Genomic DNA, 70,566 nt, shown 5'->3' on the forward strand with positions numbered 1-70,566 from the left:
CTATGTACCAACACCATCCAGCCACCCCTTGTAAGCTTCCACCTTAAAAATAGTTTTTATATTTTTCTTATGTTTTAACTAATTCCTATACTTTAATTTAAGGATCTGCCTCCTCTCCTCTGTTGCCTACTGTCCACCACCGTATTTCCTTTTTTTTTTGTTAATTTGTTATTTTTGAAAATGGGTGTTATTATTTTGGTATTTTTCAAAATGAATATTTTTATGATAATATGAAGTTTTTTTTTATGTTAATATTTTGTTGTTATATGAGTTAGTATGTTTAAGGAAGAATCAAAGGTTTGTCAACAAGTTAGTTGAAGCTAACTATGTACATATATTAGTTTATTTAATTATATTACATATTTTTTATTAAGTTATATTAAATTTACTGACTTTATTGCTTATTTTGTAACATAATAATAAGATGAATAAAGATCTTATTGCACAAACTTAACTTACATCTGAGTTCTCGATCACCATTGACCAAAGATTGATAGTGAGAAAAGTACTTGGCGAACGACAGAATAACCACAAACGAGAATATGGCAGCAAATTGAGAGGATCTTTAAGTAAATAGAAATCAATCTTAGTATTTTCTCAAACCGGATCACCGTCGCTACATGTGAAGCCACATTCATTGTCGATTCCATTGGACGTATTCTATTCAGTGTTGGGGAAATGGTCACTGCGAGAGAGGGAGATCCTATACAACACCTATTGCAACAAAATTATTTGAATATACCATAGCTAGCTATAGGTACTCTAATAAGACAAAATTAAAATCTCCTTTGTGATGACTATAAAAATAAAAATAAAATTATTTTCCTAGAAAAGGCTTTTGCAGCAAAATTGTAGTGTATGGTGATGTGGTGACTATTGCGACGATAGCCCCTCTAGTCTCTTAATTTTCTAGTAATTTTGGGGTCAATGTGGCAATAATCTCTTTTTAATAATCATTAGCCAAAATAGTATTAGGTATACTTGACATCATTGTTAAATCACTTACCTAATTGAAAAGAGAATTGCTAAGAGCATAGGTGGTGGTCCAACACCACATGAAGTATTGTATTATTATTGGTGCAATTCAATATCATTTTTTACATATTTTGAATTATTGAGTAATTATTGAAAAGTACTATATAGCAACACTCACACTACAAAAAAATGATGTTTGTACCAAAGAACTTATAACAAGAACAAGTTCTTCGTAGATGTGTTTTGGCAAAGGCGGGAGTCATTCGTGGATTGAGAAAATGTTAAGTGTCTATACCAAGGGTCATTACACATCCCATTCGCGCGATCCCTTCTTCTTCCCCTTTCCCTCAATATTTTCACAAAGATGTTTCTCTCTCCTCTGCAATCCCCCTCTCACACTAAAAACTTTGGCTCTCTCTCACTAAAATCTTCATTTTCAGGTCTGAATCTCTCAGTAAATTCAGTTTTTCTCTCTATTTCGGAAGGTAAAGTCTATTTCCCTCATTTATGTATATTTTTGTATAAATTTGTAACCCATTTTTTTGTTTTGAGAATTTTGTGTTTGAAGGTTTTCTTGGTGTGCTTTTTCTCCTTTGAGTGGTGGATTTCAAGTTGGCTTGCTATTTCAAGCTTAAAGGGTAATTTGTTTTTAATTTTTCAGTTTTGTAGGATTTTTTTTCCAATTTTATTAGTTTTTTATATATCTATATAAAAGTTGTTGTTTTCTGTACAGATCTTAGGATTTTTTATTTTTTATATAAATATAAATAAATCATATTTTTAATAAAAATTTGTTATTATACATTAGGGTGTGATTATTTTTATTTTTTTTAGCTTTTAAATATAAATAAATAAATATTAGAGAGTGAATGTTTTTATTATTATATTTTTAAATATTTTATTGGTGAAACTAAGATTAATTAGGGATTAGAAAATTAGAAAACTATTAGATGGTTACCAAATTAGATGGTTAATTAGTATTTTTTTTTTATTAAAATGGATTGTTTGTTGGTTTAGTAAAAAGTATGTACAAAATTAAATTAAGTAGATTATAGAACCTATAAATTGTATTTTAGATTACTTTTAAGTTATTTTTAGTTAGTTTTGTGTTTTTAGCTAAATAAGTATGAAAAATTATAGTTTAATAGTATATTTTTGGAATTATATTTAATATGCTTTAAGATATTTTAGGTATGTAATTTGACTTTTAGTTATAAAAATGTGTTTGTAATGTTTTGTTGTTTGTTCTGGGTATTTTCTAAGTGTTATTTGCATGTGTTTTTATTTTTGGGATAGATGAAAATATAGTCGTTATGCTGCCGATTTTTTTTTATATAAATTTAGGATATCTACTAAAAATTTTAATAAAATAATTTTTCAATAAAAAAACATTTAATTGATTTCATTAGTGAGTTAATAAGTAAATTTAATAATTTTGTCAATTATGATGAACTTTCTACCGACAACATGCTGTCAATAGAACCTATTCCAAGGACATCCGGGCTTCTGCCGATGACTTTTGTTGTCGGTAGAGCCCCATTTTTCTGTATTGTGAATTAAAAATACTCATTCCCTCATTATCTAAAAGTTATTTTGCAAACAACTATGAAAAGATAATTTTTTTTGTAAAGTGATTAAAAAATGTATATTTTGATTAATTACGTTTTTACCCTCTATGTAGATTTTATTTTTTGGGGTAAAATGGTATTAGAATTTAATAAATCTTAGATGTAATATAATTTTATAAAACTTGGAAAAATTATTAATATTTTTTTTTAAAAAAAGTTTCATATAAATTTTTGGTTACTCTTTTATCATAGAATTTTGTTTCCTAGTAAAATCTTTAGTAATTTTAATTTAGTTTTGTGTGTGTGTGTGTGTAAAACATTATATTCGGTGAATGTCATGGAAAATATTGCCATCTTCTTAATTTTTGACAGAAAATCATAGATATAAGAAAAGAAAATAACAAGAAAGTAAAAATAATATATATAAATTCTTATAAATATCAAAATAAAGAGTATCTTTTTTCATGTGAACTAGAAAAATATAAGTTTTAAGGTTTTAAATTATTTAAAAAATACATAAACATACTGATCTCTCCACGCACAGCTATCTCCATGATGACTGCACCTTATGGAGAAAAGTAATCTTAGTATTTGTTGAACTTAGTAGATATACCCCACTTATTATAAATAAAGTCAATTATATATGAGATTACGATAATAACCGAGCAACCCCCAGAAGCCCGTACCACAAAAGACAAAAAATTACAACGAAAAACAAACCCAACTAATCTCCCAATTATAGCGAACTTGAGGTCGAAGTACGGGTAATTGAAAAGAATATGGCCACTTATTGCTCGAAAATCAGATCTGTCGTCTGAAACTGAGTTTTTAAAAACTTTTTAGATAAACATAGCCAAGATTTGGTCCAAGGCAAGACAAACCAAAGGATTTGAGTCATCATGCCTTCTGTAAGAAAACCAAAGGATATACACTCAGTAAGCTGGTTAAATGGCTCTTTTGACTGTGTGGATATTGGTGGCAACTGCATTAATATATATGGAAAGAAAGTGTCAATGTGCTGAGGATTTTCCAACGTGTTATGAAGATTTCTTATGGGAATGTATTGATCGACATTAAAGCAAAAGGTTGATAAGACTGAGTTGAAGGATAAATTATTGGGGGATAAAAACATAATCAACTTGATAACTTTGGAGAAGCAACTGTTAGATTATAGGGAGGCTGATACCTTTTTCGTGGAAAGTTTTGTCCTTGTCATCCTTGGGAGCATCTTGGTTCCAGAAACTGGGAACACAATGCATTTTAGTTACATCAGCGCCGTCACTGATCCCGACAATATCAAGTCTCAAAATTGAGCAACTCATGCATACAGTGAATTAATGAAATATGTCGGAAGTACCAAGCTCGCCGTTTAATTCATGCAAAAGAATGCTAAGGGTTTGATTGGTTCGTGATTAGAAAATTGTATTTTTTAAAAGTGAGATTCTGAAATGAAAATCTGAATTTAGTGACTAAAAACATGTTTCTGAAAATGTGATTGGTTCAATGTCAGGAAACTGTTTTTGAGTTTTAAAAAACTGAATCTGTGATTGGTATTAAATTTGAAAATATAACAGAAACTGAAAACGTGATTGGTTCAGCTGAATCTGAATATTATTTTTATTTTTATATTTTATATACATAGGTTATATAATATTAAATTTTGATTTATCTACAAATTTAATTAAGTAAAATTTAATTATATTGATAAATTAGAATTTAATAATAGTGCATTGATTAAATTCATAACAAATTGCATTGTCGTTAATTTTGATTTTTTTTCTAAATTAAAGTTACATATTTTTAATTAACTTAACATTATTATTATAACTAAGCCACATTTGTCCAGCAATGTCATCTCTAATATTTTCCATCTAAGTCATATAAGCTTGACTGAAATTAATCTGTGGTACCTCAGAAATTCCTGCTTCATCTCCTTCTTGTTGGTTTTCTATTGTTGTATTAGATTGCCTTTCAGTTCCTTCAATATCTTCAATAGGTGTAGCACCAACTAAATATTGTTCAAACATTCTATCATTAATAGAATGCATTTTGATCCAGTTGTGGATAGCACAACATGCTATTGGTATTCGACGTTGCTTTCCAAGCAAGTATGTAGGCATTAACTTCAAAATGGGAAACCTGGCTTTAAGAAGTCCAAAACAACGTTCAATCACATTGCGCAATGATGATTGAATAACTCCATCGTACCTCTAGGATGGTTCCCTCTTCCTCTAAAGTGACGCAAGTGATAACGTTCACCACGATATGGTGCTAGAAACCCAGGCATATTTGGATAGCCAGAATCAACAACATAGTATTTACCTATATTAAAATCACTTATTATGAACAAGGGAATGTGAAAGAAAATTATAATGCATCAAGACAAGTGTAATTTAAGACCTGGTGGTGGCATGGGAAAGTTATCGTCTTTTCTAATTGCATCAAGAAGCACTTGAGAGTCATTGGTTGTTCCTTCCCATCCAGCGTAGACATAAGTAAACATCATATTAAAGGAGCATGCAACCATTACATTTTGTGTTACATCTACTTTTGTTCCTCTATATGCAAGTTGTTTTAGAGCTGGTGCAACTGCACTTACATGAGTACCATCAATTGTTCCAACACAATCCTACATAACAAATCAGATATATCATTACCAACTTCAATTAAATTGATATGAATTATAAAAAAAAAATTATTAAAATTAATAAATAAAATTTACCTTAAACCATGGGAAATACTTCGAATTATTTTGAATTTCTGCTTGCACAGTATTAAAGTGAAGAGGCCTTATTACTTCATTTCCTAAATAACACAATGCATCTAGCACTCTGCCAAATTGACGACAAACAGTTTCTACCGAATGTTGATATCTTTCGGCCACAGTCCTAACTCGTTGGTTGTGTGTTACCATCCATAGAAACATGACAACAGCTTCTTCAACACTAATTACCCTGTCATGTTCTATGACTTCCATTTCAACTAATCGACGACATAAAGATCTAAAAGTATTAACGTCCATTCTAATTGTGTAAAACAATCTATCAGGATGTCCATTTAGCAGCTCAAGTAAATATTGACGTCCAAACATATTTGAAGTGCGTAGTGGTCGTCTAACCTGTTGAGATTTTTGCATCTCATGTATTCGATTAGCCATGAGAACTTGACCAATTAATTCCTCGCTTGATGAAGACGAAGTATCACCAAATAATATTTCAAACTCCTCATCTGAAATCATCTATCTTAGGTACCTAATTATGACAATAATAAAAGTTCAATCACGACAATAAACACCAAGTCAAGTTCATTACACATTATCTAAGAAAATGTAAACTTCATGGTTTGGTAGTTCATAACAGACAAAGTCATAATAAATAAACAATATTAAATCACTCCAACAATGAATCAAGATAAGCACGTCGGCGCTCCTCATTCATTCTCATGAATATTCCGCGTCATTCTGGGGTTGCTACAAACTCATGCAACGCTTTGAGGTATATTTTGTTATCCAGATCTGGAATACCATCAAGAATGCTTTGACAATCTTCCACATTGTAAGAATTAGTGACTTTGCTGGTTTCCTCGCTAATTCTTTTTTCTCTCGATTCATAATACTTACGTATAGTCTCACTCTGTGTTCTCAGTCTTAGCAGAAATACTTTTTGCAAGTTCTCCCATCACTTGGTCGAAGGCAGAACTAGCCCCTTTGTTATTTTTCTCTTTTGGTTTTGGTGCATCTGGTGGAGTAGAAGTAGCTCGACGACGTACACCAGTAACTTCTTCTTCCTCTCCATAATTATCACCATCAAATTCAAAATCAATATCAACATGTGCTCCAATGCCAACAAAATGACGCTCTTGTTGGCGTTCCCCAACTGAAGAAGGCGGAAGTTGAGTGGAGGCATAACTCATACCACCAGTGGCTGTTGTATTATTGAATATTTCTCCAAGCATCTCATAATGTTGCAATCCTTTTTTTCGAAATCTCTTGGCATTTGGATATTTCTACAAAAATCCAAAAACACACAACATTACTACATAACATGAATTTAGAATAATCAAGTAATCAATAACACAAGTATAGTATAAGTCTATTACCTTTAGATAAGTGTCTCATACTTCATCACTTGCTGAAACAATATTTGTTTGAGGATCCCATCCCATATCAGTTTGTTCCAAAAGATGAGAAAATTTTCAATGTGCCTTTCTCAACCGATTGAATTTGGATTTCAATTGAGGCATTTTATATCTCTTTCCAAAAGAATTAAATATGCCATTTTCTATTTTTAGCCATCCTTTTTTGTCCAATGTTGTTGTTTGTAATCCTTTTTTAGCCTCTTCATACAAAAGACCAATATAATGTGATTCAATAGCCTCAGGCCAAGAAGCATGATCGTCAATGTCTACATTCTTCGCATCCATCTAATCATAATTTTAACTATCACAATCTATGTCTTCATAAATAATGATTCTTTTAAATTTATTAGCTCAAGTTTTCAAAATCAAACATTCAAATCAAAGAATTCCAAGATGTAAAGAAAGTAGAGAGCGTAAGAAAAAGAGCTCACCTCAGATGTTGCAGATTGAGAGCAAATGGACTGTAATGGTGTGATGGTGGTGTGGTCGGCTGCTACTTCAAACAAAAGATGATGAGTATTTAATCAGGGACTCAGGACTCAGAACAACTTTTCATTAAACAATTTTTCAGTAGCTTTTGAGTATTAAACAACTTTTCACTACCACAATATAGAAATCTTCCACACGATTCAATCAATGACTCTGGCTAAGCCAATTTTTTAGGAATTTCTTCATGTGATGGAAAAATTTCAGCCATTAATATTTCATTAGGAAAACTGACAAGAAACCAAATTTCAAACTATTGAAAGGAAACTAATCAACATCCAATAGAGATTTTTATTAAACAGCCTACGCTCAGAGTTTGTTAGCCAAGCAGACTTGCTTTTTGGCTTTGGGGTGCCTTATAATTGGAAATGAGTCCCAAATGTTATATCATATAATCTAAACTATCTTTCTACTCACAAAAGCTTCTCACATTCTTTAAAGCATTTTAGACAACAAAGATTATTTTGAGTTCATGTATTATGTCATGCAATGTGAAGAAAATTTTGCAACAAAATACTTTATTATTACCCACCTATTCTAGCTGCTTTCCAAAAGAATCTCCGGAACCTGCCAAAAAGAAAAGTTGATAAGAACACAGCAGGATTGAAATAATAATTCATAAGTTTACACCATATTAAGAGATAAAGAGAATGAAAAAGGGTCTGAATTTTTAGATATGTGAGAGAGCTCTAATGAGTTGTGTCCATTACAATTTTGAAACTACATCAATAACCTCAGAGTCAGTTGTAAATAGCTTGCTCAATTCAACTTTGAATATCGACACAATTGCACTAAAGACTATACTAATAAGGATGCTTGTACCATTCACTATAAATACTGACAACTAGTTTTTGGTTATACCATATCTAACAAGCAGACAAGTAACCCAGCTCCCAACCTAGAAATCATTCAACTATTCATATAATTATGAACCAAATCAAACAAAAACAATTTTATATGGTATTGATTCATATATATATATGCATAAGGCTGTCAGTTTTATATGGCATTGATTCACATATATACGCATATAATCACCAAATCAAGTAACAAAAATGCAACAACATAACACCAAAACATTTACATAGTTCAATCAATATCATCTGCGTATATACGGTGTGATGTTGATATTATTACAAACTTCTAGAAGAAAAATTTCACAGCTTTCTTTTCAGAAGAGGTTAAAATAAAGTCAGACCACAATAAAAATTTTAGAATGAAGAATCAACAAGCCAAAACAACCAAAAAAACAAAAAGGACTAGCAATGCAGTATCTTTTGCCTGCTCCAGAACAAAAGTATGAAATGCAAAATTTATTTTCTAGAGATGATAAACAAAAAACAACACACAAGTATGAAGTCAGTGAATTAGGCGAAACATGAAATTTTGAAAAAATATAACAATAAAATGCTTGAATCAATGATAAGAATTACCTGCCTATGGCATCATAAGTTGTTGTAAGACTGTAATATACTCTTAGCCAACTCCATCTGGTTCAACACAAATCCAAAGAATGTTGATTTCCTCTCCCAACAAGTAAAAAGTTTAGCTTTATCACTTTCATAAGAATTTTTAGCCTCTAAAACCTTCCAACCATGTAAAACATCAAACCCATATGAACATCTAATTAACAACTAAGTCAATCAATCTTATATAAACCAAAAATTCAAATAAAATAAAAAGAACAACAAATGGGCATTTCAATAAATCAAATCAATTTTATTACTCAACAATCAAAAGGGAATCCAGAACTAAAGAGAGCTTGGCTCACCTTACATAGATATATAGTAAACAAGGTTGGAAATATGCTGTAAAACGAATAACTTTTCAAAAGATGGACCTAGCCCTTGCCTTCGACGATAGTCCTGCAACCCAAGAAAGCGGTAGCTCCGGCGAGTGCAAGCTCTGCAATTTGCCAATACAAAGATGAAGGAGAAGAAGAGGAAAAGTAGGAGACACCATTAGACCAAAATGAACTGAAGAAATAAAGAGATAGTGGAAAGAAAAAAATATCGTGATGTACATTTTGGATTTCATAATTGGATACTAAGAAAACGATATATTGAAGTTTTCAATTTTTGTGTTAGTTTTGGAGTTTAGATTTGAAAATACTTTTTCAAAACAATGAACCAATCAGATATTTTGGTGGGACCTACTTATTTTATGTTTTCAAATTTATAAAATTGTATCTGAATTGCTTACCAATCAGGACCTAAACATCCTGAGCCAGGTGGATTGAAGTATATCACGAGCTTGCGCGGCCTATCTTTTAGTGGGTCCCACCAATTTAGAATTATTATTTTTTACTGCCAAATTCTTTACATTTTGTTGTATTTCAGTTTTTGAAGAGAATGCTAGTTTGGCTGCTTTGGTATTTAATGCAGTTTCTTTCCCATTCGATGGAAGTGATTTCGAAGGAAGATTTATTTTTAATTTAATAGAATATTATTTTCAATTTTTTTGGTAATAACGAAGTCTTCAACTTTTTTAAGTACTTGTACAATGATTATCCTCCATATTTTCTGAAGAGTTTAATAATCTTTTTTACATTATTTTTAGTCTTCACCAATTTTCAGAGCCGCTTTCAATGGTCGATCGAAATCAGAGGGGTTGTGCCATAGCCATATACTTATATCTTCATTCTCTGTTTTTGTTTGTGATTTTTGCCTAATTTGATCTTTTTTTGGGGTTTGAACCCCATCTAGTGTTGGGTTTTTTTAATGGAGGAAGAAGAACAGTACAGAATAAAATTAAGATAAAAAAAAAATCTGATATTATATGTTATTTTAGAATAAATAAATATTAATATATTAGGTGGAAAACTTAAACAGGTGGACCTACCACAAAATAAAAGAGCAATTTACATGAAATATGGGAAAATTCAATAAAATTTAATATATATGGCTTTTTTTTGTGTGTGCATTTTTTATGGCTTTTTTTGTTGTTTTACTTTTTTATGGGTTTTGTTTTCCCATATTTATCAAAATATTTGTACTGTATCCCATATTTTTTTGTATAAGTTTATTTATTCTATAAGGGCATTTTTGTGAGGTAATTTCTGTCTTTTTTTTTTAATTATTATTATTATTTTTATTATTTTGGTCACTAGCCAGAGGCTATGGTGGCCTCTGCTCTGATCATGGACCCGAAACCTTTGGAGCCACCGGCTTCTTTCCCGTCGACGAGATCTGACCCATATCTTTCCGAACAGCACCAGTCCTCCGACGAGGACAATCTCTACAGTTGCCTCAAGTCACTGCAACGGCAGCTCGAGTTCATCGACATCCAGGAGGAGTACGTCAAGGACGAGCAGAAGAATCTCAAGCGAGAGCTTCTTCGGGCCCAAGAAGAGGTCAAGAGGATCCAGTCGGTTCCCCTCGTCATTGGCCAGTTCATGGAAATGGTTGATCGGAATAATGGGATAGTGGGCTCAACCACCGGCTCCAATTACTACGTCAGGATTCTTAGCACCATCAATCGGGAGCTTCTCAAGCCCTCTGCATCTGTTGCTTTGCATCGCCATTCGAATGCCCTTGTTGATGTTCTTCCTCCCGAGGCCGACTCCAGTATCTCCCTTCTCAGCCAGTCGGAGAAGCCTGATGTCACCTATTCTGTATGCCCAATTCAATCTTTACTGGATGTGGTTATCTTTTAGGTTTGGCTCAGTAACTAGTTATTAATTAGTTATTTTAATAGGGGTAACCAGTTACTTTCTTCTTCTTCTTTACTGGATGTATTCTGATCTGTTTTTTTTTTCTTCCAAATCTGTCAATAACCAGTTACAATTCACTCGAGTACTTGCCATGACAGTTAAAATTGGTAGTAGTAACCGGTTACTGCCACATTACTAAAAAATCTAAATTGATAATCGTAACTGGTTACAGCTAGGTTTGAAAAAAAAATCAAATCTAAAAAAAATAACCAATTGCTATGGTACCTGGTTACTTAGTCAGGTGTGAAAACAAAATCAAATCTAAATTAATCGCTACTGTAACTGGTTACACCTAGGTCTAAAAAAAATCTGATATGAATAAAATGATTCAGTCGTCATGGTACCTGGTTACTTAAACAGATTTGGAAAAAAAAAACCCAGAAAAATCAAAAGTTTTGTTTGCTTGTTTTTTTATTTCTTGTACTTGTATTCTGAATAAATTTTGTAAACCTATCGATACATTTTTTGAGCAAACATTCTAGTTCTATTTCTTTAAATAATTAATAAACACATAAATATTTATGTTAGAACCTTATTTGATGAATGTTTGGCTGCTAAACCTATTGATCTAAACATCACAGAGAAGAACATTTTGACAACTTTTGCCCTTTTCAACCAAAAAAACTAATCAGCTAACTTAAGCTTTCATATGTTAAAAGTACCCTAAAATATTCAACTACCTAACTTCTTATACTACCTTAGTCTACACTAAATAATAGCAGTCAACTTTTCTTAAGTACATTTCTTAAATCAAATCAAATATGAAGTCAAGTACCTGGTTACTTAAACAGATTTAGAAAAAAAAAACCTAGAAAAATCAAATATGAAGTCAAGTACCTGGTTACTTAAACAGATTTAGAAAAGAAAAAAAACCCAGAAAAATTAAATATGAAGTTCAAAATCAGATGTGAAAAAGAAGAAAACTAGATTTGAAGAAAGAAAAAGAAGAATAAGAAGTACCAAATAAGAAGAAGAAGAAGAAAGAAAGAAGACGAAGAAAAAGAAGAAAGAAAGAAAGAAGAAGAAGAAGAAGAAGAAGAAAATCAGTTCGTCGCCGTCGTCGTCGTCGTCGTCGTCGGAGGAGGCAGCAGCGGAGGTAGGATCGCTAGAAAAAATCTGAGATGGCCATTGAATTGGGGAAGAGAAAGAAATAAATGAGAAGAGAGAGAGATCGTGAGGTGAGGAGAGAAGAGAAAATATGGGAATTAAGTTTATGGTAATTTATTTACCATATTTTAAACTTTACCATATTTTGTACAATTATTTTTTTTCCCATAAATTTAGAAACTATATATATTTTTCCCATATTTATGTAAACTTCTCATATATAATATCAGATTTCCCATAAAAATATGATATTATATGTTATTTTAGAATAAATAAATATTAATATATTAGGTGGAAAACTTAAACAGGTGGACCTACCACAAAATAAAACGTGGATCATCCTACAAATTCCACGGTGCTTCATAGGAATTCTCTAAATTTATTTTTTCTCTAATTCTTGGTCATGCGAATGCATTTTTTTTATTATGGTATGTTGGCTAAACTTTAAAATGTTGATTTCTCTATTTAATTTTTTAGAAATCACTTTACTTTAATCACATTGTTATTTTAAATATGGCTGTCAAGTGTTTCTTCGATAAGATTTTAGACAGATAAGACAACCAAATGAGTGAAGATTTGTGTCTGTCACAATGAAGGTTATAATGACTGCAAAACAATAAGAGATAAACTTTAATTCTTTGTACTTGATTAAGATTCAAATAATTTATTTCGCGTACATATAAGAGTTTTTTTAACTATATTTTTTATATAATAAATTATTCATAATTTTTTAAAAACTCTATCATATAAAAAAAATTGAAAGTATAATTTCTCTGAGGAGTATAACACTTAAGAATTTCTCTAAATTATTAAAGTTTGAGAAAAATAATATTAGAGTAATAAAATGACAGAGAATGAAACAAACAACAGATATATTACACAAATAATAAAAAAAATTAGAATTATTGTTTTTCCTTTAAATTTAATCATTTTTAAATGGTAAATAGGGTGTAAGGATTAAATTGTAGTATTTACTAAAAAATAGGGACCTATGGACAATAAAATTTAAAATGATATCTATATTATGTAGAGATCAAGAAAATAATGATAAAGCTCTAATAATAATAACAACAAAATGGCAGTGGGAGAGGAGAGCCGTAGGCCCAGAAACGGTCGCTTCTTCTTCTGGTTCTTCTGTTTTCAGAGCATCAAGTCGAGAGGACTCTAATTCCATTTTTCTCTCTTCTTTTACTAATCCCTCCCTCCTATGGACTCTAATTCTCAACCTCCTTCTTCAGGTTCCTCTTCTTCTCTAACCCTAATCTTTTTTATTTCTCTTTTATTCTATTTCTACTACTCTTTTCCCAGTCATTTTTTTTCTTATAATTTTGATAAAAAAAAATCACAATTTTACGTTTTCGATTTTTTTTTAAATTAAATATTTAAGTGTGAAGTTAATTTTGTATTGAATTGCGACTCATTATTTGGGGCGATACAGAATTATGCTATTATTTGAGTTTGTAACTTGAGTGATTACCTGTAACAAGTTGCTTGAATTCTGTTAGGAGTTTTAATTGATTTAGAGAATTTTCACTTACGAGAAAAGAATTTTTCTTTATAAGAATTTTGATGCTATCATTGGAGGTGATTATTTCCATTGAGTGATGATGACTGTAATAGATTGCTTGAAGTTTGTTATCATAACTTGATGTTTTCCTTGATTTAGATAATTTTCACTTGAGGGAAAAGAAATTTGAGATGTGTTAAGCTTATTGCAGCTAGTAATCCTCCCCCAAAACCTTGGGAACGGGCAGGTTCGTCATCTGGGCCTGCTCCATTCAATCCCCCATCACCTGGAAGCACAAGCGACGTGGTCGAGGCTTCAGGAACTGCAAGGCCTGGAGAAATTGTTTCGACTTCCGATAGGACTAACACCCTTAACAGAAGCACTCTTTCTAGGCCTGTTCCCACGAGACCTTGGGAGCAAAACTACGCGACTAGCAATACCTACGGGGGTATTCTTCGGCTTTCATGGCAGTATTAGGTTTATTATCCCTTTCATTTGTTCTGTTTCTTAAGGATTCCTTTTTCAACATTTTCACAGGCTATGGTTCTACGATGAATGGTGGAGTTGGGGGAATGTACGGAAGCTCATACGGTGGAGTTGGGGGAATGTACGGAAGCTCATACGGTGGAGTTGGGGGAATGTATGGTAGCTCATATGGTGGGGTTGGAGGAATGTATGGCAGCTCGTATGGTGGAGTTGGAGGAATGTATGGCAACAGCATGTACAGAGGAGGAGGGTATGGAGGGGGACTTTATGGATCTTCTGGATTATATGGGGGTGGGATGTACAATGGTGGTATGGGAGGGCAAATGGGTGGCTATGGGATGGGCATGGGTGGTCCTTATGGAGCTGAAGATCCAAATAATCCATATGGTGCTCCTCCATCTCCTCCAGGATTTTGGATTTCAGTACTGAGGGTGGTACGAATAATGCACATTATATGTATATATGTATATGACAGTATCTCATTTGTCTTGGGATTAGGATGTTTAAATATGTATAGGCATGTCTTGGTAAAAAGCTTGTTGGGTATAATGAATTTCTTCTAGCATGTTGTCCAACGAAAGCGATAGCTTTATAGTTTTAATCTTTATTATTATGATACTTATGCTTGTCCTTTCCTGATATTACAGATGCAGGGTGTAGTAAACTTTTTCGGTCGCATATCAATACTCATTGACCAGAATACACAAGCTTTTCATTTTTTCATGACTGCTCTTCTTCAGGTTGATTTCTCTCTATTATCCTCTCTTTCCTCTATGGTAGTAACTATGTAGTTACTGCATGTTTAAGCGGCAATGATACTTTCCTATTGGACTAAGATCTTTTGGGATGTTGGTATCTTAATTTTGTGAATAATTTTGCTTTGACACTCATCCTCGACATCATCCCTCTTATTTTCTCCTCAACAAAATGGCTCTTTGACTGTTACGTAACATTATTATTTTCATTGCAGCTATTTGAGCGCTCGGGCTTATTGTATGGAGAGCTTGCCAGATTTGCTTTTAGGATTCTAGGAATCAAAACAAAGTCAAGGAAGGTTCACCAACTAGGTCCTGATGGACGCCCACTTGCACTACCTGGACCTGGACACCAGAACCAGAACTATATCGAGGGACCTAAGGCTTCTGCGCCCGGTGCTTGGGACAACGTTTGGGGAAATGAGGCTGGTAACTAATAATGAAACCTGCTGAAACGACAGTATCATTTTGCTTTGCCCCGGGGAGCCTGCTGCAGTTTAGGTCAACATTTTATGAAGCTTGCCCTCTGTCAAGGATTGTGGAGATGTTACATAATTGGGATAGGTTATTCTAGAGTTGTTTGTTGGTCATTTGGTTAAACAGACCAGTGAAAATAAAGAAATAAAAATAAGATGGAGTCGACTACTAATATGAAATTAAATGTAACTTTATATTATTATAGTTTGTGTCCGGTCTTACTTTCCTGCAAAAGTAATAATAGGATGGTATGATTTGGGGTCAATTAAGAATTTTTACTACAATTTTCACATATAATTACGGCAAAGTGGATATTACTCTATTTATTAGATCTCACACGGAAAAATGGAGAATTTATAATGTTATAATATTTTAGTAACCCAATTTATTTAGAATCGAATTTAAATTGGATGAGAATTTTCTTATTTAAGACCATTTCCAAATGTAAAAAATGAGTTAATCTTATATTTGGTACAATATTTACAATTGTACTCAAATGCACAAGTTGTAAATTAACACAAAAAAGTCAATAATTCATTTAATATTTATTGAGAACATACAAAAATTAATTTTTTTATTATCCAAATTATGTACAATAAATAAAAAATAATATATGGTATCAACTACTCAATTATAATAATTAGTGACAATATGAAAAATAAAAAAAAGCATTTATTAATATGCCAAATTTGGCACAAACTATATTTTGTGCCAAATTTGGCACACTTATTGAAACACCATTAAAAAATATAGCATTGCACCAACTAGCATTGCACCAACTTTTTGTTACTCCATTGGATATGCTCTAAGTGCATTAAAATATAACACAGGTAGGAATGAATGCTACTATTGGCAGTTGAGAAAGAAAAGAAAAATTAGAAACAAAAAAAGACTAGAGTTGAAATCAAAGGGAAATTTGAGTTTTTATGCATGATGAGGTCCCTAATAACAAAAAAAAATACAATCTTATATACACATGACATTTTCATGCTACTATTTCCATTGTTTCCAAAATGCCCTCTCACTATATCTTTCATCTTTCTTTAGATCTTCTCCCTCTTCTCCTCTCTCTACTGTCATGGTCGATGCTCCTCCATCACAACACACCCACCTCCATTTTTTATTAGATTTCCCCTCTCTTTCTCTCTTTTCCCCTCCATTTGTCCTCTCTCTTTCCTGCTCTATTTCTCCTCTCTTAAAATATCCATGGAGACTAAAAAAAATATATCCCATGATAATTTTTGATGAGTTGGAACTTAAACCAACTAAAAGTTTAATTAAAACACAAATTTATGCATTTCGAACATATCTGTCCATAATTTTTTGGGGTTTTTTTTGCAATTTTTTTCTTCAGTTTTTGCACTTTTTTCATATCTAAAAGGTTAAATTTTGCAGAAAACTCAATGCACCTCGATGTACCTCGATGCACAGCATGATGGGCCCTAAAAAATCATGATTTTCATAAAAAACTCAATTCACCTCGATACACCTTGACGCACCTCGATGCAATTCATTGAAAATGCATAACTTTTTACTTTGGTGTTCGTTTGAGGTGACTTTTTTTCAATTCGAGTATTTTTTTCAAGATCTGTGCGTTTTAGATGTGTACATACACATTTGAAAAGTTTAAAGCTTAAAAACATCCCAATGTTCAAAACAATACCCCAATATTTTCAAAATTGGGCATGTTTTCAAGCTTTGAATTTCACAAATGTATATGTGCATATCTTAAATGTGTAGATCTTGAAAAAAAAATCACCTCAAACGGATACCCGAGTGAAAAGTTATGCACTTTCAATTAATTGCATCGAGTTTCATCAAGGTGCGTCGAGATGCCTCGAGTTTTTCATGAAAATCGTGACTTTTAAGGGCCTATCGAGCTTGGCATCGAGGTACATCGAGTTTTATCATAAAATTCATGATTTTAAGGCCCCATCGAGCTAGGCTTCGATGCACCTCGCTGAAACTCGATGCAATTAATTGGATGTGCTTAACTCTCCACTCACATGTCCGTTTGAGGTGATTTTTTTTTTTAATTTAGGTATTTTTTTCAAAATCTACACGTTTGAGATATGTCATACACATTTGAGAATTTTAATGGTTGAAAACATACCCAACTTCGAAAAAAATGGGTATTGTTTTGAACTTTCGGGTGTTTTCAAGCTTTAAACTTCTCAAATGTAATGTACAAATCTCAAAAGTGTAGATCTTGAAAAAATCTTCAATTAAAAAAAATACCTCAAACATACACCCAAGTGAAAAGTTATGTACTTTTAATTAATTGTATCGAGTTTTGGCGAGACATATTGAGGTGAATCGAGTTTTTCATGAAAATCATGATTTTTTAGGACCCATCAAGTTAGGTATTGAGGTATATTAAGATGTATCAAGGTATATCAAGTTTTCTGCAAATTTTAACGTTTTAGATTTTAAAAAATTGTGAAAAAAACTAAAAAAAAAACTAAAAAGGCATGTTCAGATATGTTCGAAATACATCAATTTATATTTTAATTGAATTTTTAGTAGGTTTCAAAAATTATCATTTGGTATTTATTTTAGTGCACCTGAATACTTCAAGAGAGAAGATAAATGAAGCAGGAAAGAGATGACAAATAGAGGGGGAAAGATGGAAAAAGAGGGGAAATCTAAGAAAAATATGGAGATGAGCGGTGGTGGAGCTGCGTCGGCCGTGGGAGTAGAGAGAGAGAGAGAGAAAAAGAGATGAAAATATCATGTATACGTGTGATTGCATTTTTATTATAGGTGATAGCATCCAGCATAAAAACTCAAATTTTCCTAAAATAATATGTCAGGTTTGACTTTTCAACAAAATGTGATGATTTTTTAATGTTAATGCTTTTTTACTTTATATAATAACTTTTCATTATTATTGACTATTTTTCTCCATGGAGAGAATTCCCTGTCCACCTTTGATCGCCAGATTCAACTACCATCGCCACTATCTTAATTTGTAATGATTCGAATTATAATAAATGCAATCATATACTTGACTAATAAAAACTCAAGCACGTATGTCCATTTGCATCTGATCAGAAACTGGGGTGTACTAAAGTTTATTGAAGTTAGTTGACAGATGCAAAAAATTTCACTCAATATATACAAAAATGCTATATCAAAGCTAAATGCTCAAATTTAGGATAGGTAACCTAAAATGCAAAAATGGTTACCATCCCTGTCCTATGTGCACCAAAAAATCGTTGACTCGTTTCTTGACTTGAGCGTAATAGCAACTCTACATAGTCAAAAATGTGATGATGAAGGCAAGATAATATTTCAACAGCCAAGAATACTCGATCTGGTGTCTACTTCAAGATTAGATATCATAGGGCCATCAACTTCCTCAACCTTTCCATTCCACTGCAGTAGTAGACAGTTAAAAAAATATTTATTAAACTATGCTTCCTGATACATTAAAGGACGGGTAATGAATGTTACGGATATATAGATTATTAAGTATTCAAACATGGCTAAGTGAAGCATTGAAAATTTTCTACCTCTTGGGAAAAGAATGTAGAAGCTCCTCAGTCACTCTAACAATGGTTGCCCCAACAGATTCTTTTGGAGAAGTTTGCACTTCAGCTTCTGTAATGTTACAAGGAACTGAATGCATACCGTTTTTGCCTCGATAAATAGGTCGTGCCCATAAGCCGGAAGGAATGCAATCTTAAATAATAGATCAAGGTTACTTACCATTAAAAAAAAAAAAAGAACTAGCAATGGAGAAGACAGTTTTGTGATACCTTGAGAATCTTCTTTATCTGCACAACCACCTCTGAGATACGAAGTACTGAACCAATCTATCTCCAGACCTTCTTTTTGTCCAAACTCCTCCATCATTCGACCAATGAGATTGTAGGCAAACATGCTTGTCTCGTCACAAATTTCTTGGATCCCAATGTATTGGTTCTTATGTGTAGTTTGTTTGTCATTCATTTCATTTGCCGTCCCAGAAGAAAAATCAGCATTTTCCACACCAGTAGAGATCTCTGGTTCTGGCCTCTCGTCCGGTGCAACAGAGCGAGAGTCTTCAACAGTAGGCAAGTTCACATTAAATGGTACAAAGTCCCCTGTACTTTCAACTTTACTATCATCAACTTGCTCCGTTTCATCATCAACATAACCACAATCATCGTCACTTTCAGACAGATCATGCATATATGCATCAGTAAAATCAACATCAAAATCATGCGCAGGCAGCAAATCCCAAAAAATCTGTTTTGCATGAGCACTAACATTCAATATGCATTCTACCTCTTCGTCAATTGCCTCTTTCAGCGTAAACCCTTCTGGTGTGCTTCGAGATTTCCCGTTTATAATAGAAAGAGTTTTGTATAAAGATTTTGGAATTGAATCCAAATCACTGCACTGTACAAGGTATTCAACTAAAAATTTCCATATTGCTTTCCGCAAAGACTTGTTTGATACTTTAGCATTTGGATCCACCAAGTTCTTTATGTTTTTCAGCTCTGGTAATCCAACATTTGTTCTAACTAACCAGATAGCCTTTATTAGCTCATTCTGCAGAACTTTTATTTCATCTGAGAGTTGGCAGAACTCTGTCGTGGATGAATTATGAAAACCAGGTGCTAGCTTTAGTGCCAAGCATGCTATTGCCAAGGCTTTAGATAATGGCTCTGGTAGCTGATCCCCTTTACCAATTTCTGAAAGCATCTTCTTACAAACTTCTCTCACTTGATTAAGCAGATATTCTCGATTCCATCCACATCGGTTGGGCAGTAACTGAGGCGTCTTTCGTTTGTGCCCCTTTAGCTTCCTATACATCGCAATCAGAATCTGTGTTGAAAAGCTCTCCAGTACATTCAATACTTTCATAGCAGCAGCCTGTTGAATTGCAGATTTTGAAGTGAAAAATGGCACAAGATTATCTTGGAAATTTCCTGGGCCATTAAGAAGTTGAATTAGATGTCCAGAAATTTCCATTATAGTACGAGGTCGATTATAATTTTGGCCTCCAAAAATGACTGAAACAGATTCTCTCACAACCTTTTTCATCTTCCAACGTGTTTTCACAAACTCCATTCGACCTTCTGTGAGTATCTCGGCAAGCAGGTAAAGACCCTTGGTGGTCAAATTATCAACGCATGATAAAATGACCTTTGTTATATTATTGGGCATGTGAAGAAATTCCAAGCCATCTTTATCGACTTCAACTTCATTCCCTGTTACAACAGGACGTACTCCAAATGCTTCTTCCACACATGATTTTACAGTATCGTAGAATATCTAGCAAAAGAAGATGTCAAGAAGGCCCAATACCTTAGTTGAAGAAATTCAAAAAACAAAGAAAGAAAAAAACATAAGAAGAATAAAAAAACTTACATCATCTTCCCTAAGGAAAGATTCAGGCAATGACCTGAGAACACAACAGAATACATTATCAAACAAAGGAAAATTTAAGGCTGACTTTATATATATAAAGCATCAAGGAGTTCTCGGCCACACACCTTGTTTGCAAAATCTTGTGTTTTTTAGACTGGTTAAGACCAGCTTCAGATGAGGGAAGATCCAATAACCACCTGCACCCACACATCAAATCCAAAATCAAAAGAAATCCCTAACCTAAACGTTTTAAACAAAACTACAATTGAAAATTTTAAATATATAAATAATATTTTTAAAGGAACGTTTGTATGGACCTTCTTTTCAACTGAATCTGCTTCTCTTCGTGTTTGATTGTAGACAAGATTGAATGACAATCAGATTGAAGAAAGTTGGGTTTTTCCATATCCAACCAGTTACTAACAGGGGGTCAGGGACATGAAATTAGGAATCAGGCGTAGGTAAGACATAGACATGGAGCAATTGAATTTAGTGCTTCAGAAGCTGCGAATAACAAACTTAAAAGTCTCAGCAACTAACAAACTTGAAGCTATCAGACGATTTTGTTTTAATTCATTTAGCATGCCTATGGTATTAATGTTCTCCTAGTTTCTTAAAAATGATTTCTGATTAATTATTCTTTGCATGTTTTTGACACGAAAATCACAATGCATACCGGCAACAACCAAGTACCCTACAGAATTGATAACTCTTGTGTCTGAGTAACTGTCAAACCAACAAACAATATAATAGATTGTAAAATTTTGACATACTAAATTGATAACTCTTCTGGCTAAGTAACTGTCAAACCGACAAACTATATAATATAATAGATTGCAAAAATTAGACATTAAGGAATACAACACAGAGTAGATACACCTACTAATTTACAAACCAGTTGCAAAATAATCTCAATTCAATTAGAACAGCAGTTTCAGAGGCTTTTTATATCAGCTTGCATTAACAGGTGCAGAAAAAGAACACAAATAGAACATAATTTGTTATGCTAATTGGGCACTTAACATAAATGATAAATTATTATATTCTTGTTTCACAATAACGTGTTACAACATATGCATCTAATATAGACTGCACTGCCGTCAGGCATTCCTGAAATCATAGCTATAGACTTAAGAGACTGCCCTCAAGGTATACAGACATCTTTACTACCTCACATGAGTAACAGACGGTGCATCCTTCCAACCAAAAATGCACCAGCAGTACTAGTATAGCAGCAGTATGTTTCACAATGCAATCAATCTACTAGGACATCTTGGCATTTACTTTTTCTTTTACATATCATTTATAACTATGTATGATACTAGAAGAAATAACATAAAATAAAAAATGAAAGATTCATGGAACTCTATCAAACACAAAAATTCATGTTAATACACCTACTAGTGAAAATGAAGTATCAATCATGACATTCCACAACACACCATCTCTTTGAGACATTTTATCAAATAGCTTTGTTGCATTGTACATACAACCATTTTCAGCATATAACCTACTTCCAAACCCATTAAACTAACTTTCTCGTGAACTTATTTTACCAAATTTACACTGTTCAATCAAACCATTAGCACAGCAGCCACAAAAACCACAATATGATAAATAAATAGATAAATAAAAGGAGACAAAAACCATAAGACACGTGCAAATCACAGCACATAATAGATAGATATAGCACAAAAATATGATCTCTTATGTTATGTCGCCACTCTCCAAATTTACCATAGGTTACTTCATCCTAAATATATTCAGAAGCAAACTTAGACGCAAGTAAGTACACATATTAAACTCTAGACTTAGTCCTGAACGAGTCCGAAAACAGTAGATATGTAAATCATTATCATCATCAAACCATAAAGCTACACAATAGTCAATGATACCCCTACTCAAAATTTGGAATAATTATAAGAGGAAACAAATGAATAGACGAAATGAGAAAATAGAATACGAAGAAAAATTGAGAAGACTACCTGAAATCAAGTAACGCCGCCGGCAATGGTAGAGGATAGTCGGTTAGGTGGTCGGCGATAGAGGGAAGCGAGCAGAAATAATTTTCATGGGAAGAAGAAAAAGAATAGAAGAGCCCTAATAAAATTAGAAAGGGTAAAGTTGTAATTTTATTGCATTTAAGTTAGGGTAAATTAGTCATACAAAATATTCATTTAAAGAAGGGATTTTCCCGAGTACTGCTAGTTTTCAGCATTAAATACGGTTTACCAAACGTTTTGTACTCGCAATTTAATGAGGGATGGGACGGCAGTTATTGAGCACAACCCCAAATCAACTTGAGACTAAGAGAGTCCCTTACAAATAGCTTCTCGGTGTAGGGCCATAATTCTTTGGGCTATATTTACCCCTTTCCGGCCCGGGTCCGGGTAGGTAGTCAGTATTGAGACATCTAATTGCGTTCGGATCGGGCTACATTCTGACCCAATTTGGTGAAGATCATCTGTTAGCTACGATAAGCTACTATAGGGGTTGAAAACCCCCCTAGAATCCCTTTTTCAGGGTATGGAGCCACCGTCGTTCAAGTATAGCTGTTGAGGGACTACTCCTATGGGTCACCACTCCCATAGGGCTATAGTATCAACGTTGTTGTTAAACGGGAAGCTCTTTCAGCATTCCCCGGCCCTTACGGTCCTCTTGAATAACATCAACACACCAAAGCCGTCTTGTCTGAACTTCGTTGCTCATCTCTTTGACTTTCAATGAAATCAAGATGAGTTGAGCTGGGGACGCTTTCAGTTTCTCTGATCACTTACGTCATTTCATCGCGTTATAGTCCTTCTAACGAATCATGTGATTGGAATAAACTTGTAATGAGTTCAAGCAAGGAAACAAGTGAGTGAACTACGGGTGTAGGACACGAACGATAGGGGGTTCGGGGGGATGTGCCCCCTGAAAGAAACTAGGTTGGGAATGAAGGAACGGACTCCGGGGGCTCTCCCATAGCACTAAAGCGGAGGGAGAGACCTAGAGAGGGAGTGACTGAATGACCCAATGTATCGCAGACCGAAGGGACTCCTGGGTAGGGGTCCCGAGGGATGCATTGGCACTGTTGTAGTTTTAGTACTAACTACTATTATTCCCTTGCTTCTTTATAGATAGAGTATTAATACTTACCTTACTCGTACTGTAAGTAAACTAAGGTTGTTGTTAACTATAGCTAAGGGCTGTTAAGGTGTTGAGTACCCCCTTGAATGCAATGCGCATTGACATGAAAATAGGGCTTTCCCCCTTCATTACCTTTCGTAACTATTCATAGAACTCCCCGCTCTTTCCGATAGGAAAGAGAGTAAGGGGAGACCTCTCTATAGTCTTCTCTATAGTCTTCTTTCTCTTTCCTTCTTCAAAAGGAGTTATGATTTTATTCCTAAGACTTATGCTAAGGCAACTTTTTAGTAACCAAATCTTGAGTTTGAAATACTTCATGATGAAAGACTCGAAGAGGCTTTCAAACTTCAATCGTTTAAAGCTACGCTTTTAAACAACAGTAGGGTAATAAGTTACCTTTTATGAAAGGTAACAAGTAGCTCCACTGAACAATCTAGGGGACACTCTGACTACGAGGGCTTCCTCTCACTCTGATTCACCTCCCCTGGGGATTGTTAAGGGGTTGAAAACCCCCCTAGAATCCCTTTTTCAGGGTATGGAGCCACCGTCGTTCAAGTATAGCTGTTGAGGGACTACTCCTATGGGTCACCACTCCCATAGGGCTATAGTATCAACGTTGTTGTTAAACGGGAAGCTCTTTCAGCACTCCCCGGCCCTTACGGTCCTCTTGAATAACATCAACACACCAGAGCCGTCTTGTCTGAACTTCGTTGCTCATCTCTTTGACTTCCGATGAAATCAAGATGAGTTGAGCTGGGGACGCTTTCAGTTTCTCTTATCACTTACGTCGTTTCATCGCGTTATAGTCCTTCTAACGAATCATGTGATTGGAATAAACTTGTAATGAGTTCAAGCAAGGAAACAAGTGAGTGAACTACGGGTGTAGGACACGAACGATAGGGGGTTCGGGGGGATGTGCCCCCTGAAAGAAACTAGGTTGGGAATGAAGGAACGGACTCCGGGGGCTCTCCCATAGCACTAAAGCGGAGGGAGAGACCTAGAGAGGGAGTGACTGAATGACCCAATGTATCGCAGACCGAAGGGACTCCTGGGTAGGGGTCCCGAGGGATGCATTGGCACTGTTGTAGTTTTAGTACTAACTACTATTATTCCCTTGCTTCTTTATAGATAGAGTATTAATACTTACCTTACTCAGGAGGAAACGAACAGACTTTAGTTGACGGAAAGGAAATGTATATTGATACGTTCAATCGAGTCCCGTTCTCTATTCCTATTGCTTTGGGTGGTCGTGTTGTTGCCGGTTTAGGGTGCTCTGGCTAATATGACTATGTTGCTTCCTCTTACTGGTCATCATACCTATTTGTAGAGCGAGGGGAGTGGGAAAAGGACATACGAGTACGCGAAGGGAAGAGAGTTGGGACGGAGACGAATCCAAGCCAATGAGGTTACGAACGAGTTGGAGAGCCTGTTGATGGTGATAGCTTATGCTTTATAAATAGGTCATAATGTCTATGAATAAAAAGAAATTGATCCTTGTTAATGGTAAATGCTTGATCCTGCAAAGCATTCATGATATCACACAAGCTCAGGTAATCCTCATTTAATTTAATAGAAAAGTGCTCTATATCTCGTGACGAAAACAACTTATACCGAGGAAGCGTTTTATAAAGTTTAGTATTGTATATTTCGCTTATAGGCTTACTCAAGTACCCACCTTGCAGATCCGTTATAGATAAATCTTTCTTAATTGTATTATTTACAGGACACCATTGTTTAGGTTTACATACCATGGGTAGATTGAGCTTCACGGGGAGGATCCCCATATTGAAATTGCATATTGCAAACGAGTTCATACGTTTATAACGTTTACCATGTTTATTAATAACATCATTATTCTCATAATTAATGGTACTATCAATAGTAATAATCTCTCTATCAACTAAGAATTCTAACAATAACACACCGAACGAGAAATTTGATACTTTACTCTTTCTTTTAGCTTTGATTTGATCCTCAGCCTCATTTTTGATAGATTTAACCACTGATTGATCTGATGGAACCATCATTGTATTAACACCAAATATTGATGCCATATATCTAACATGTATATCTATCTGCTCTATCAGAGTGGCAGTGCGAATAGCAGGTAGGTCATTCTGACAGTCGTAGAAAGTGCTAAGTACATGAACAATGATAGCCTCCAACGTGTAATGGTGAAATTTATTAATTAATAGTTGCTCTTCCTCTGTTAGGAAACCAGTACTCTTTAGGTATTCCCTGGCTGTGGGTTTATCCTTCTTTATAAGAATTTGAACTATATCTGGTGACAGATAACGTAGATTCATCTCTGAGAACTCGTTATTATCCTCTATCTTTAACTGTAATTTCATTAACATATCCTCGCTAAATTCTTGATTCTTATGCTCATGAAGCATGTTAAAAACGGATTCCTGATACAATCCTGGTTGTGATATAGTCTCGGCACCTACACAATCACTCCTCGATAATATGTGCATAAATTTCTCCCAGAATTCATCAATTTGACTATTATCAACCCTAGTGGTGAATACCCGTACACCTATCAACATCCCGGATGTACTATTTAGTCTCCTTCGGAGGACCTCACCTCAACTTCACCCAGACCAAGCCGAGTTGGTTATGGCATAAATACACGCAGGGGAATGCGGGGATCACTCGGGAGGAAGGCGCATAAAGCTATATCTCAAGGGTACTTTTAGCCATATATGCAGGCAGATGCCCGAAGGTATGTCCGCAAATGTGATAAGTGCCAGCGACACTCGAAGATGATACACTCACCGGCGGAAGAACTCCATCCGATTTCGAGCCCGTGGCCATTTGCTATGTGGGGGATGGACATAGTGGGACCTCTTCCCAAAGCAACAGGAGGTGGTCAAATTCATGTGGGAGCACCTCATATGCCGATTTGGGATCCCGTACGCGGTCTAGTAACTAAGTAGTGCTATTCTGTCCTCCGGGGGACTCCACCAAGAGGTTCTTTCTCTCACGTAATTTCGCCCGCCTGTTCCACTTCCGTGCCGGAGGAAATGGGATTCGAACCCATGATACAATCTTTCTTGTATGTCGATTTAGCAAACCAATGCCTTAAGCCACTCAGCCATACCTCTAAGTTGTTGATCGGAATTTGATGTGCCGGGTTTGGTTGGTTGCCCGAAGGGCTATCTGATCCGATCACCTGCGTAAGCTGTAGCGCGCTAGCGCGCGTACTCTTCCTCTATCTATGAGCGAGACTCTATCCAGATCTATGGATCTCCCCAGCATCAAAGCGAGATGAAACAAAACACGTGAACACTGCTCGCTTTCTTACGTGAATCTCTCATTCCTTCTTTGAACTCGCACTACAATACAGAATGAACAGGTTCGTAAGCAACTTCAAAGATACAATCAATCGAAAGCCTTGCCTTGTCCCCACCGATGGGACAGATTCACCGGAGTGACTGACCGAATTGGTACAGGACTTACTTGCTCCCGCCGCCTGTCCACACATATAGGTCTCGTTCCTTGGTGGAGGTTTGTGATGAATTTATTGCATTAGCAATAGAGTGAGAGTGCCCTGCCTTTCATATCCATATCCAAATGTTGCAACCTTGGGGAATTTCTCTCCTTGCCATCTATCTAGAAAAGCCCGGGAGCACTTCTTTTGATCTAACTAAGGTCCAAAACAAGGGTGGTTGAGACTGTGTCGTCTGGTTGAGTTGAGCAAGAGTTCCCCCTTCATTACCTTTCGTAACTATTCATAGAACTCCCCGCTCTTTCCGATAGGAAAGAGAGTAAGGGGAGACCTCTCTATAGTCTTCTCTATAGTCTTCTTTCTCTTTCCTTCTTCAAAAGGAGTTATGATTTTATTCCTAAGACTTATGGGGGTTTTCAACCCCTTAACAATCCCCAGGGGAGGTGAATCAGAGTGAGAGGAAGCCCTCGTAGTCAGAGTGTCCCCTAGATTGTTCAGTGGAGCTACTTGTTACCTTTCATAAAAGGTAACTTATTACCCTACTGTTGTTTAAAAGCGTAGCTTTAAACGATTGAAGTTTGAAAGCCTCTTCGAGTCTTTCATCATGAAGTATTTCAAACTCAAGATTTGGTTACTAAAAAGTTGCCTTAGCATAAGTCTTAGGAATAAAATCATAACTCCTTTTGAAGAAGGAAAGAGAAAGAAGACTATAGAGAGGTCTCCCCTTACTCTCTTTCCTATCGGAAAGAGCGGGGAGTTCTATGAATAGTTACGAAAGGTAATGAAGGGGGAAAGCCCTATTTTCATGTCAATGCGCATTGCATTCAAGGGGGTACTCAACACCTTAACAGCCCTTAGCTACAGTTAACAACAACCTTAGTTTACTTACCATACGAGTAAGGTAAGTATTAATACTCTATCTATAAAGAAGCAAGGGAATAATAGTAGTTAGTACTAAAACTACAACAGTGCCAATGCATCCCTCGGGACCCCTACCCAGGAGTCCCTTCGGTCTGCGATACATTGGGTCATTCAGTCACTCCCTCTCTAGGTCTCTCCCTCCGCTTTAGTGCTATGGGAGAGCCCCCGGAGTCCGTTCCTTCATTCCCAACCTAGTTTCTTTCAGGGGGCACATCCCCCCGAACCCCCTATCGTTCGTGTCCTACACCCGTAGTTCACTCACTTGTTTCCTTGCTGGAACTCATTACAAGTTTATTCCAATCACATGATTCGTTAGAAGGACTATAACGCGATGAAACGACGTAAGTGATCAGAGAAACTGATCACTTACGTCGTTTCATCGCGTTATAGTCCTTCTAAATAGGTCATAATAGGTCATAATAGTAGCTAAGGGCTGTTAAGGTGTTGAGTACTCCCTTGAATGCAATGCGCATTGACATGAAAATAGGGCTTTCCCCCTTCATTACCTTTCGTAACTATTCATAGAACTCCCCGCTCTTTCCGATAGGAAAGAGAGTAAGGGGAGACCTCTCTATAGTCTTCTCTATAGTCTTCTTTCTCTTTCCTTCTTCAAAAGGAGTTATGATTTTATTCCTAAGACTTATGCTAAGGCAACTTTTTAGTAACCAAATCTTGAGTTTGAAATACTTCATGATGAAAGACTCGAAGAGGCTTTCAAACTTCAATCGTTTAAAGCTACGCTTTTAAACAACAGTAGGGTAATAAGTTACCTTTTATGAAAGGTAACAAGTAGCTCCACTGAACAATCTAGGGGGGTTGAAAACCCCCCTAGAATCCCTTTTTCAGGGTATGGAGCCACCGTCGTTCAAGTATAGCTGTTGAGGGACTACTCCTATGGGTCACCACTATCTCGTATGATACAAAACTTTATATGCCCTAGAAAGGAAACTATCAAGCATAAAGCGAAAACCGAAAGCAGTTTAGCACATCCCGATGGGAATGGACAGCTATTGGAATGATACCAATTGGCACCTTCGCTACTAGTTGAATCAAAGCGGTACCGTACTAGCTTGATACCATTTGCCCGTCTTCCTTCGTGGGTTACTGTTATGTAAAATCGATACGCAAGTGCACGTAATCGTAACAAGTAATAAAGAGTAAGTGAGATCGTTCCCACGAGGACTGTATACTAAGTACCCAAACTTAATTCCTATTTCTATTTGGCTGACAATAATTGAGTCACAAGAATTAACTAAAATTGTAAAACAAAAGTCTAAAATTAACTTCAATAACTGAAAAACAAATAACGTTACGAAAATTCAATGGATTAAAAACTAGGGCAATTAATTTCATCAACCATCCTCTTTAATTCTCCTTAACACAAATCTTACTATTCAATTATTCTCTTGTGATAGCAGGTCAACATTAATAACTTATATTCGTATTAGGATATATAAGTCTCAATCTTATGCAAATTTCCTACATCTCTGTGATAAATAAACATAAGATAGGCATTAAGATTAACAACCCTAAAACTACACAGACCACACAGGTACTCTCGTCCTAATATGAAATCTATGTTTATTCAATTACAGCATATTCAATTCTCACTTTTCAGATTTCGAATCAAAATCATATATTTCATGTTAATGGTGATCAATCATTCACAAACATTAGAAACAAATTGAATAAATCACAAGATAAAATTGAAATCATAAAACTTGCATTAATTTAAAATAAAGGTTCAGGAGAATCCATTAAAACCCTAGACTAATAGTTTAGTTCATGATTAAATCCATAATAACCATAGGAGAAATTAAAAGCATCCAAAATACAGAAATTTAAAGTAGAAAAGAAGAAAAACTGTGATCAATTCTTCAAGTCCGCTCGCAATCCTCTAGCATGTGCCTTCAGCCGTCTCCCTAGGTCAATCCTCTCTCAGTCGCCACTATGCTTCTTTTAAAACCCCCCTTTATTCTCGAGTGGAAAAGACCCAATTGCCCATCTAGAAGTGATTAACTTGGTGAAAAATCGCAACCCAGCGCTGTAGCGCTGTCATTGTAGCGCTATAGCGCTATAGTCAGAAACTGAAATGGGGAAAAACTGGGCACCAGCGCTGTAGCGCTCTTATGGTAGCGCTGTAGCGCTAAAGTCAGAAACCACCTCCTGAAAACTGCGTCCAAGCGCTGTAGCGCTCATGTTGCAGCGCTGTAGCGCTGAAGTCAGAAACGAACTTCTTCAAATTTGCTTCCTAGCGCTATGGCGCTCCCTTAGTAGCGCTGTAGCGCTACTTACAGAACCATCAAAATTCGCAATTCTGTCCCAAATTTATTCCACTTTTGCTCCTTTTCATTATTTGTACCACTTAACGTTAATCACCCTGAAACAAGAACAAACGAGCATAATTCCGAAATAACATAGTCCTAACTAATGAAAAATAGCCTAAAAACTAGGACCATAAACGAGCCTAAAACTCGTTTATCAAACTCCCCCAAACTAAATCTTTACTCGCCCTCGAGTAAATACTAAGTTAAACTAACAAAACAAACACAAATGAACAAGCTAAACCATCATTACCATCTACACTACTTTGCCAAAACTCATGAAATCTCAATTGCAATTGTAGTAACCAGAATTTCAACTCAATTGCCTTAAAGTCCAATTTATAAAGTTCAATTAGGGAAATTAATAATATATCACGAAAATAGCAACAACACTTGGACTCTAACATATGTGCTCAACTCATTCCAAACAATTCCACAAACCAACTCTTCAATATGCTTTGACCTTCTCCACTAATGTCAATAACATGTGTTTTGAAATCAAAAGGACTTTCATAGGTTATAGCTAGGCTTAGGCAGGGGTAGATAAAATTGTCATTTAAGCTCAATCGTTACCATAAGCATAAAACCTTAAAACCAACTCGTTTTTTTCTTTGCCACACCAAAAATCACCCTTTTATAAAATTAGAGAGAAATATTACAACACTTTTCATTGTCTCTTTGTGTGTGTGTTTTTTTTTTTTTTTTTTTTTAATTTTTGAATCACACTCCCCCAAACTAAAGATTTTCCATATCTATATATAATCGAGGAGTGTGACAAAGAGATTCTTTTTTTTTTTTTTTAAATTTTCTCGAAGACTTCTCTCTCTCTTCTTTTGGTACAATCATACTACATTCCTTACTATTTTTCAGTCTTCTTTCCCATAGATTATATGCTTATGATAACAAAGGAAAAGGAAAACAAAATAATGACGTTAGGAAATTTAGGCTTAAATAGTATGATCAAGAATAAAAACCAAGTTAAAGCTCAAAATGAGTGACTAAGGATAATTAAATAAAGGTTGGCTTGAAAGGCACAATCGATCCAATAAAATTGCCTAAATCACTTTTCTAAACACATGTCATCAAGGATTTCGCCTCAAAGGCCAAACAATGCAAGTTCTATCGAATTCAAATTATCATACCACCAACCCTAGTCCAACATATATAATAAACTCCAAAATGTTGCATTTTCAAAACATATTAAAAATTTCCCACAAAACCTTTAAATTAAACTCTAAACCAATTGAACCAAGCACACAGTTGAATTCAATTTCCTTTTCATGAGCAAGAACAAAGCAGCAACAGACACGAATGATGGTTTAACAATTACACTACACAACACAGAAAATCAAACAAAAGACTAACAAAACAAAAACAAAACAAAACAAACTCTCCCCCAAACTAAAAATGCACCTTGTCCCCAATGTGATAAAGAAAAGAACAAGGGAAGAGAACTTACCTGACCAGCCACGTCAGTATGGCGGTGGTGGTGGGTGGAAAGAAGGACCTTCAAAAGGCTGAGATGGCGCTGGTTCAGGTGCAGGAAAACCAGTAAAGGACGGGGCTGGCGGAGGATTGTAAAACGGAGAGTACGGTGGATAAGGTGGAGGTGGAGCAAAATACGTGCGATCTGAATCATCTAGCGACCAGCGGTTCACCAAATTGTTTAATTGAGCCACATGACTCACTTCATAATCATACCGCTGGCCCAAGTACTGATTCATCATATGCTGCTGCTGAACCACATATTGATTCTGTTGGATTAGATAGTCCAACTTCTCATTGACTTGCTGCAAGCTTGAATTGCTACCACCACTCAATAAAACTGGTTCATCTTCCTCCTCCACAACAGCTTCCACACGCCGCTTTCCTTTTTTTCTTGCTTGTGGCACATATAAAGAAGGCTCCGGATAGTCATTCATCAAATTAATGGATAATGGTTGCTGCAGCGAATGATAGATATCAGTAACGAACTCTGGGACACCAGCCTTACAGCACAACATTGTGATGACTGATCCATGGGCTAAACCGCCAGTAGTGTGCCCTTTTTCAATGAAATTGATGTTAGCCTTAATCCAAATACCCGGATTAACACTCATCCCCTGCATCAATGCGTACATCAACAAGGCTCGATCTTTAGTCATATCAGATACATGACTAACAGGCATGAATCGAGCACACACAAAAAACGCCCAAAATCGTGCCTCCATGTTAAGCTGACATGAGGCTATACTTTTAGGGAGGCTGCCAGATAAATTCCAAGGAGCACCTTCAAAGCACAGTTTATCAGCCACAGCCTCAAAATCTATAGAACCATTTAAGAACTGGGCATATTCCTCCTCCTCCTGCTTTATATTCGGGGCTTTGAACACCTTATTAATCGCTTCAGCTGTGAACGGCACACGTTTCCCTCGAACAAAGACTGTGTCATTGTGTTTATCTCGTAAGTTGGCATAAAACTCATACACCATCGACACATTAGCCTGAGCCAGCCTTGTTACAAAATCGCCCCATTTCCTATTCATGAGATTCACCCGAACCCGTTCAAAAATCGGATGAGCAAACGGTTCAGATTGAAATTCCACTTCCCTCTCGGATATCAAAGGCTTCCTGACAAATTTCTCATACCATTCCTGAGCCTTGAAATTGATAAATCGAGTCTCATCATACTCATGCTCAGAACTGTCTTCCCTTGGTTGAGACGCAGAAGCTTGCCCCTTTCCCTTGTTTCTACCCGCTCTACTCTTGGGTGCCATTATCTCTATTATCACCAAACCACAAGGCAAAATTTTGACAGCACCTCCCCTATTAATGGACCATTTTCCTTTCCACAAACAGTAACAATATTCAACCTTTCAAGCAAATCAACTAAAATCCCCAAACCCAAGCCACAGAAAGGATTCTCCCTCTTCAATCAATCACGGCCAGCCAATCCCAAATATCACAACAAACAAAACGGGGGAGGAAAGGGAAGAAAACCACTTACCAAACCTTTGCAATTGATTCCCTGAAGCTTGAATGTGAATGCCCCCTTCAGAATTTCCTCTTTTTGCAAGAACTTAGGTCAATGAATTTCTAGGGTTTCAAAAATAGATTTGGGGCAAAAATTGAAGTAGGTTGGAAAGAAAGGGAAGAAAGAAGGAAATAAGAGAAGAAATGAAGGAAAGATGGAGAGTGTGGGAAGAAATTTCTGGGAAAAAAAATTTCAATGGAAAAGCTATGGAGGTTATGGAGAAGATGGGAATAAGAAAATAGGAATGAAGAAGAAGAAAGATGAGGAAATGAGGAAGAAAATCGCACCTTTCTGATTTTTAAAAAAAATTCTGGGCCTAGCGCTATAGCGCTATATGGGTAGCGCTATAGCGCTCATACGCGATTTGGGATGTTTGCCTCTGGAACCAGCGCTATAGCGCTTGTTTAACAGCGCTGGTTGAACCCCGAATGACCTGTTCTTTTCTGAGAATAGCGCTATAGCGCTCTAAGTGTAGCGCTGTAGCGCTACAGCTCCTGAAATCACCCCATTCATCTTTTTTTCATTTTTTTTTTCATTTTTTTTTTTTTCACGATTTTCACGGTTCAACAATACATGAAAATAAAAAATAAAAATAACAACTAAATACAAAATCCCATCATTGTTTAAAACCAAATAAAATTTACAACTGAGAACTGCCTTCTCAAAGCGCTGTCTTTAACGTCATTTAGCCGGACGCTGGATTCCTCATCACTGAGGACGCAAAATAATTACCGACTTGGCTTGATCATAGGGACCTCCCAAGTATGGCTTAAGTCTCTGCCCATTCACTTTAAAGGTTCCACTCTTCTCGCTGCATACTTCTACTGCTCCATATGGAAATACTTTCACAATTGTATACGGCCCGGACCATCTAGATTTCAGTTTTCCTGGGAAGAGCTTTAATCTTGAATTAAATAATAACACCTGCTGCCCCGGTTGAAATTCCTTTTGTACAAGATTCTTATCATGCCATGCTTTAGTTCGTTCCTTGTAGATTTTCGCATTTTCATAGGCCTCATTCCGGAATTCCTCTAACTCATTCAACTGCAACATTCTCTTTTCCCCCGCGGCAGTCATGTCCATGTTTAGCTTCTGCATTGCCCAATATGCTCGGTGCTCTAACTCTACTGGTAAATGGCACGCCTTACCGAAAACCAATCTATATGGCGACATACCAATTGGAGTTTTGAAAGCTGTCCGATACGCCCATAATGCATCATCAAGTCTTTTGGACCAATCTTTCCTCGAGCTTTGCACCGTTTTTTCTAAAATACTCTTCACTTCCCTATTTGAGATTTCTGCTTGGCCATTGCTTTGAGGGTGATAGGGCAAAGCAGTTCGATGTCTTACACCGTATTTAGACAACAATGCATCAAATTGCTTATTGCAGAAATGGCTCCCTTCATCACTGACTATAGCTCTAGGAGTTCCAAACCGAGTAAAAATATATTTCTGAAGGAAATTGAGAACCGTTTTACCGTCATTAGCTGGTGTTGCCGCTGCTTCAACCCACTTAGATACATAATCGACAGCTAGCAATATATAAAGATTGTTGTATGATGACGGAAAAGGTCCCATGAAGTCAATTCCCCAGACATCGAAAAGTTCCACTTCCAAAATTCCGGTCAAAGGAATTTCATTCCTCCTTGTGATGTTACCAGTGCGTTGGCAACGATCACATGCCTTGACAAAATTATGAGCGTCTTTAAAAAGACTAGGCCAAAAGAATCCCGATTGAAGTACCTTGGCTGCTGTCCTATTTCCCCCAAAATGCCCTCCACATTGCAACGTGTGACAGTGAGACAATATGGATTGCATTTCCTCTTCAGGCACACAACGACGAATGATCTGATCGGCACAATGTTTGTAGAGAATCGGTTCTTCCCAATAATAGTGTTTTACTTCAGAATAAAACTTCTTAAGCTGTTGTCTAGACATCTCCGAAGGAACTATGTTAGCCGCCAAGAAATTCACATAATCAGCATACCACGGGACAATCACCTCTCCTCTAATAGCAAACAATTGCTCATCGGGGAAACTGTCATCTATCTGTACTTTTTTATCACTCGGTGTCTCTTCAACCTCCAACCTTGATAAATGATCTGCCACCGAATTCTCTGTTCCTTTTTTATCTCTGATCTCAATATCAAACTCTTGTAACAACAATATCCACCGTATCAATCGAGGCTTTGCATCCTTCTTTGTCATGAGGTACTTAATGGCCGAATGATCAGTGTACACTATTACCTTATTTCCAACGAGATAGGGTCTAAACTTATCAACTGCAAATACTATTGCAAGCAGCTCCTTTTCAGTGGTGGCATAGTTCAATTGAGCTTCATTCATTGTTCTGCTTGCATAATAAATTGTATAAAAGACCCTATCAATTCTCTGACCCAAGACAGCCCCAACCGCATAGTCACTGGCATCACACATCAATTCGAATGGAAGGTCCCAATTTGGTGTGGCAACAATCGGTGCAGATATCAACTTCTCCTTTAACTTTCTGAAAGCTTTCAAACAATCTTCATTAAAATCAAACTTTATTCCATTCATTAACAAGGTCGAAAGAGGCTTGGCAATTTTTGAAAAATCTTTGATAAATCTTCTATAAAATCCAGCATGCCCAAGAAAACTTCGTACTCCTTTTACTGACACTGGTGGGGGAAGATTTTCTATTACTGAGATTTTGGCTCGATCCACCTCAATACCTTTACTAGATATTCTGTGCCCAAGTACTATTCCCTCCTTAACCATGAAGTGACATTTTTCCCAGTTTAACACCAAATTTGCTTTTTCACACCGGTATAATACATTTTTCAGATTACCCAAACACAGATCAAAGGAAGAGCCAAAGACCGAAAAATCATCCATAAAAATCTCAATGCTCCTTTCCACCATATCTGAAAATATAGCCATCATGCACCGTTGGAATGTTGCTGGTGCATTACATAACCCGAATGGCATTCTCCTGAAAGCGAACGTGCCATAGGGACATGTAAATGTCGTTTTCTCTTGGTCCTCTGGCGCGATGGCAATTTGATGATAACCTGAGTAACCATCTAAAAAGCAATAATACTTATTTCCTGCCAACCTATCCAACATCTGGTCAACAAAAGGAAGTGGGAAGTGATCTTTTCGTGTAGCCTTATTTAACTTACGATAGTCGATGCATATGCGCCACCCGGTCACAGTTCGAGTTGAAATTAACTCGTTGTTTTCATTCTTGACTACTGTCATTCCACCCTTCTTTGGCACCACCTGCACTGGACTCACCCAAGCACTATCAGAAATTGGGTAAATCACCCCGACGTCCAACCATTTCAAAATCTGCTCAAGTACAACATCCTTCATAGCTGGATTGAGCCTCCTTTGAGCCTCTATAGATGGCTTGGTTTCTGCCTCCACTAAAATTCGATGCATTACTGTCGAAGGACTTATTCCTCTAATATCCGCCAATGTCCATCCAATGGCCATTTTATGATCTCGTAAAACCCTCAACAATTTCTCCAATTCAGTTTTTGAGAGATCAGCTGAAACAATTACTGGCAAGGTCTCATTCTCCCCTAAGAACGCATAACACAAATGCTCAGGAAGAGCCTTTAATTCCAATTTCGGTGGCTGTTGAATGGAAGTTAATGGTCGATCAGTGGCCTCTGCCAACTCTTCAAATTTCTTTGTATACGGGTGGTAAGAGTTAATCCATTTTACATATTCTTTCATCTCTTCATCATCTTCATCTTCCTCCCCACCAGTCAACACTGCCTCTAAAGCATCACTACTGACCCTTCTTTTCAAAACTGTCTTATCTATCACATCCACACTGTAGCAACTGTCACTAGCCATCGGGTACGTCATTGCTTTGAAGACACTAAACACCACCTCGTCCCCCTCAACTCTGAGTTTCAGCTCTCCCTTTTGCACATCTATTAGAGCTTGTCCTGTTGCTAGGAATGGTCGCCCAAGAATAATTGGGACATTTGCATCCTCCTCCATGTCTAGCACAATAAAATCTGCAGGGAAAATGAATTTGTCGACCTTCACTAGCACATCTTCAATAATCCCCCTCGGATGAGCCCGTGATCTATCGGCCAACTGTAGTGTAACAGTTGTTGGCTTTGCCTCACCCAAACCTAGTCTTTTGAATACCGATAGAGGCATGAGATTTATGCTGGCTCCTAAATCACATAGTGCATGTTTACACTCAAAGTTACCAATTGTGCATGGGATTGTGAAACTTCCAGGATCTCTCAACTTCTGTGGAAGCTTCCTCTGCAAAATAGCACTGCACTCTTCGGTCAATGCCACGGTTTCGTAATCCTCCATCTTTCTCTTCTTTGATAAAATATCTTTCATAAATTTAACGTAACTGGGCATCTGCTCTAATGCTTCTGCGAAGGGAATGTTGATATGCAGCCTCTTGAATACCTCTAAGAACTTTGCAAACTGCTTGTCAAGACGGTTCTTTTGGAGTCTCTGTGGAAATGGAATTTTTCTGTGATGATCTATAGACACCGGAGGTACCACTTCTCTTGCTGGCGGAATCTCTTTAACCCTCTCTTCACAAGTCTTCTTGTCCTCTTCAGTGGGTGCCTGTTGATCTTGCTTCTGCTCGACGCTCTTTTCCACATTTGTTCCCTCCAACACTGTTCCACTCCTCAAAGTAATCGCCTGACACTGTTCGTTAGGATTCCCTTTTGGATTCACCTCAGTAGTGCTTGGCAAGTTCCCTTGAGCTCGGTTTGACATAAGCGTAGCCAACTGTCCAATTTGCGTTTCCAAGCTCCGAATTGATGATCTCGTTTCAGTCATAAACTGAGTCAACACATCGGCCTGACCGTCTTGCTTTGCTTGCATCTGTTGCGGTGTAGGTCTTACTGGTTGCTACTGATAAAACCCAGGAGGAGGTCGAGGATACTGCGGTTGATTCTGTTGAAACTGTTGCTGACTGCCCTGCCCAGTTGTCCATGAGAAGTTTGGGTGATTTCGCCACCCTGGATTGTAATTCATGGAATATGGGTTGTTGGAAGGTCTTGGGAAGTTCCCTATTGCTTGCACTTGCTCCATAGGCATATTGTTAAAATCTCTATTCGTGCATTGTTCAAATAAATGAGGCCCCCCACATAACTCACAAATTATCTGCATTTGCATCACTGGAGCCTGAGCATGAATGTTATTCTGCTGTAACTGTTTAGTTAAAGTTGCCACTTGAGCTGACAACATTGAAATGGCATCCAATTCATGCACTCCAGCCACCTTCTTATTGGTTTCTCTTTCTGATGGCCATTGATAGTTATTCATGGCCATTTCCTCCAACAGATCATAAGCTTGGTTGGCGCTTTTACTCATGAACGCTCCTCCAGACGCTGCATCTATGATTGTGCGAGTAGTACCACACAAACCATTGTAAAAAATATGGACTAGCATCCATTTTTCGATTCCATGATGGGGACATTTTCTCAACAGCTCCTTAAACCTCTCCCACGCATCATACAACGATTCACCATCTTTTTGGTGAAAATTGTTGATTTCACCTCTATACCTTGCCGACAGCGATGGTGGGAAAAATTTTGCTAAAAATTTTTGAGTCAGCTCCTCCCATGTTGTTATAGAATTGGCTTCCAGAGAAATAAGCCAACTCTTTGCTCGGTCCCTCAATGAAAACGGGAAAAGTCTCAACCTCACTGCATCGTTTGTCACTCCATTCATCTTGAATGTGGCGCAGAGCTCTAGGAAATTAGCCAGATGTAAGTTTGGGTCTTCCGTTGGCAATCCCCCGAACTGAACTGATGATTGTACCATTTGCAAAATAGCAGGCTTAATTTCAAAATTATTAGCCTCAACCGTTGGAGGTCTAATGCACGACTGTGCCCCCGTTACAGTAGGTAGCACATAGTCCCGCAAACTTCTTTGCATTGGTTGCTGAACTGGTGCAACTCCTATTCCTCCAACATTATCCGCTGCTATCCCAGAATTTCTATTCTCATCGTTACCATGGGCAATGTTGTCGATCCCCCCATTACCTCTGTTTTGAGCCATTTTTTCTACCCTTTTCTGTTTCCGATTTCTTCTGCAGGTTTTCTCAATTTCCGGATCAACAGGCACCCTTGACTCAGACCCCTGTCGTCGCATAAACTATATGAGTACCTGAAATCACAAAGTGCAACAGAAAACTAGAATGAGAATGGTAAGAAAGGTAACCAAATTAGAAAAAGAATTACTTTCTTGATATTAGTAAAAACAGTCCCCGGCAACGGCGCCAAAAACTTGTTATGTAAAATCGATACGCAAGTGCACGTAATCGTAACAAGTAATAAAGAGTAAGTGAGATCGTTCCCACGAGGACTGTATACTAAGTACCCAAACTTAATTCCTATTTCTATTTGGCTGACAATAATTGAGTCACAAGAATTAACTAAAATTGTAAAACAAAAGTCTAAAATTAACTTCAATAACTGAAAAACAAATAACGTTACGAAAATTCAATGGATTAAAAACTAGGGCAATTAATTTCATCAACCATCCTCTTTAATTCTCCTTAACACAAATCTTACTATTCAATTATTCTCTTGTGATAGCAGGTCAACATTAATAACTTATATTCGTATTAGGATATATAAGTCTCAATCTTATGCAAATTTCCTACATCTCTGTGATAAATAAACATAAGATAGGCATTAAGATTAACAACCCTAAAACTACACAGACCACACAGGTACTCTCGTCCTAATATGAAATCTATGTTTATTCAATTACAGCATATTCAATTCTCACTTTTCAGATTTCGAATCAAAATCATATATTTCATGTTAATGGTGATCAATCATTCACAAACATTAGAAACAAATTGAATAAATCACAAGATAAAATTGAAATCATAAAACTTGCATTAATTTAAAATAAAGGTTCAGGAGAATCCATTAAAACCCTAGACTAATAGTTTAGTTCATGATTAAATCCATAATAACCATAGGAGAAATTAAAAGCATCCAAAATACAGAAATTTAAAGTAGAAAAGAAGAAAAACTGTGATCAATTCTTCAAGTCCGCTCGCAATCCTCTAGCATGTGCCTTCAGCCGTCTCCCTAGGTCAATCCTCTCTCAGTCGCCACTATGCTTCTTTTAAAACCCCCCTTTATTCTCGAGTGGAAAAGACCCAATTGCCCATCTAGAAGTGATTAACTTGGTGAAAAATCGCAACCCAGCGCTGTAGCGCTGTCATTGTAGCGCTATAGCGCTATAGTCAGAAACTGAAATGGGGAAAAACTGGGCACCAGCGCTGTAGCGCTCTTATGGTAGCGCTGTAGCGCTAAAGTCAGAAACCACCTCCTGAAAACTGCGTCCAAGCGCTGTAGCGCTCATGTTGCAGCGCTGTAGCGCTGAAGTCAGAAACGAACTTCTTCAAATTTGCTTCCTAGCGCTATGGCGCTCCCTTAGTAGCGCTGTAGCGCTACTTACAGAACCATCAAAATTCGCAATTCTGTCCCAAATTTATTCCACTTTTGCTCCTTTTCATTATTTGTACCACTTAACGTTAATCACCCTGAAACAAGAACAAACGAGCATAATTCCGAAATAACATAGTCCTAACTAATGAAAAATAGCCTAAAAACTAGGACCATAAACGAGCCTAAAACTCGTTTATCAGTTACCTATTTGAACTAGAGCTTTCTTCCTTGATTGACAGACAGACCGGTTTGCGACTGGCTTGACTGAATGGATCGAATGGACTGAGACCGAGGCTTCTCATGAGATTGGGTGAGGGAATCAGAAAAGGGCTCATAAACCGGGATATAGGGCTTTTGGGCACACGGAAAAGGGGAAGTGGATGGAGGGGGCTTCTCCGCTAGAGTTGGGGGTGGGGTCGCTATAGTGGCTAGGGTGAGTCTTCCTACACTGCTGGACGCCCGGCTCTAGACGAAGCTGCGGAGGTTACTACCACATCCTCTCCCGATAGACTCGAAGCTCTTCATAGTCAGGCGGGGTAGAAAATCTTCTCTCAAAAAGAGACAGACCAGAGATGACAGAGGAAGGTATTCGGTTCAAAAAATATACGGCAGTCAGAACTGCTTCAGCCCAAAATTGACTAGGGACAGAAGCGGAGAGCAAGAGAGAGCGAGCTGTCTCCAATATATGGCGATGCTTCCGCTCGGCAACTCCATTCTGCTGAGGAGTGTGGGGGCAGGATCGTTGGGAAAGCGCTTTGTAAGTGAAGTGAGTTGAAGCAAGCAGAGTTCGGAAGGCAGCGGAGATATATTCCCCCCCAGAATCAGAGCGGAAAACCTTGATTTTAGTCAATTTTTTCATTGTTCTGTCAAAAATAACATATACGGATGATCCTCCTTTCGATAACATAGGGGCAGGATGGGCTTCGGACACTAGATTAAAAGGAGAAGTAGAAAGAGCTTATTTAATAAAGGAAGGGAAGAGTCTTTTCCCAGCTTGCAACCCATACAAGTTTAGGTACAGACCCCAACATTCCAGTAGAAATAAAATATCTAAGACGTGGGCTGCAGACATGTCCTATCCTAATCTACGATGCCACAACAAAAAAAGGGGAGTAGAGGGAACAACACCAGACACAGCAGAAAAGGCAAAAGACTGAGGTAAACGAAGTTTCTCCAAAAAAGAGAGCTTGCCAACTCTACGGTCCTTCCCAATCCCCTTACTCCATAGGGCCTCTCGCATGATCCTGTACAAGACAGGAGGTAGGAGAGAAGTGAATAGAAGCTTTTTTTTTTGTTTTTCAAGCCGGAAAGAAGATTCACTGAGAGAGCGAGAAGATGAAAAAGAGCATAACATATTCGATGATAACGAGAGAGAGTACCAAGACTGGCTAGAGGGAATTGTTCGGAGTTTGCAGTTGAAACAATAAGGAACTTAGATGGAGAACGAAGAGAAGAAAGAAGTGAAGAATCACCAGTCATATTCTTCGATGCGCCCGAAGAAAGTAAGCAGCCCCCTATGTTGTAAGCGTAAGGGGGAGCAAATACCTGTAACAGAGGAGGAAGAGATATGACAAGACGGATTCAACCTCTGAATCTGCTTCCGCTGTCGTGGGGTAAAACTATCTGTGTCGGGTGTGGGCGTACTCTTAAGATCATAGAAGTAATGCAGCAGAGGCCCTATGGAGTAAGGGGATTGGGAAGTCTCCGATTCAGTAGGCGTCTCTGGGGGAGCAGCAAGATGAGCTGTGTCTGACTGTCGACGAGAGTTTGCATTCTGCCGCTTGTGAGAGTCTGCAATCATGTGACCCGGCTTCTTGCAATAGTGGCGATTGCAGACATGTCTCGTTGGCCTGATGCACCAGCGGAGCTTCCAGATTGAAGATTCTGACCATAGGGTCGATGTCCCGAAGCATGTTCAGCCGCAAGAACCTGATCTGAAGCACCCTGAGTAATAGAAGATCGACCCCCAGCACCCAACCTAGTAAAGGGGAGCAAGTCGAGTCTCCTCGGATCTCACATCAGCAACTGCTCTTTCAATGTCTGGTGGAGGCAATGAAATTGAATTGAGGATCTAACATTCTCGAACTCAGGCCTCAAGCCCATAAAAATTTTAGAGAGCCCCTTTATACTCTATAAATAAGGCTATTCTATGTTATATGAAATTCTTCCCGACAAGAGCCTTTAGAATCGGAGCCCCTATCTTTGAAAGGGGTCCCTCATGTTCAGCTGGTCCCATAGAAGCCTAAGCCTTCGGTAATAATAAATAGTGTAGCACACTTCTTTCTTTATTTTCCCCATAAGCTAAGGCATGTTCTTCATGTTGCAACTGATAGAAAGGTGGAGAATCATCCTGAGAATCAAGATTACTTATGTAATCCCAAATATCTTTAGCAGTCGCAAAAGAGGTGATGGTGTATATGGGGCTCAAAGGAAGTACACAAGTAATCCCATTTGAAGCTAAGCACTTTTCATCTTTTGTAGGAAAATCCCCTTCTCTAGTCTTGGGAAATTGAAGCAACCCATCCACATAAGCACGAGGGCTCTCTCTGTTTTCGTAGCATCCATTATTCTTAGTCTAGCTTTTGCGAAATCAGTTTCTCCTAGTGGTTTTAGAGTGTATTAAATGGAGTCTAAGGGCTTTAAAGAAGTCGTTTTCATTCTCGGAGTCGCTTAGAGGCGGAGGTGGTGGTAGTGGAGGCCACAAGTCCATCTCTAAGTGTATGAGAAAAGCCTAGGATTATGAGCGAGGAGGATTAAAAGAGTCCAACTAGCCTTGGGGACTGTTAGATGAAAGTCCTCAGGCTTTACATAAGTCATCGACTACAATCCTTTTTTTTTTCTTTTTCCTTTTTCAGGGTATGGAGCCACCGTCGTTCAAGTATAGCTGTTGAGGGACTACTCCTATGGGTCACCACTCCCATAGGGCTATAGTATCAACGTTGTTGTTAAACGGGAAGCTCTTTCAGCATTCCCCGGCCCTTACGGTCCTCTTGAATAACATCAACACACCAGAGCCGTCTTGTCTGAACTTCGTTGCTCATCTCTTTGACTTCCGATGAAATCAAGATGAGTTGAGCTGGGGACGCTTTCAGTTTCTCTGATCACTTACGTCGTTTCATCGCGTTATAGTCCACAAAAGCTTTTAGATTATTACCCATAAAATATCATTTAAACTTGACATAAATAACAGATCATTATAACCAGGCTTAGCGATTTGTTTTTATTTTCTTCTAAGGAAGGCGATTTGTTTTTATTTTCTTTAAAGGAAGGCGATTTGTTGTTTGAGATCTGCCAATTATATTTGCACCCAAAATTTGATTAAAACGCTTTAATTTTATTAAAAGTTAATATATAATATTTTTTTTCAACCTATGCTAGCATTTTTCTTATTATCTTTTTATTTTTATATTTAAAAATACATACAAATAATATATATTTTAAATATTTAAATTAAAAAATTAAAAAGTTGTTAAAATAAGAGTTTATTTCCATAAATAACACATTATTTTTTTTAGAGAAATATATATGAAAACAAGAGAATAAAATTATTGAAATTAATAAAAAAAAAAAAGAATTAAAGAATGTGATAAAACAATTTTGAGGTTTTTCAATTAATAGGGTTACATAGGTAACATTTTATCTCTATGTTACGTTTTCTTAGTTTTTTTAGGGGCAAAACCAACAGCTTTTAATTTCAGGTTATTTTGGTTAACAAAACGGTCATCACTTGTCATAATTTGCTTCAAGTTACACAAAATCTAGCATTATTTATTATTTTACAGTACAGAGATACTCCATTACAATTAGTTGCACTCTTTGATTAGTCAAAGAAATCTTACTTAAACTTAGAAAAAATTGAAGTACCCAACGCAAAACCCAATTTTAGTCATCCTTACTTTAGAGGTCTGTGTTAGGTCGGAGGGAGGCATATTTGATCAAATTTCTGTTTTTTTTTTTTTTTCATTTGGAATTGTGGCACTTGGTGATAATTGTGGGACTCTGAAAGCAACAAAGAAGATGAAAGGAAGAAACTTGTGCTATACAAGGACAAAGGCTACTCAAAATTTACAAGCAAAATCCACACCAAAGGTCAATTCCAAAAAGCCCCCCCTAATAAACCATCCCAACCCTCAGATTAATACTTTCAGAGCAAAAATGCACTGAAAACAAAAAATGAAAAAATGGGTACTAGAAATTCCACCACAACACCACCACAGCCTGCAACAACAACAGAAGAACATCAATTTTTATGGGTCAGGGTCAGGGTCAGGCCACAAGAAAATACCAAAACTCCCAACTTAGCATGCAAGTTGGAACTAAAATATTTTCAAGATGTCATAAATAACAGCAGCATTCAAAGGGACAATGAAATGCACCGGTGTTTTTAAAAGTCTCCGAGGTTGGTAATGCAGGCAGCGACATCTCTGCGAAACACAGTACTATAAGTGTAAGCATATAAGTGAATATGTAGTAACCTAAACCAATTAAATTTACATAAGAACGAAACAAGAGACTAAGAGATCAATTCTTTTGAGAAGTTACCAGGTGCACAAAGGGAAATTGATGTCATTGAAGATGATGAAGGCCATGGTGCTGCAATATTGTCACTCAAATCACATGTAAAGCTGAAGCCAGTTACATTGTCAAATATCACATCTGTAGGCAGGCTTCGAAGGAGACATCCTGCAGTCAAGATAAAAATAACACTTAACACTCGGAGAAAAACAGTCAGTCAACCCTTTAGCATAGCACCAAGCATTACCACAGCTAAAAAAAGCTCCAACTAAGCTCCCTGGAATTTTCTTATTTTTAGGGTAAAAATTATATACGTGCGCAAACTTATATAAAAAGTGCAAGTAAAATCTTAGTTAAGCACGGCAGAGGGCAATAAAGGTTAAAGAGGAAGAAACGCAAAACATACCTTCTTGTCCATATGCTGCTCCAGTAGCCACAAAAACAAAAAGAATTAAATCATCAGCTTAGGAAGGAAAAATAAAAAGTGTGAATAACAATATCATGCATAGAAAGTAACCTTGTATGCTAAAATCTTTCAAGTCAACATCACAAAGCTCAAAAATATCAGTCATAACCCCTCCTTTCCGCAACATGGATCCAAAAACCGTTGCACAGATCATGGCTTGTCTATTTGTAATCAACATTTGTTTTTGTATTCCCGCAATGTAAGCATTTAACGAGCTGCAGCAGGAAGGACTCGGGGCAGCAACATTGCGACATGCTTTGATCACTTCTGACGGCTGCTTAAAATCCAAAGGACAAACTGCACAAGTAATGCTACCAAATGAGAAGAGACAAAAGTATACAAAGATTATTTAAAAAAGACTAGGTCAAACATATGAATTTCACGGCTACTAAACGGAAAGAAAAAAAACAAGTTAAAAGTAAGCTAAAGAATAAAATCAAATTTAATTATCTGATAAAAATACAACTAAATAGCAGTTAGTGCACTAAGGGGCACTGTTCCAACATGATATGTAATTATCTGATGAAATATGTAGCATTATCCTGCATTTATTAATCTAACCTTTTAGACCATCAAATACAAAAACAATATAATACAGGCGATGACATGATTTATAAGACAATATGAAAGAAAAAGGAAAAATTCGACAACAGAAATTAAATGTTGAAGGAAAATAAAAAAAATTGCAAGTCTTTCTTTGTAGACAACTTCAGGATACTCCAACACTATACCTTTGTTAACTTTGCAGGATGATAATATTCGAAATGCGGCATTTGCTGTGTCCATTGATAATTTCCTCGAAATGTATGCATAAACCACTCCTTTACAGTCACTAAGATAATCACCATGAGAAAACCCGCCTACTACATTCTTGTTCTCATTGATTGTCAACTGTTTTCCTGAAATCTGAAGTGCAGCCTCCATAATTGCGGGCTGACAAATTGGTCTGCAACACTCCTTAAGAGGATCCACACTGCTGCAAGCCTCCAGTAATTTGCTTGTATTGACTGTTTTTTCAAATGTAAGAACATCATTCACTGGGCAAGACCCACCGGTGAGGTTTGATGGTTTTACTGAGCAAAGTGTGGGAATTGAACTGTTTGCTCCCCTGCTCGCTAAGATATTAATAATATCTTCAAAACAGTAATTAGCACTTGAGTTTTGTAACACCAACTTATTAGAGATGAAGCTAGAGAAACCCTGGAAGATATGGACTAAACTGTTAAGTTGGGGACAGCATATTACATTTGCTACAAGTGCTGCCAAAGGTTGAGAGCAATCGGATGCTGTTTTGTCCATGATACTTGATAATGCAGAATATTTTACAGGACATTTTCCAGTCAAGACAGGATTATATCTGGTTGGAAAGGTCGGGTACATTGGAGGCAAAGATTCAACAGGATGTGGATTATGCGGAAGAACAGCTGGTGATATTTCAATTGGCTCGAAGAATCCACTAATCGGTTGTTTTGCTAGCTCTGACATGGAAGAAAAATTAGTTTGCTTAAGCAGTGGCTGCAATGCCACTGCATCCTGAAAACCGGATATCCATATTAGAAATAATGATAATAGCCAATGCGGCAATGAACCTGCAACCATAAAAAAGTAAACTTTCACTTAAATTCTCATATTAAAGAAGGTAATGAAAATATTACATCAACAAAAGTGCACAAGAGTAAGGATAATGCACTTAAACATGTGCAGAAATGCCAGTTAGAAAATGGATAAATCATATGCATTCAATACAGGAAGCTTATGGTCAAAAACTTAAAATAACTATATGATACAAAATGGAGTACCACATTGGTAGGGGTTCTACGAAGAAAAAATAAGTTTTTAAAGGAGGGATTTCTGAAATGATGTTCAACTTGAAGAAATGTTACGCTTTTAGGCTAGATGGTCAGAAGTTAAACTTACCTTTAAAATGAATAATAGTTTGAAAACAGTCCATAACTCCGCTATCCTTCGGGTACCATTGATATTTTTTACATAAGCGAGTCCCGCAGCAATTCCTGATATGTCCAAAAATAGTTCATAGCCATGCAGTGGTGCCTGTGCCCCCTTCAAGCGTTAGGCCTATGGTAAGGAGAGAAATGTATAACTGGAAGCAACAATTAAAAAAGCAGATAATTAAACAATTCAAGCTGCAGAAAATAAACATTCCATGCTGTATTCTGCTCAGACAAATTAAATTGTTGCTTTTGAAAGAGATATAATGGAAGATTCGCAATAGATTATATTATGCATTTACTGGCCCAAAAAAAGGTTATAATTATGCATTTACTGGCAAATTTAAGCAGTTTCAGTGAGCCCAACCATGTTATGCACAAGTTCAAGTGTACCTTTTATTATCATTCATATTTTGCTAGAAATTATTAAACACCTGCTTTTTCCAAAATATCAAGATCCAACCATTCACCGGGAGTCTTTAATACCATAAAGTTCTATGTTATCAAAATCAAAGAAAGAAACTAGAGTATGTACTGATCAGAACTCCTAAACTCTACCAGCACTAGTTCTCCCTGTAATTATACATTCCATCCATCCATCAGCTAAGAAAACCAACAAAAAACTCAATAAAAATCCCTAGATTCATCTTACTCGATTTACATACACTAAAATATTGTGTAAATATATACACAAACACAGCTCAAGCTCAACGAAGCCAAATACTTGCATTATGCTAAACAAAGCTCTCACACACATTTTTCCTTGTATCATGTACTTACTTTCTCAGCTACCAAACAAGAGATAGCATAATCGTAGTAAAATAACTACATATAACATAAAATTCACCTGAAGACATTGAACTCATCTGGCATCACGGTTTAGAATCAAGTCCAATGGATTAAATCAGAAGCTGGCATGATTTTAAGGACGATCGGAAAAGGGGCCGATTTAGAAACCCTAAATCGGAGTTTGGCGAGGAGTAGTAGTAGTTGGAATCCGAGGCGGTGGACTTGGACTATTTTTTTATTTTAGTTACCAGAGGTGGATAAAGTGGACGACAGGAGAGTCTAACTTTACCTTTTTCAACTCGACCCGATTGACCCGGGTCCCTTTTTTTAGGGTTAAAAAAGAAGCCCTTAAAGTTTGCATATATTGTCAATTTGGTCCTTCAACTAACTTACCCCAGATGTCTAACACCGTTAAGTGCACTAAACCCCAGATGTCTAAGTAACACCGTTAACTGCACCTTTTAAAAAGGTATCATCGTTAAGTGCGTAGTCGTTCATTTCAGAAAAGAAAAAAAGACTTTTTATGTTAACATTATATATGGGGTTTTCGCAGAACACCTTTAAATTTTTTGTTGTTAGTAATTTAGTCTGAAATTTTTTGAAAGAACTAAATTTTTTAGTTTTAGTTTTAAAAACAATAATAATTATTTTTTGTTTTATTTTAACAAAAAAACTTATAGAAAAAAATTAGTAATTTTGCTAATTTTTCATGTACTAGCATTTTTCTAACATATCATAGTGTATAGAAAAAATTAAAATCTAACAAATTTATCAAAAAAAAAACAAATATATCTCTTCTATATAAAAAGTGAGTAGATATCAGAAATTATTGGTTTTAATGATTTATTTTGTTAACTTATTCTAAATATTTATGGGAATATACATTTAAAACTAATTAAAAATAAATATTTATTAATTATATTAATATAAATTTAAATATTATAAAATATCATTATTATAATAATATTTAATATAAGACTACATATATAATAATTATATTAATATAAATTCAAATTCAAATGTTACAAAATATCATTATTATAATAATATATAATACAAGACTAGATATTAATATAAATTTAAATGTTATAAAATATTATAATAATAATAATATATAATTCTAATTTTTTTAATAATTATATTAATATGAATTTAAATATTATAAAATATTATTATAATAATATTTAATACAAGACTAGATATTTAATACTTATATTAATATAAATTTAAATATTATAATAATAATATATTATCTTAATTTTATTAAAAAAATTATGTATATATATATATTAAAAAAGCATAAACAATATTTTAGTTTAACTGTTTATTTAATATGTTTATGTCTTCTTTTATATATAATATTGTTTATGTATTTGAAATTTATATGACAATAATACAAATTTAATAAAAATAATTAATAAATTTTATAAATAAAACTTTGTATCTAATATACATAATATATATATATATATAATAAATTAGATAATATATATAATAAAGATGTAATTTGTAGTGTTCATTTTTAGAAACAATTGCATAGAAAAACTACATGAATTGATTGCCAATTTTCTGTTCTTAGAAACAATTGCCAAAAAAAAAAACAAAGGTATTAATGCTAAAACTGTATTTTATATTGGGTTACTTGTATATAATAAGCAAAAATCAGTAAGTCCAAAGTTTTTTATAATTTTTCTAGTATATATATTCTTGGTCATAAACCCAAAACCAAAATATAAAGATTCATCTTTTTTTTCCGCCATTAAAGTTTGAACACGTGTAGAGTATGATTGGTAAGGCAATGCCATTAGAAAAAGACACAAAGAGCCAAGTACAAATGATATGATAGAATGAATAAATAATGCATCTCACAATAATAAAAGACTTGGCTAAGGATAAGTTGGGTGGTGGACAAAATCCAACGTCATATCAAGCACAAGCTTTGTCGCAACAATGTAGGATGACTCAACATTTCTCACATGAAACATTTTCATGAATAGCTGACACGCATGTGATGTGATACCAATTTGCAGCCACAATCGCTGTATCTTCAAATAAACTGTCTTATGCCACTATTACTTTTGTATTGAAATTTCGAGAAAGTAATGGTTCTTTCTACTCCTATACAAAAATAGGTACGACATTCATTCCTTAATTATAGTATATAAGACGGTGTTCAAAACTAGTGTTTTAATCCATTTGAAACCTTGTTAATAACTTATAATACACCAAAGGGACAAAATTGAGGCTTGAGCAAAGGTGAAAGATACAAAATTGGCAGTGTGGTAGAAAAAAACAGCTCAAAGCAAAATTGCTATGTGAATAAATTAACTGTGAGCTAGAGTTTTCAGATATCTGAGTTTCTCCTAAGTTTCTTCTTTTGTTTCTCTTGTTCCCGATATCTCTCGCGCCTTTCCTCTCTCTGCCGCTTTCTTGCTACCTCATCTTCTTTCGCTTTCTGTGTTTCGAGTTCTTTTCTTTTCTTGTCATCTTTGATCTTTCGCTTTTTTGTCTGCAGAAAACAAGTGATGAGCAACATAATAATCAAGATTTTTGGAACTCAAAACAGACATTACAATCAATCTTGCAACAAAATCAAACCAAGGAGTCCAACAGCTATAACACCTTAGTCATAAGTACATTTAAATCTATACGAGTATCATTTACCAAACAAAGCTCAGGACCAATACATTCCACAATCAGTTAATATATTGAAATTTGAATTTGCATTTTAAATATTCAATCTGTAAATTATATAAAGCTCAGGACCAATACATTCCACAGTCAGTTAATACATTGAAATTTGAATTTGCATTTTAAATATTCAATCTGTAAATTATATAAAGCTCAGGACCAATACATTCCACAGTCAGTTAATACATTGAAATTTGAATTTGCATATCAAATATTAAATATTAAATATTCAATCTGTAAATTATATAAAGCTTATTACCTTTTCATGTCTAATGAGCCGAAGATGTTGAACCAGGGCATGAACTTTTCGCTCATGAGGCTCCATGACAACAGCTCTTCTGTTCTCAAGAAGCGGTTTTCTTCGACTGGCCATATCCTTAGGCTTCGATGCAAATGGGAGAGCAGCTTGTAGAGACTTAGGTACCACCATAGGATTGAATTTTCTAACCTTCCTTTCAATAGGCTGTTGAAACAAAAAAAAAATTACTAAATAAAATACAATAGCAAAAATATAAAAATAAAAAAGGATGTCTTTTGGAAAGGAACTGTGGAAGACCATCAACTAACACAATAGCTAGCTCTACACGTTATGAATTACCTTATAGAGTGAATCCTTATTAACAGGGATAGGAAGATTGTGTTCTCTCCTCAATTCAGCTAGAGTTTTCATTCCTTGCCAGGTTTGTTCACGAGGTTGCAAAGCCGTTGTCAACGGGTTGAAAAATTGAGGAACATCAACTTGAGTCCAAGCACGTAAAAAGACAATGTCGCTCATTTTAATCTTATCTTCAAAAGTGCACCTAGCAATTCCTTCCTTCACTTGTCCTCCCATCTTCTTGGGATGGTTACCAATTTCTTCCTTTGCAGCCTGGTCAGGTTAAGCAAATAAAATTCAGTTAACACTTCATATCAACAAAAATTAAACTAATATTGTATTAGTGATAACCAACACTCCAACTGAACCTCTACAGAAAAAAAAATGCAAAGCAAATTACTAATATGCAAATTAACACAACCCAAAGAAGTTAATGACTTTGCACTCAGCAGGCATACCTTCTTCACCTGCCCTCTAATCTTAGAGACTGTTGTGACAGCAGCACCTTCAAAGCGAGCTATTTCAAGATCTGAAGTAAACATGTCCTTTATGAATGCCGTCTTCTTGAAGATCTTGCAGGGATAACCAACTAGCTTCAGCTTCTTCACTATCCTGGTTGCATGGTTGAACTCGAGAATAACTGCAGTCGCCGTAATCCTAAATGATGCCTGAACATCCAAATAAAACCATAAATAGAAGATAATTGGCATCACTAACAAAATAAGACTTCACATCCTAATTTTGACAATCTTTTAAGAGACAAAACCCCCTATCAATTAATTGTGACAAGAACACAAAACAATAACCTTGACAAAGGCCTAATTATGTTTCTAGCCCCATGGTCTCCTCCATGCTCTTCATACAGTGATACAGAGCACAGCCGTTTCTCAGTTTTCAAAATAACAACCTTATCTTATAATCTTCTTTATATCATTTACTTTCTCATCGTAAACATCAAATTTAATTCCCGTGTATTGGACTAAATGCATCAAGTCCTAGTTACATAAACTAGATCCTATTCTCATGTGAGTTGAAAAGCACTAAGAAAAAATGCCTACCTGGTTGTTAGATAAATTTTGAAAAGCAACCACCCCTGTATTAGGAGGGGCAAGAGGGCCCCAGAACATTGCAAGGCAATGCATGTGTTCAGGAGTATACTTAAGCATGCGATGCCTTCCATTGGCATCTTCAATAGCATAAACAGGTATGGTTTGGTATCGCCTCCACCCTACAGAAACAATAATAGGATCTCTTGTTTTGAGTACTTTCTTGTGCCACCTGTGCCGATTTAGCCTCGCCTGTGAAGAAAGACTATATCATAAAGATTCCTTGCATTTTGTTAACCATGAAAAAACACATCACCAAAAACCAAAGTTCTTGAAAATTCTTAGTAAAAGCAATTCAAGCTTCTAATACTAGTGCTAATTCTGTGAGCTAAGATGAAACCTATCAGTCTCAATTTACAAAATAAAGTTCAATCAATACTTTTAATATGCAATGCATGTAGCTTTAGATATTATTGCTATTCCCTTAATCTAACAAAAGCATTCACTTCATACTTGTTCAGATGATGAAAAACCTTTTTCTAATACATGCATGATCCAGTTTAAAAAATTAAGCAATTACATGTAAATTGGTTACTACTAGAACACTTATAGTGGACAATTAAGTAGTATATAGATAATTTAAAGACAGGGATGTTGGACAATTTAAAAGAAACAACAATTTTCTCTAGTCAGCAGGTTATGCCAAAGTGTGTTCGAAACTTCTTAACAACCACCCTCTAAATGTAGTTACTAGTTACACAGAAACCAAACAAAATAAGAATGGTATAGAACAACGAGTAATGATATGTGCACACACAAATATTACACACTTAGGTAGCAAATCACTTCGACCAATCATATTTATTTAGATGGGTCCCACTACGTAAAAGATATGCCACATAAGTGGTGTAATTTGTGTGTGCACATATCATTACTCATGGAACATATGCAGGTAAAAAAAAGAAGCTCACATGTCTCAACAAACTTAGTAGTTAGACTTAGATGTCATAATATGCCATTATTAAACAACATCAAAAAGAAAGTAAGCACAGCAAAGAAAGAGAATAACATTTTTTTAATGTAGCCAACCTGCATATATCCAACATTTTCTTCCCCGAGACCAATTCCACCAACCAATACAGGTTGGCAGGGGTCAAAGTGATCAACCATCTCAAAAGGGACATCATGAATCTCCAATCTGAGGTAAGTCCCTGTTCGAAACCCCTCTATCTCCAATCTGGTAGCTTCGTCAAGTTCATTAAGTTCAGCTATGTTCATTTGCTTCTGAATTTCAATTTCCTCCTTCAACTGGAAAACATGCATCAGCTTAGAAGTTAGTGTCCTACAGTTACATTCGCAGAGAGAAATTTACTAGCTTTATGCCATAAAGTTTACCTTGTCAAAATATCCACTTTCTTTAGGCTGATCTCTAGGAAACTTACCTCCATGTTTACTATCTAATTCCTCTTCTGACAATTCAGATTCTTCAAAAGTAGAACAAAGTTAAGGTCACAGAAATCTCACACTGCTTCTAATGAATAATTTTTAAGACCCCTTATCTTATAAATTTCCAAGTTATATTTTGGAAGGCAGTGAGAAGATAAATAATGTTAAAATTCTAAATATATTGCTTAAAATAAAAGGATATTGAGCATCAAACTTTGCACGGAGTGCAAGCTTTTTTCGCCTCCGCTCTTCAATTGCTGACTCGTCTTCCTTGTGATCAGTGCCTTTGCCAGCATCATCTGCATGAGTCCCATCATGCTTCTCTCCAGTTTCTAAATCCTCAAAGTCGCCATACACATCATCATCTTCAGTGTTGGCTTCTGAGGTCTTATTTCTTTGAGCAGCTTTTGACCAGTCACCAGTGACAAAGCGATCGCGAATATTTGCAATAAGCTCATTGTCCTCTTTCCAGTCCTTGAGACTAGCATGAGTTGTGAATTTCGAACAGTCCTCGGGATTCAAATTCTCAGCATCAAAGCCTTCACTTGTTTTCTTTTAAGAGAAAAAAAGTTGGAATAAAGAGAAACATGAAAGCAAAAAAATATTAATAACAAATAAGCAATTGGTTTGATGTAATAAAGGAAAACATAGACATGACTAGCATGTTAAAATGCCAAGGAAACAACCACCAAGAATACTTCACAAAGAAAAATAGCATGCAGTACAAACCTTGCTCCCTTCACCTTTTGGCTTAAAGAAATCATCTCCATCACTTTCCTCACTACTCTCTTCTTCATTAATTGAGGTGGTTGGTATTGATGTATTCTTCCCGTATACAAGTTGCATAAGGTTAGTAGTTTGCCTCGAGATAGTTCTTTCTATTATAGACTCTTTCCATCTTGAAATATTTCCCATGTCCTCTGAAATCAGGACCAAAAAATACAGAAAGCAATAATATATATTAAAGCAACCTGACTTACAATTTACTAATTTCAATAAACAAAACAAAATAGTAATCGATCATTTTCTATCAAGTCAATGATCACGTAAGAATTTATACATTTTTGACCATGAGTACCACCACTAAATGACAAATAAGAACATTAGTGTATTATGTGTTCAAGGTAAACATAGAAATGTACCCTCTGTTTCATTAAACTCTTCGTCATCACTAGAAGCATCTGAACCAGAAGATGATTCATTTTCTGAATCACTACCACCATCACCACCATCATCATCCTCATCGTCACCTTCATCTAAATCCTACAATGACACGAATGTAGAGATCATAAGTATGAATGAAGAAAACTTATGCAATTTGAATGACATAACCATTTATATTCCATATCAATGAATATATTGATCAAATGAAATAATTATACTGTACACATTCCACTAGACCAATAAACAAATCAAAGTCGTTCATCATTATAGAAAGAGAAGCAAAACCATTAACAGGTGATCTGATCAAATAATTTATGGTATCGTACCTAAGAACAATTAACACACCTCAATGTTAGACCACAAATTGTTAAGCATGCATATGTTATAACCATAACAACATCATTAACCCCATCAATACATACAAAAACATGAACATAAATAAGTACGCAAATTATCAAATTGAACATTCTTCCATTCATATTTTCAAATAAAAAAGCTAAATGTCACCAGATTCACCTTCGCATTATCATCAGCAATGTCTTCTCCAAAAACAGCTTTTCTTCTTAGCCTTCCTCCATGAAATTCAACATGTTCCTTCACATGCTCGTTTTGCTCAGTTTGTTGCTCTGAAACATTACCACTATCTTCATCAGAAACATCAACTTCACTATCTGCATCTCTTTCCGTAGTAGCTTCATCTTCATCTAACTTTTCCTTATCTTCTCGTGATTCTGGTAATGTATCAGGCTTCCGACCAAAAAGTGAAATGAAGCTCTTTTCTAACTTTTCATCAACTGAATATTTTGCCTTCTGAAGAGATTTTACCAAAGCCACACCCACGTCATCTTCCTTCACTGTTAATATGTCAAATCAAATGCTAAGCAATTAAAACTTTTAGTACTTGCAACAAGATAGAAAGGAAAAATTTGTCTTTAAACTGCTCACCTTCTTTTGTTGCTTCCCCATTTTCCCCATTTTCTTCATTTTCCCCATTTTTGTCAACTGTGGAGTATTGGAGAAAATGATGGTTTATATTAACATATACCGCATCTTTATCATAGACTAAGTCTCCAAGTCCAGACATAGGGGCATAAAATAATTTTTCCTTGTCACGTAAACCCTTCTTTTTTGCAGCTGATGGCAAAGGACAAGGATCAGCCAAGTCAGTGACACTAGCAACATAATCACCGACGCCAGCAATATGAACCTGCCACAAGAAAACATGTATTATAAATGAATTTATATATATATATAAAGAACAAGAAATATAAACTTGTTGCATGGTTTCAGCAGAAGAGACAAGAATTTCAAAGTACACAAATGCACCCCACCAGGGGAGTGTAAAACAATTAGAAAGAATAGAAGAGTTTTCACCGAATTAAATTGAAGCAACAATGACAGAAACTTTTTAGGATATACCTTAGTTCCCTTTTTAAAGTTACAGCCACGCAAGTAACCATAAAGTATGATATTCCTGTCACATTTCCTATTCAGATGGACTCTTTCAGGAGGTGTGACATCTTCAAAACGATCTACCAAAACATACGGATGAGAAGCTCGCCAAGATAAAGGATGGAACTTTGTAACAGATATAAACCGTGCAAGATTATGCACTTCACGTTTAAGATACCTACCATCAAGAAGAAAATGTTAATTACAACCCGTGTGAAGAAAAAAGATGCAAAATAGGCTTTATTGGTTTGCAGAAACATGAATGGTCCTTGGCATCGAAAGGGTCAGGCGATACTTACTTTCCGTGGATAAGACCAGATAAATAAAACAATTTAGCCCCGTCATATATTTCAGTCCAGAATCGATGTTTAAGTTGCTGCTTTGTCTTCCTCAACTTCTTTGCATCTTTGAAATCATCAAGGTGAGTAAGAACTCCCATAACCTTTGGAAAACCATGGACTTGTAATATATTGAGAAATTCAAACGTTTCCTACAAAATAAGGAAAACCAATTAAAAATCATGAGCACATGACCAGCTTAATTGACCATTTAGCATCAAGGAAACGACTAAATAGATTCATCAGATCAATGAATCCAAGACGATCCACAATCAAAAGAAGAAGAAAAAAAGGCAAGCTTGGTATGAATAAGCAAACAATATATAATGTAATGTAAAATCAATCTAGAAAGGAAAACTAGCAAACACAACTATGAATAAATTGACTCACCATTTCGAAACCATAACTTCCATCTATAAGAAGCAATGCCAAATCGGCAAACTTGGCCGCATCAATCATGCCATTGATATCATTAGGGCACTCCACAAACTGTACACGCCTTTTCTTACCTAACGAATTCGAACGAATTAATCAAACAAAGCTCTAGTCTTGACTTGCATCAAGTATTTCAATATAGATACAAACCTGAAACAATGGTAATTGGTCCCCGAACCGATGGTAGATTATGTTTGGTGTAATGCTTCACCAGTGACTTTATCAATAGAGACTTCCCAACCTACAAATCATAAACAATAAATAAAAATGCCGACCATAAAAAGAAGAGAAAGAAAAAAACCATTAACGAATTTTGAATACCTTGGGGGGTCCCTGGACGAGAATGACAAAGGGAGGCGGTTCACCATAGCTCCGATCAATAGTGGGAACATGGAGCCGACGCTGCTCTTTCTCAACGGTACGCGACTGCAAACGCTTGGCTTTTACCGATGAATTGAAAGTGAATGCCTATAAGAGTGAGTACATATATTCAAGTTAAGGAAACAAAAAATAAAACCCAAAACACAAGCAAAAACAGTGTTTTCAGTCGAAGTAGAATGAATCATAAACATAACCTTAGGATTTTGCTTCCTATCGTTTTCTGAAACTTCTCCCTTCTTCTTGCCAGACTTGCCGCCCTTCTTCTTCTTTGCCGAAGCACCTGCCTGACTGGTCCTGTGAGACTTGTGGGACTGGTCCGTGGTTCCAGCATCGACCGCCATTGCAGCGGTAGAAAGTAGAAACCCTAACGCTATACGAAATCCCGAAGAGGTAAAGTAAGTTCCTTTGGTCGAAGGGTTCTGGCAACGTAATTGCTCTGAGTGGGAGTAATGGGGTTTATGGCGGCTAATATTTGATACACGAACGATACAGAGACGACGGTGCCTTATAAAAGTTGGGTATTTTGCATTTAAGGTCCCTTAATTATGTTAATTTATAAAAATGACTATTAAATTTTTCATTTCTTATCAACACAAAATAAAAAAGTATACAAATCACAATCATAAATTCTTCATTCTTTTTAATTTATAAAAGTATTGTTTAAATTAAATACATAATTTGCCTATGAATAAATAAAAGAATCAGAATCTGGAATTTTGTATTTTGAATTCACATGATTTGTTAATAGAATCTTGAAAACTAAAAACTGATTGCATAATGTATAACTAAACAACAAGAGAAATGTTAAATACAATTTTTTTTTTACTTTCTTAACTCAATAACATGTAAATTTCACTAATGATTTAAAAAAATAATAAAATATAAAAATTGAATAATATACACATATCATGCATGTATAAATGAGAGTATAATAGATAATTTTGTTAGCATTCCTCCTGGAACAATAATAACCACAAGGTAACCAATTACCTTGTAAACAGTCACTTAACCATCTTGTTAATTAAAGTTATCTTAGGTCTAGTGATGCTGCGATCTTAAGCTTGAACATTTTGTAACATATGTGTTAGTTTTGAGACAATAGCAAACCATTTGCAGTAGTATTAGTATGAACAAGAATAGTATAACTAGGAAATAGACAAAATCACCAAGATATTAATGTATAGAACTACTAATAGTATTCAACATATCATCTACATAGGCCACCAAGAGTGTAACAAAGAAACCACCAACTCTAGTGCTTGTTTTAGGTCACTACATACCAATCAGAGAATGGGTCATGTACACTTGCTCCAAATTAATTAGATTCTAAAGCAAAAGGCAACAGAAAGAGAAGCAAATTGGATACTGAGCTTGTAAACAACAACTTAATCATAATCATAAATATACAATAAATAGGTAACTAGTACCCCTTAACACAATAAACCATAATCGTGAAAAATACAATAATAAAAATAACCAATTACCTTAAACAAAATACAACTGAAACTGAAAAAATGTAATAAAATAGTAACCAGTTACCCTTAACACGATAAACCAAAAATTGGAAAATGCATGAAAAAGTAACCAGTTATCTTGAGCAGTTACCTCTACTAATTGCTTAATTATTGTCCAAATATGTAGATATGGACAACACCACTTCATTGGTGCAATTTGAAGGCATATGAAATGAAAAACAATGAGTATCAAGAGTACACAATGATTGGAATAATAATTCCACTAAGTTGTTCTTTGAAGACTTGGTAGAATTGATAAAAAAGGAGATAAAAGAAACAATGGCAGAGATTGAAATTTCTTACCAAATTATCAAAGAAACACCACCAATGAAGCTCCGAACAAATAACTCACTCTTGTTTCACACAGAAATCAAGAAAAATACTCAGTAACTGACTTCACACTTCTTTAGCAGTCAAAAATTGTTGTGTGCATTTGCAAGTTTTTTTATATGCTTGTAGTAGGGAATACTTCATTTTATACTTTGTAAGTTGCGTCTGCACTTGGTTTTTGTGATTTTAGTTAAAATTTTATATAACATGACAGTAAGGTGGTGGTTTGCTTTAGTCATATGTTATTAAGAATAATTCAAAATGATTTAGATATCTTCATACTTTAATCATAGCTGAATTTATGTTGAGAATTGATGCAATAGTTTAGTTTTTGTGCATGAATAAATCGATTAAGAAAGTTTACATTAATATAATGCATGTGTGTAATAATGTAGGTATAAATATAAGCTTTAGGATAATTGACCAAAAATAATGAAAGATTACCATTGGTGGTGACAAGAAATAGTCACCACAATATCATTTTACTAGTTTGACCTAAATATAACAATTACAATTCAAAATAATAATCATCACATCCACCACTCAAGAAAGCAAACCAACAAAAGTAACATAAATTTACTGGTTTATAGTTTGTGTTTTTTACTTGACACGTTTTCTAATTAGGATTGATACTTTTTGGATATTGACGTCGATAATACCAATAAAATTTCAAAAGTTATATTTTAATACCCAAATTCCTTTTTTTGTGGTAATAATACATAAATCTACAATTTTGGTGTAACTGTTAGTACTCACTATTAACTGCGCATTAAGTATCCACGTGACACATTGTTATACTCGTAAATTTAGGTATTAAAGTGTAACTTTATAAATGATTTGAGTATTATCATCACCAATATCCCTAAATTCTTTAAATACTATAAAAATCATTTAAAATTTTAAAAAATTTAAAACTAACATTTGCAAATTCGAAACAATCCAAATTAAAATTGAAACTCAAAATCATCCCAAAATTCATATTATTAATTAGTTTTTAATAATCGTTTAGATTTTTTAGAATTTAAAATGATTTTTATAATATTTAAATAATTTAGTCTAAAATCATCCCAAAATTTATGTGTCACGTGGATACTTAACAGACAATTAATGGTGAGTACTAACAGTTGCACCAAAATTATAGATTTAGGTATTACCGCAAAAAAAATGGATATTAAAATGTAACTTTTGAAAAGATTTGGATATTATTGCCGCTAATTAGATTAATAAAAATGTGTCACGTGGATACTGAACGGACAATTAACGGTGAGTACTAACGGAAGCACTAAAATTATAGATTTATATATTATTACTGCTAAAAAAATTTGGATATTAAAGTACAACTTTAAAAAAAAAATTAGGTATTATGATTGCCAATATCTCATACTTAAAATACTTCAATCTAGTATGATATACTCACGTGTTAGATGAATGATAGATCAATGCAATATATCGCATCCTATATTGCTTCTAACACTAAAATAGTTTAAGCAATTCATTTTTTCTTGGTGTGGGTGCTAGTTTAATATGGAGTATCTTTTCCATATTTGACAAGTTAGCAGTTGATGACATCTTCTCTTGTTTTATATTGTTTGTCTTTTTGGAGTTACAATCGTGTTCTCACTATTGACCAAGTTGCATGAAGGATTGTGGTGCACCATGAACTCTGGCCTTTTGAGAGTTTTTTTAGGAGTCCAGAGTTTATTGTGCGCTCAGTGAAGAACAAAATAAACCGAGACCAAATAAAGTACTCTACAACACAAGGCATGAAATCATTAGCGGTCACTCGTCACGAAAAAATAAGTGAAAATATTGACTTAATTAAGTTATATGAATTTATAAGTTCTCTAACATTCTTATTTTCTTTATTAGTTGAACTCGAACTTCATTGAGGAATGGAAGGAGTATCACTGGACAAAAAAGAACAAGAATTTTGTCAATGAGGATGTTATACGAGATTATGTAAGTTTAACTTTATTATCAATTTTTTAATAATATGTATTATAATATTTTTTAAAAACAAGTTTAAGTTGAAGTCAACTCTTGAAGCTGAGACTCAGCAGACAGTTGAATCTGGTACCGATGATTCTTTCTCGGTCGATCAAATGAAGATACTAAGTCAAGTTCTTGGTGAAAGGTGGGGCAACTAGCGAGGAGTTAGCCGCAAATTAAAGGGTAAAGCGTTAACTCGTCCCTCTTAAAACACTAATTCTCAGGCACCACCTCACCAATTGACTGAGGATATATGTAGGGGTGGACATTAGACCCGCAAAACCCGCTCGACTCGAACCCCGAGAACCTGATTTTTCAGAAAACCCGTTCATTTCGAACCTAATCCAATCCAAACCCGACATATGTCAGGGCGGGTTCGGGTTCTAAATTTTAGCATGTTCGGGTTCGATGCAACCAGACCGAGTTTATTTAAAAAAAATCTAAAACCCTTAAAAATAAAACACTTTCTTTCTTCTCTTTCTCTCTCACTCACGGATGGGCACAACCTCTCTCCACTCCACCAACACACACAGATGGCACTGCTGAGACAGACCGGACCGACCCTCCCTCCCTTACTCCCTCACGGCTTCACCACCACCACCTCTCCAGTGACCCTCTCTCTCACGCACAGGCAAGGCCCACCACAACCACCTCCTCCCACCGCTGCAACAGGCCCCGCAGGCATAGCCAGCCACCAACCACCTCCTCCCATACTCAAGGAGCACGTCGGCCTGGGGACCTCCTCCCACCGCCACAGCACCACCAGCGGCGCAGCCACCAACCAGCCAACCACCTCCTCCCATACTCAGTGAGCACACCTTCTTTCAGTTTAATTATTTATATGTAATTGCAGTTTGTTTAATTACTAAATAGGTAAACCAAACTATCAATAATTATTTTTATACAAAAGCAAATAAATCTATTATCAATAATATATGTATATATAGATATATATTGTATCTATATATATACATATATATATAGATATATATTTTTATGAATGATTGAACTCTATGATTTTTATTCATAACATGCTAATAGCAAGTAGTCAAAGGCCCATACCATTTGCAACGAAGCCCCCTCAAATGGACTTTGTTTCGAAATCTGCCTAGTCTTTAAACTTCCAAGACTTTGAAATAAAAATATAGACACCCTTTGTCGGAATACGATCAAACTAAAATTAGAAGCTGAACACATCAAGCTCCCATGTACATAAGATATATTTTACAACAAAATAAGATTATTACTTGTATCTTTTTTTACATATGTGGATGACTAAAAAGAATCCAGCTAAGATTAAGGGTCACAACAGCCTTACAAAGAGAGTAAATTGCACAAGCTAGGTTACATAGATCTAATACAACCAACAAAAGTATCATAATAACCTACAAACAAAATTGGAAATTAAAAACAAGAGTGGTAGATGGAATAGTTTTGAAAGACAAGATCTTAAGAAGCCAAACCATCTATGCATTCATTTTTGCCTTATTTAATCATAATACTCCTAAGCCTCTTTTTGACAAAGACAACAATCGTCACACAAATTAGAATAAGTATAGTGGAATAATAGTGTAATGCCCCGGATTCCCTAATGTGGTTTAGCGGCTGGATTTGTAGGCCGGGAGGGCCATAATTGCTTAATTACGCCACTAAATGTGTTTATGCATGTTTATGAAAATTATATTATAATATAATGTTACTTGTATGCATATCGATGTTATGTATTGAGACCACATTATGATGTGGGTTTGCTCGAGCTATTCGACATGAGACGATCGTAGATTATTGATTAGCGGTTTAGTCACAACGGGATTAAGCGTCGGGACTTGGGTTGAGTCTCGGGGCGGTTTTGATGGTTAGAGCGTTACCGGGAGATAAAGGGTAACGGGATGTGAGTTAATGGTGTTTATGATTTTTGAGAATAGCGGGAATTGGAGAGCGTTAATTATGATTAACGAGTTTGGAGGAAAGTACCAAAAATGCCCTTGGGAGTCTTTAGAAACCATTAATTGACCTAGGGGTAAAATGGACGTTTCACCCCTAGGATAGATATAACACTCTTGGCTGAAGAAAATAGTGAAGGAAAACAGAGTATGTTTTAGAGTTCTCCCGTACCTCCTTTTTCTCACTGTTCTTTGTGGTTTTTGAGCCAACTTTGAGGATTCTAGCTTGGGAAGCAAGCCTTGGAAGTTTGGGAGTGTGTTCCACTATTGAAGGCCATCATAAGCCAAGCTTTGGCTAAGTTTCTAACCATAGTTTCTCTGGTTTGCTCTGTTTTGGTTTTGTTTTGCAGCTGAAATGTTTAGGGTGAATTCATGGGTTTTGTTGGGAGTTTTGGCTAGGTTTCCCATGCTTGTGATGTTTGGGGTGTGTTGGGATGGTTTTTGGGTTCATTTGGCATCAAGAATAAGCTTTGGAAGCTTGGAGATCGAGTTAGAAACGAAGGAGATGAAGAAGGTCGGTTCAGGGATGTTTTGGGCTGGAGGTAGCGCTACAGCGCCCACCCTAGGGCGCTATAGCGCTCCTCAGGAGGGTTTTTGGCCTTTGGGAGGTTCTGAGTAGAGCGCTGTGGCGCTAGGGGTTGAGCGCTGTAGCGCTACCCTGTTCCTTCCAAACCCCGTTTTGAGTGTTTTTAAGGGTTTTTGACTTGGGGTTTCAATCCTTAAGGCCCGAGATCGAATCTACTCACCGTGTGGGCATGTTTCGGGGTCCCGAGGGTGGTGCTTAGGTTAAGACCCTATTATTGTGGATTCTCATTAATGGAGGTTATAATTGGTTGTGATTAGGTAACCGCTAAGGAACTAAAAGATCGATCGTTCTCAGGGGTCGTCTTTATCATATTTCTCGCTCGAACTTGAGGTAAGAAAACAATGTATGGATACAGTTGCACCCTGTACAGGTATATGACATGCATGGTTTGATATTGGGGCATGTTGGTTGATATATGTGAACGTGGATTGCATATTAAATGCTAATGAATGCTGATTACCTGTCTGAGACACTGACTAGTCAGGGACCGACTCTAAAGTCGATGATCACGCATTGAATGGCTCTATGGCATTAATGCGGGACCGGCCCTAAGGTCGATGAACTTATAAGCGCTTGCCTGGTCTACGACCAGAAGACTATAGCCAAGGTATATGACCCCGGTGACCGTTTGTCACGTGGCTAAGGGACGTTGTCCATAGTTTCGACTCTAGAGTCGTGAGGAAGGTTATGTTGGTGACCAATCACCATGCACCTGTCCTGAACAAACTTATGAACGAAACACTTATCGATTAGGCCCTGGTGACCCTATCGTCACATGGCTAGAGGGAGCGATGCTCATTACTGTGACTTTTGGCTATTGTCACCTATTCGTTGGACTGAATGGTTACTATGATCGTTGTTGATATTATATCATATCTTATCATGTTTTCTTGCTGGGCCTTGGCTCATGGGTGCTATGTGGTGCAGGTAAAGGAAAGGAAAAGCTGGGCCAGCCTTGAGTGGGGAGCTTGGGCGGTGTGATGTACATACAGGGCCGCTTGACCGCCACGGTCAAGGAGTTCTCAGAGGGACTAGGGGTTTACCCTATTTTTGCCGCTTAGGCCGGCGGAGTTTGTAAATTTGGAACTGTAGCGACTCTTTTGTATTACAAACCACTTGTAAACATTTTGAAAGGCTCATGAGCAGTTTATTTACTTAATGAAATGTACCCTTTCCTTTTTACTGGTTTTCTACCTTAACCTGATAATAACACTTAGATCACGTTTTTAACCAAAGGACTCGGGTAGCGGGTCAAATTTCCGGTTCACCGTTCACCGTAACTGTTCTGGGGTAACCAGGGCGTTACAAATAGTATAATCAACTCATCAAGTCTTGGAAAGGTGCACAAATGAGCTTATAGATCTAGATATATATATATAATAAATAAACTTACTTTTTTGTCGTGCATGAAATCCATAAACTTGTTATTCCCCTTGAATAAGTGATGACCATGTTTGTTATTATATTTCTTGTGTGCTACTTTGTTGTAGTGGATTATTATAGGTTTGTGTGTTGCTTTGTTGTAGTGGATTATAGGCTCATGTGATGCTCTGTTGTAGTGGATTTATAGGCTTGCGTGCTGCTCTTTTGTAGTTGATTATAGGCTTGTGTGCTGCTATGTTGATTAGTTTCTTCTTTAGTATGTTGTATTAGGTAAATGGATATTGACGAGGTAGATGAAACTCTTCCTCCAATAGATGATCAAGATCAACCACCTCTCACTCAGACTCAAAACCCTACTCCTCCTACTCTTACTGAAAAGGGTAGAAAAACTAGGACTAGAAAGAGGAGTAAACCTCTTATCCCTACTAGGAAAACAAAGGGAAAAAGGTCATCTGTTTGGGATCATTTTTGTTGACCGCGTTTTTAGCCAACGACGTGAGAACGTCAAATACGACAAGCCTTCAAGAGAAATCAAAACGACAACAGACGGTATAAACAAGAAAAGTAAAGAACACAGGAGATTTTTATAGTGGTTCAGCCCCGATTGTCGGTAATAGCCTAATCCACTTAGAGTTGTGATTTATAAATCTATACTCAAGATCAGATGGACTATGCCAACTGAGTTTCTTCAGTATAAATTGTGAAAATACAAGAATTCTCTCTAATTTCAGCACTTTCTCTCTCTAGAATAGACAGACCCAATTTTATCTCTCTAGAAAGAATAATCAGAAGGAACCCCCTTCTCATCCCATCAGCTCTCTATTTATAGAGATGGGATCCTCAACTGATATCCCCTTATAATAGGGATATTTTATTATATTTATTACATTTATATTACAAATAAACATTCAAAATTCAAAATGTAACAAATTCCCCATTTGTGGGAAGAATGAGAGATTCTCGCGCATGTTGTTGAAGTTGTGTCTGACTTAGTCTCCTCTAGCTAGTTGGTCCACCTCCTACTCACTACCCATGCAAGTGCTGGTTAAACATGCATGGTGGTAGGATATGCATGGTGGTAGGACATGCTTTGGGTGGGTTGAACGTGCATGGTTCTCCTCGAACATGTACTCTCCTCTAGCATGCCATGTTCCTCCTTGAACCAATCTCCTTGGCTTCTCCTCGGACCAAGGTGGTCCGAGGCAACCTCCTTGGCACCTCACCTTGAACGACATTGAGGCAACCTCACCTTGGACAACATTGAGGCAACCTCACCTTGGACAACATTGAGGGAACCTCACCTTGGACAACATTGAGGCAACCTCCTTTAGCATCTCCCAAACATGTCCGATCGAACATTGTATAGACTTTCCTTATGAAAGTCTAAGTCTCCATTCTCTTGCATGAGACTCCTCCTCCTTAGCTATTTACCTTGGGCACGTTCGAGCCAACACTTAGAAAACCTTGGGAGGCTTACCTCCTACACACTCTTGGGGTCTCCTAGGACCACACCCTCCTTGGGGTCTCCTAGGAACACCCTCTTAGCCCTCCTAGGAGGCACTCTCCTAGATGCATTCTCCTTAGCCTCCTAGGATGCATTCTCCAATTTTTGGGTATAACAATTTTACTAAGGAAGATCATCATCCACCCCGACAGATCCTATTGAAGAGCCTCCTCCCCCCCAAGTGTATATGTAATTATTGTTGACTTCTTGTGTGACACTAGAAAACATGGGACTAGTCATTTTTGGAACTTGTTGACCTATGAAATTTGCCAACAGTCGTATGTACGGTATACGACACCTTTTGAATAAGATAAATATAAATACATGACAGAGTACAAATATCTAAATAAAACACATAAATTTATAGTGGTTCAACCATGTTCTGATGAACAATAATAACCTAATCCACTTAGTCTTTAGTATTGAATCACTCGATTGACAATTGTCAAGATGAACTGAAGAGTTCACTCATCACAAATTTGCCCACAGTTTCCTCCAAAAAATATCTATCCCAAAATCGTCCAAAACCAACCCCCTTAAATGAAGCTCTAGGTCTTTTATTTATAGTACCCAGGGGTTGTTATATGATCAGCAAGAATGGGGATCGTGGTTTGGTACACGATCATTGTGAGTGGAGATACGTGTCCAACTCCTCATGATTATGAGAATGTGGGTCTTCCTGTTGTTTCTTTGGATTGTGGTTGACAATGAATGATTCAAACCTTCGGGAAAACGCTAAGTCTTGGTTGGTCTATGAGACTTAGGTGCTACGCCCGATGACCCTTTAGATCTTGGGTGCTAGGCCTGATGACCCTCTAGGTGCTAGGCCTGTTGATCTTCTGGGTGCTAGGCCTAATGACCTTCTGGGTGCTATGCCTGTTGACCCTCTGGGTGCTAGGCCTGCTGATCTTCTGGGTGCTAGGCCTGATGACCTTCTAGGTGCGCATGTTGATTTTAGCTTGAACGAGTGTGGACTTTATCAAACAAAGTGTATTTGGGAGTTTAGGCCAACCACCCTATGAAGAATAGGGTGGGCCGACCACCCTATGCAGTTCTTAAGCATGCTAGGCCGACCACCCCTAGGGTTTGGGGTCAAGTCAACCACCCCTAGGGGGCTAGGGCCAGGCCGACCACCCCTAGGAGGTTTAGGCCTGCTTGACTTTCCTATAGGTTCTGGACCTATCCATTTTTGTTCATCGGTATTTTTTCAATACTTTGTCGTTTTTCCATGACTTGTGATGCCACATGCCGCTTTCTCATTCGCCACGTCATCTCTTGAATTTTGAGGGATAACATAACCATTTTAATAAAGTATGTGTAACACCCTGGTTACTCCAAGACTGTTACTGTGAGATTTGAATCGTGCTTAACTCGTTAATCAAACCATTTGGTTATAAACGTGCATCTAGGTGTTATTAACAAGCTAAGGTGAAAAACTCGATCAAAAGGAAAGGATATATTTTATTTAAAACATAAAACTGTTCATGGGCCTATAAAAGTGTTTTCAAGTTATTTACAATCCAAAATGATCATTACAGTGTAAAATTACAACCCGCCGACCTAAGCGGCAAAAATAGGGTTAACTCCTAGTTCCTCCGAGAAACTCCTTGGCTGTGGTGGTCAAGCGGCTGCATATGTACACATCGCCACCTAAGCTCTCCACTCAAGGTTAGGTGAGCTTTTCTTTTCCTTTACCTGCACCACTAGCACCCGTGAGCCAAGGCTCAGTAAGAAAACTCATTACTGAATGTATATAATTTCAGATGAGGATTATGATAATCATCCAGAGCATATAGCCTTAAATAGATGAGTGACTGATGTGTAAGTCACTAATGTGGGTTCCGCACCCTTAGCAAATGAGTGACCATGGAGTCACTCACGTAAACCAAATGAGTGACCATGGAGTCACTGGCTTAAACCAAATGAGTGACTAATGAGTGAGTCACTAATGTGGGTTCCGCACCCTTAGCCATGTGACGATGCGGTCACCTAGGCCTTCTGGCCTTAGCTCTAGTAACTAGCCATTAGACTAGACAAGCGCTTTTGTTTTTCATCGAACATGGGGTCGGTCAGGCATTAATGCTCATGATGAGTCATTCAATGCTTATGTTGATTAGATCTAATCTTTTTCGGCTTGCATTAAACACGCTAAAACCGTTCTTGACTCTTGAGTCAATACCATACGACCAGTGCTTAGTACTACTGCCGAACTTGACTAGTAAGTCACAACTTCACAGTTAATACCGATACCATTGCCGATTCTGACTAATAAGTCAGTGCCATTCAAAAGTAAGCAAGATTTGCTAAGCATTTGATATGCAATCAATGTCCACATTTAAACACTCAACATGCCTCATGAATAACCATGCATGTCACATATGGGGTGCAGTTTTCTTACCTCTAGTTCGAGCGAGAATTAGTAAAAGAACAACCCTTGAGAACGATCATCATTTGATCCCTTATCGATTACCTAGTCATAACCAAGTATGGAATTCCATCAATAAATTGAGTAATAAAAGGTTCCCGGACCAAGACCTAGCCTCCGGGACATCGAATCCTACTAAACCGGGTAGTAGGAACGATTCTGAGGCCTAAGGTTTGAGTTCCCATGATCAAAACACCACTTTGGCCACAAATGCCCTCAAGCGCCGCGGCCAACCTCCCAAGCGTCGCAGCCCCAAGGCCCTTCACCACCATCCCTCACCTGCACTAAGCTCGGGCCGCGCCCTACCTGGAAACCCAGCCAAAACCTCATTTTTCCTCTTTTAAATCCTTCCAAAAACCTACTTAAACATCTCCAAATCCAACAAACAAAGTTCCCAAACATCCCAATGATCCAAAATCACCAAATCTTGAGGCTCAAATAAATCAAAAATTCATCAACACATAAAATCTAAATTAGAGCTTAGAAACTCAAAAACTCAAAACTTAAAGCTTGGATTACCTCTGATTAAGTTGTTTCTTGCTAAATCCTTCGGTTAAAAAGCTTCTAATCTTTCCTAGAATCGCTATGTCTCGATCCTCGCTTAATTTCGAGTCCTAAAAGTCAAGTTCCCTTTGAAAATGTGACAAATGGTCAAAGGAATAACGGGAGAAAGATAAAAAGTGTTTGAACGTAGTTTTTCTTCTGACAAGTTACTTCAAGCTTAAGTAACTCAAGTAAATCCTAATGCTCGGGGTCCCAAAAACGTCC

General features: G+C 36.4%; 8 protein-coding genes and 1 non-coding gene across 12 annotated transcripts; 3 read left to right on the forward strand and 6 right to left on the reverse strand.

Moving 5' to 3' along the window:
• Positions 1-4,414: 4,414 nt before the first annotated feature.
• On the reverse strand, positions 4,415-5,781 carry LOC133795191 (protein ALP1-like). Its single transcript, XM_062232648.1, has 4 exons — positions 5,266-5,781; positions 4,944-5,172; positions 4,752-4,865; positions 4,415-4,686 (listed from the first exon to the last, which is right to left on the reverse strand). The coding sequence occupies exons 1-4, from the start codon at positions 5,779-5,781 to the stop codon at positions 4,415-4,417; spliced, it is 1,131 nt and encodes a 376-aa protein (XP_062088632.1).
• A 4,503-nt stretch (positions 5,782-10,284) lies between these two features.
• LOC133795192 (26S proteasome regulatory subunit 6B homolog) lies at positions 10,285-10,821 on the forward strand. The gene has a single exon (XM_062232649.1). It carries the CDS (start codon positions 10,285-10,287, stop codon positions 10,819-10,821), a length of 537 nt encoding a protein of 178 aa, XP_062088633.1.
• Positions 10,822-13,025: 2,204 nt separating this feature from the next.
• On the forward strand, positions 13,026-15,475 carry LOC133796526 (peroxisomal membrane protein 13-like). Its single transcript, XM_062234076.1, has 5 exons — positions 13,026-13,223; positions 13,704-13,940; positions 14,030-14,412; positions 14,626-14,718; positions 14,949-15,475. Exons 1-5 carry the CDS (start codon positions 13,193-13,195, stop codon positions 15,168-15,170), a joined length of 966 nt encoding a protein of 321 aa, XP_062090060.1. The 5' UTR covers positions 13,026-13,192; the 3' UTR covers positions 15,171-15,475.
• Positions 15,476-18,257: 2,782 nt separating this feature from the next.
• Positions 18,258-22,789, reverse strand: LOC133796527 (uncharacterized). Of its 2 annotated transcripts, none has more exons than XM_062234078.1 (7): positions 22,557-22,789; positions 20,889-20,990; positions 20,697-20,768; positions 20,572-20,605; positions 18,972-20,475; positions 18,726-18,894; positions 18,258-18,588 (listed from the first exon to the last, which is right to left on the reverse strand). In XM_062234078.1, the coding sequence occupies exons 2-7, from the start codon at positions 20,975-20,977 to the stop codon at positions 18,552-18,554; spliced, it is 1,905 nt and encodes a 634-aa protein (XP_062090062.1). In that variant the 5' UTR covers positions 20,978-20,990; positions 22,557-22,789; the 3' UTR covers positions 18,258-18,551. The 2 variants fall into 2 exon arrangements, with proteins under 2 accessions (XP_062090062.1, XP_062090061.1); XM_062234077.1 differs by having other exon boundaries at positions 20,889-21,075.
• Positions 22,790-25,106: 2,317 nt separating this feature from the next.
• Positions 25,107-26,249, reverse strand: LOC133795193 (uncharacterized). The gene has a single exon (XM_062232650.1). The coding sequence runs from the start codon at positions 26,247-26,249 to the stop codon at positions 25,107-25,109; it is 1,143 nt and encodes a 380-aa protein (XP_062088634.1).
• Positions 26,250-38,293: 12,044 nt separating this feature from the next.
• Positions 38,294-39,448, reverse strand: LOC133795194 (uncharacterized). Its single transcript, XM_062232651.1, has one exon. The coding sequence runs from the start codon at positions 39,446-39,448 to the stop codon at positions 38,294-38,296; it is 1,155 nt and encodes a 384-aa protein (XP_062088635.1).
• Positions 38,847-38,953, forward strand: LOC133798897 (small nucleolar RNA R71). The gene has a single exon (XR_009876113.1). It is a non-coding gene; the product is annotated as a small nucleolar RNA R71 (small nucleolar RNA).
• Positions 39,449-44,875: 5,427 nt separating the features above from the next.
• LOC133796528 (uncharacterized GPI-anchored protein At1g61900) lies at positions 44,876-48,839 on the reverse strand. Of its 3 annotated transcripts, none has more exons than XM_062234081.1 (8): positions 48,635-48,839; positions 47,756-47,890; positions 46,570-47,427; positions 45,890-46,135; positions 45,779-45,793; positions 45,400-45,540; positions 45,234-45,281; positions 44,876-45,075 (listed from the first exon to the last, which is right to left on the reverse strand). In XM_062234081.1, exons 2-8 carry the CDS (start codon positions 47,787-47,789, stop codon positions 45,002-45,004), a joined length of 1,416 nt encoding a protein of 471 aa, XP_062090065.1. In that variant the 5' UTR covers positions 47,790-47,890; positions 48,635-48,839; the 3' UTR covers positions 44,876-45,001. The 3 variants fall into 3 exon arrangements, with proteins under 3 accessions (XP_062090065.1, XP_062090064.1, XP_062090063.1); XM_062234080.1 differs by having other exon boundaries at positions 47,756-47,914; XM_062234079.1 differs by having other exon boundaries at positions 47,756-47,939.
• Positions 48,840-50,622: 1,783 nt separating this feature from the next.
• On the reverse strand, positions 50,623-58,601 carry LOC133796529 (uncharacterized). Its single transcript, XM_062234083.1, has 18 exons — positions 58,319-58,601; positions 58,065-58,211; positions 57,894-57,984; positions 57,699-57,817; positions 57,270-57,460; positions 56,938-57,148; positions 56,464-56,725; positions 56,035-56,372; positions 55,497-55,617; positions 55,084-55,274; positions 54,557-54,906; positions 54,304-54,400; positions 53,998-54,216; positions 52,921-53,160; positions 52,321-52,530; positions 51,866-52,135; positions 51,527-51,730; positions 50,623-51,085 (listed from the first exon to the last, which is right to left on the reverse strand). Exons 1-18 carry the CDS (start codon positions 58,463-58,465, stop codon positions 50,921-50,923), a joined length of 3,573 nt encoding a protein of 1,190 aa, XP_062090067.1. The 5' UTR covers positions 58,466-58,601; the 3' UTR covers positions 50,623-50,920.
• Positions 58,602-70,566: the final 11,965 nt, after the last annotated feature.

This window comes from Humulus lupulus, chromosome 8, assembly GCF_963169125.1.
Source record: "Humulus lupulus chromosome 8, drHumLupu1.1, whole genome shotgun sequence".
Taxonomy (NCBI): Eukaryota; Viridiplantae; Streptophyta; class Magnoliopsida; order Rosales; family Cannabaceae; genus Humulus; species Humulus lupulus.

What these genes read in the sequence shown, in the direction of transcription:
- LOC133795191 (XM_062232648.1), bottom strand. Translation starts at nt 5,781, where the DNA reads ATGATTTCAGATGAGGAGTTTGAAATATTATTTGGTGATACTTCGTCT. An exon ending in AGTATTTCCCATGGTTTAAG is followed by an intron (nt 5,173 to 5,265) that starts GTAAATTTTATT and finishes TTTGTTATGTAG; the next exon opens with GATTGTGTTGGAACAATTGA. An exon ending in CTTTCCCATGCCACCACCAG is followed by an intron (nt 4,866 to 4,943) that starts GTCTTAAATTAC and finishes ATTTTAATATAG; the next exon opens with GTAAATACTATGTTGTTGAT.
- LOC133795192 (XM_062232649.1), top strand. Translation starts at nt 10,285, where the DNA reads ATGGTGGCCTCTGCTCTGATCATGGACCCGAAACCTTTGGAGCCACCG.
- LOC133796526 (XM_062234076.1), top strand. Translation starts at nt 13,193, where the DNA reads ATGGACTCTAATTCTCAACCTCCTTCTTCAG. An exon ending in TTCTCAACCTCCTTCTTCAG is followed by an intron (nt 13,224 to 13,703) that starts GTTCCTCTTCTT and finishes AGCTTATTGCAG; the next exon opens with CTAGTAATCCTCCCCCAAAA. An exon ending in GGATTTCAGTACTGAGGGTG is followed by an intron (nt 14,413 to 14,625) that starts GTACGAATAATG and finishes CTGATATTACAG; the next exon opens with ATGCAGGGTGTAGTAAACTT.
- LOC133796527 (XM_062234078.1), bottom strand. Translation starts at nt 20,977, where the DNA reads ATGGAAAAACCCAACTTTCTTCAATCTGATTGTCATTCAATCTTGTCT. An exon ending in CAGATTCAGTTGAAAAGAAG is followed by an intron (nt 20,769 to 20,888) that starts GTCCATACAAAC and finishes GTGTGGGTGCAG; the next exon opens with GTGGTTATTGGATCTTCCCT. An exon ending in CTACATTCTTTTCCCAAGAG is followed by an intron (nt 18,589 to 18,725) that starts GTAGAAAATTTT and finishes CTACTACTGCAG; the next exon opens with TGGAATGGAAAGGTTGAGGA.
- LOC133795193 (XM_062232650.1), bottom strand. Translation starts at nt 26,249, where the DNA reads ATGTTGATAGGTGTACGGGTATTCACCACTAGGGTTGATAATAGTCAA.
- LOC133795194 (XM_062232651.1), bottom strand. Translation starts at nt 39,448, where the DNA reads ATGGCTCAAAACAGAGGTAATGGGGGGATCGACAACATTGCCCATGGT.
- LOC133796528 (XM_062234081.1), bottom strand. Translation starts at nt 47,789, where the DNA reads ATGGACTGTTTTCAAACTATTATTCATTTTAAAG. An exon ending in AACTATTATTCATTTTAAAG is followed by an intron (nt 47,428 to 47,755) that starts GTAAGTTTAACT and finishes TTATGGTTGCAG; the next exon opens with GTTCATTGCCGCATTGGCTA. An exon ending in ATCCTGCAAAGTTAACAAAG is followed by an intron (nt 46,136 to 46,569) that starts GTATAGTGTTGG and finishes TTACTTGTGCAG; the next exon opens with TTTGTCCTTTGGATTTTAAG.
- LOC133796529 (XM_062234083.1), bottom strand. Translation starts at nt 58,465, where the DNA reads ATGGCGGTCGATGCTGGAACCACGGACCAGTCCCACAAGTCTCACAGG. An exon ending in ACCAATTACCATTGTTTCAG is followed by an intron (nt 57,818 to 57,893) that starts GTTTGTATCTAT and finishes CGAATTCGTTAG; the next exon opens with GTAAGAAAAGGCGTGTACAG. An exon ending in AAAGTGGATATTTTGACAAG is followed by an intron (nt 54,217 to 54,303) that starts GTAAACTTTATG and finishes CATGTTTTCCAG; the next exon opens with TTGAAGGAGGAAATTGAAAT.